General features: G+C 39.1%; 1 protein-coding gene across 3 annotated transcripts; it reads right to left on the bottom strand.

The window, feature by feature from the left end:
• Positions 1–13,255: 13,255 nt before the first annotated feature.
• CWC22 (CWC22 spliceosome associated protein homolog) lies at positions 13,256–53,812 on the bottom strand. Of its 3 annotated transcripts, none has more exons than XM_063318114.1 (20): positions 53,152–53,350; positions 51,537–51,662; positions 49,566–49,633; positions 47,737–47,859; positions 47,285–47,524; positions 46,476–46,604; positions 43,100–43,268; positions 41,322–41,375; positions 38,350–38,485; positions 38,057–38,263; positions 37,893–37,955; positions 37,672–37,776; positions 36,304–36,385; positions 34,924–34,984; positions 27,718–27,795; positions 26,570–26,722; positions 26,029–26,156; positions 22,569–22,670; positions 21,598–21,788; positions 13,256–14,141 (listed from the first exon to the last, which is right to left on the bottom strand). In XM_063318114.1, exons 2-20 carry the CDS (start codon positions 51,540–51,542, stop codon positions 13,630–13,632), a joined length of 2,607 nt encoding a protein of 868 aa, XP_063174184.1. In that variant the 5' UTR covers positions 51,543–51,662; positions 53,152–53,350; the 3' UTR covers positions 13,256–13,629. The 3 variants fall into 3 exon arrangements, with proteins under 3 accessions (XP_063174184.1, XP_063174185.1, XP_063174186.1); XM_063318115.1 differs by having other exon boundaries at positions 47,285–47,518; XM_063318116.1 differs by lacking the exons at positions 13,256–14,141; positions 21,598–21,788; positions 22,569–22,670 and having other exon boundaries at positions 26,025–26,156; positions 53,152–53,812.
• Positions 53,813–72,089: the final 18,277 nt, after the last annotated feature.

The following is a 72,089-nucleotide window of genomic DNA, read 5'->3' as shown; positions in this document are numbered from 1 at the left end:
TGATTGGATAACACTTCCATTGTACTTCACTCTTGGAAAACTAGTTTTATTTAATAGCATGAACAAACACATCACATGCTGTTTACAGTTCCATTAATAAGAAGACATGGAAGTCCCTCTTGCCTAAAAGTTTATGTGAAAATATTGATCTTTGATTTGTTCTAAATGAGGCACAGTAATCTCAGTCAGTGTATTCCCTGCACCTGAATATTGTGAATGCAGAAGTAAAAGAAAAAGAAGAGCATTTGTTATAAAGGATACCGACAGCCTTGCCCAAATCACAACCTCTTAGGCCCTTTACCCACTTGCAGTTTATATCATTTGACCCCCTTGGTCAAATGAAGTTGGGCTCATTTTGTGCTCAGCGCATGATTTAAGTAACCTTCTGCTATCATTTTGTGTGTTGGAATAAGGGCAATTGCCCCATTAATCTGGCCCTGTCCTGCCACAGTTTCAAGGTGTGTACAATTTAGAATGTTTTGACACCCGTTACCATGGAGATGAGGTTAGGTGTATTTTGGGCACATTGCGCAGTTAGGGCATACCCCTTTCCCTCTGCTCATGGGCCAGCTTCCCCTACAAACATTTCTCCCCCAGGTTTGCCCTCTGTTACTACTGATCTCTGATTTCCTTTTATCCTGACACCTCCCCACTTCCTATTTTTGAACTCAGTTCTTCTCCAGGCTTCCCACAAAGAAGAGCAGGGGAGAGCACAGCTCCACTCATTTAATGTGGGAAACAAGAGGATCCATGGTTATGCAACACTATAACACATCATAATACAACGTAACTCTGTAACACAACATCAGGGTGGATGCAGTGGCCTTGTTCTTCCTCAGTGCAGAATTCTAAGAATAATGAGGGATGTTGAACTGTGGGACCATGGAGAATCCACTTGCTAGAGCAGAGGTACAAAATTGCACAGTTGTAGTTGGCCTGTGCCTAGTAACAACAGCCACCAGCACAGCACCTAGCACTGCCAAAGCCAGAATGGAGTAAGCAAAACGGGGCTTTCATCACCCCCAAGAGAGGCATAAGCCATCACAAATGGCTGCTGGGACTGCAGCTGTATAATACTGGTCCTGTGAGTGTTGGCAGTTGTAGTGTTCACACACAATCCTCAGAAATTATTCAAGTGGCATAATCAGTTTTAAAAAATCAACTATATAAGACCTCTCATTGGCAGAAGCAACAGAAAAACTTTAATGTTTCCAAGGGTGACAGAACAAGCAACAAACAGCTGGCAAAACCCAGATAATCTTTTCTGGTTTAAATTGACTTTTGGTGCAGAACAGGATTAGCATGCTCCAGAGAGCGCTAGTCCTATTTTTTAAACACAGCTCTTGCACTTTTTCAGAAAAGTGTTAGATCCATGTTTGAAAAAGCTAACACTCTTTTCAAAGAGTACTAAACCTGTTTTTATAAGGACCTTGTACAAGATCTGACAAGCACTTTGGAAAGCTCTGGCCAGGCACTATGCACCAAAGTCTCCATGAAAAGCTGGTATTTGGTCTCTCCTGCAGTCCATGCCTAAATGGCCATTCAGGGCAGTGCCCTGAGAATGGAAAAGAGAAGATCTGTTTGCAGCAGCCCAACATGACCAATATGAACCGGGCAAATCCCAACTTTTGACCATGTCATCCAATAGATCATCGATGAAGCATGCTTGATTGTGTCTACAACAAAAGTCATGTTAGGGGAGGAGGACAGTGCTACTTTAGAACAGCCACAGCTAAATATACCGTTAAACTGCCTCAGCTGTGGACTGGAGATGAGAGGGAGGCAACATCACAAGGACATGACATAACATCTGGTTACCGAGGCATATTTGTGCTGTTGTTAAGGGATGTGAAAATGAGCCCTGTGTCTCCCTCACTAACTCTTCCCAAGGATGGCAAATCCTGAGGTCAGAAAGGCACAAAAGGGCTGTGCAAAGACATGATGCAAGGAGTTCAGATTCACAGAATCTGAAGTTCTCCCAGACCTCTGCAGTGTCCCCTCCCTGGGAGAGAAATTTAGATCAGTCATGGGTCTGAATATATTCCCTCCAATGTGAGAGCAAATATGGACTGTCCACTTTCTGATATACAAGGTCAAATCAGAGGACAAAAACAATTCTGATTGCACAGCTAGTTAGGTACATCCCTTTAGTTGTATGGGTAGTTCACAATATACCTTCCGAACTGAATCCCACGTGCGCTAGAGACTGTACACGTGCACAACCACCACACCTGGAGCAGGAATACATACATATACAGTCATCAAGTTGTTTGCAAGCATTCACGGCCTGCTGAAGATCTGTATTTATTGGACCTGCTTCTGGTGTACTGATTTCTTTAAAGCAGTAACCATAATAATTAATTTTAAATATTAATTAAACAAACAAAAGAAAGAGAAAAGGAGAATGGCACAGTGTCTGCCCTCCAGAAAAGTACCCTGCTGGCATTCCATAAAACCCTGAAGACATGACTGTTCTCACAGGCCTTGGGTTGAGACGGAGCCCCTTGTTAAATGTGATTTTGTCTATATTTTTGTATTGAGTGACCAGACCCCATCTTGTTTTGTTTTGTGTTTTTATTGCTTATTATTTTGTAAGCCTCCAGAGTTGGTTTGGAGTCAGGTGGTGCCGAATGAATGAATGAAAGACAGACAGACAGGCTTGGCAGAAAGATATGTTGAAAGAGTTAGCTCACCCATCGTGCAAGATATTTGATTGGGACAGTAACAGAATTCTGAGTTTCTAGAAATCTGCAGGTGGCATGTCACAACTAGAAGTTCAGAATCAAAAGCTGTTGGGGTTGAATACTGCCCCTCTTCATTTTTTCTAGCCCAGCAAGTTAATAACCAAGTTAATGAAGATTTGGAAGAGAAACAGCCTTCCTTATGAGGAAGAGCTGGCCTCAGTAAAGAAGTGTGGCACCATAAAAATGAAAGGCAATAAAAGGTGTTTGACCCACAAAACATTGAACTTCGATAGATTGGGGATAATATCCTTATACACTTCTCAGTCTCATACATTTTTTGCTGTAAATGCACCATTCAGCATCTTTGGCATCAGTAAAGGAAAACTAAATTCTAAGCTAAATTAATATGATGTTGCATGACTTCTGGAGTTTTTTTCAGAGTTAATAAGTAGATATTTATACTATTTGTATCTGTACTTTTAAAAGGTGGTTTTTTAAAATTCCAACTGCTGTCTAGCTAAACACATTCTGACACATAGGCACCCAAAAGAAAGATGAGATGAATTTAGATGATTGCAGCCACCCCAAAGGAAGATTACTCAGAAAAAAACTATTACCAGATTCTCTGTGAATATAAGACAATTTTCCCATTTAAAAGCTAAATGATTGGGCAGAAACAAACATAGTTCCATAATATTTAAAATGTGGGTTCAGTAAATAGAAACTAAACCAATTGAGTCCTTAACTGTATGGGGCAAAAGTGCTGGAATTCTGCATTTTTACATGAATCATTCTGTTACTTACTGTAAATAGAATTGTTTATTGGCTTCTACCAGTAAATTATGTATAAGAGACCATTAGCTAAGTATCTAGCAGTTCTTAAGCATCTGAGAGGTATGAAACAGAATTTAGGATTACAAGGCTGAAGCACAAAATACAATAAGACTGCTATTTTTATGTTAGAATGTATTAATTATTCTTATAATTTTACTCTTGTACAAGCTATCCATAAAACATAGATTAAGATGGTATATATAATTCTTAAAGCAAACCCAACAGCTTATTGCATTTTGAAGGATATACCAAGCCAATGGCATCCATAATACCATAGTCTCAGTAGCACTCACAACTTTTCTTCACAAGTTCAACCTAAGCATAATACCATCTTAGCAGAAGGCCTCAAGACTTCCTATCAATGCTAAAACTGATTTGGAATTGCATATGCTGCCCCTTTGGCATGAACAATCTGCAGGAATAATTAACAAGGTTTATTGGATTTTATACTGTCTTATGAAATTTTAAATAGCTGACATGGGCTTGTGATTGTAATAAAGTGACTGACAGATAAATAGAGTTATATCTTAAGTACTCTCGTAATATTTTAGTGGTTTATTAACTCGGTAGTAATTTAGTAATTTCATTTCCAAATATTTTCAGCTTTATTTTTTTCCCTAATATTTTTAGTAGTGGAATTTTATATTTTATTTTAGCTAGTTTTCCTCAAGCTAATTCACTTAGAAATCTTCCTTCTATTTTCTTACAAGTAATTTTGACCAGTGACAGTAATAAAGGTAACTGATATATACAGCACTTTTGTATAGATTCCTGCAGTAATCAGGACAATGAACAGAACGAAGAGCTCGTAAATATTGCATAATGGAGCCCATCCATGGGCATAGATGCCATGATCTCCCAAAGAGGTTTGTATAACAGGTAGATCTTCACTGCACTATAAAATTGTTTAATATAGGATCATGTTCACTTCCAAAATCTTACCTTGGTTGTGCATGTAACACAGCTTTATGTCTAGAACCTTCAGCATCGGTATTAAAAAAAACCTGATAAATGTTGGACAGGGATAGAATAAAGGTAGGAAAGTAACTGAGATTTCCTGGTTGAATCCAAACAAACTCATGCTTTAATCAAACTGAACAAGTTAGCCATAACTAACATTAGTCCTATAGGACTAAAACAGCAGTGAGGAATTTGGTATTACAGCTGTTCTTGGACTTAAACTCCCGTTAAACCTGATCTTTAGCCATGCTGTCTAGAGTTGATAGGCAGTGGAGTCCATCTTCATTCTCTCATGTGCCTGGCATAAAAACATGACTGACTAAATTATTTGAAAAAGATTACTTATGTTAGTAAATAAAACAGAATAATATACCCTTTTCTAATAGTAGCTTGTGCGGTAAATCTCAGAGGTAGTATCTGCCTTTGTCCTCCATTCTTAACATTTCATTATTCAAGTCATGGATGGAGAGCTCATGGACCTCTAGATACTGTAAAAGTACAATTGTTATTAGCATGGCTGGTGGCTAGTTGCATTCAACAATATTTGAAAGGTTGCAAGTTCCCCCCACTTTGAAAAATATCTTGTACTCTTCCAGACATATTCCAGAACATGATCCACTGCAGCCTTAAACACCATTTTTAATAGGGCATGGCCCAGCCATTAACAATGAGCTCATGAGGCAAGAAAGAGATCATTCTACCTTATGAGGGTAGCTCCAAGAAGGTAAGTTTCCCAAGGGCTGTCCCACTAGAAAAAGTAATAGCTATCAGGTGTGAAATATTGCTGCTGCTCCTCTGTTCTGAATATAATTTTTGGCTTTGGAGGAAAGCATTCTTAATCTCTTCTCTTAAACTGCAACAGATCCAGAATTGAGGAAAACAGGCCTCAGCAGTCCATCCAGCTACAGAAGTAGACTGCTGCTCTCCCAATAGCAGAATTCCACTTACCCCCTTCCTCTATCACCTGCCTTCCAAAATCTGCTCCGGAGGATCCTCATGTTTTCAAAATGTATCTAGTGGCTATATAGGTAGGAAAAATGGTGAATATTTCTAGCCATAGTTTTAATTCCCCTACAGTATACAGGACTGGGTACAACACTCTGTTTACAGGATAACTAAGTCCTTTGGTGATGTCCGCATTAGCAAATGGAAAGTGATATTGGGGAAAGAATGAGTAGCCCTTCCCATTTCACCTTATAGATCAAACTTATTGAGCCTTTAAGCTAGAGAAGTAATAAAGGTGAGGTATATTAGCCAGATGTGCCCTTTAACCCCTGAGTAGCAATCATATCTTCAATTTACTGGGGATTCATGAATAAAGATTTCCATAGCCTCAGTAGGCCTAGCAGTCCCCATTTTAGAATGTATGTATGTATGTATCCCCAGATTGCACACTGGGACTGTCTGGGGCAGTGCAACCCCATCCAACACCAAAGTCCTAGAATCAACAGGCCCCAAAACCCAGAGCCACTCAGTCTTGCCAGGATTCAGCTGAAGCCTGTTGTTCCCCATTTAGACCCTCATAGCCTCCAGGCACCAGGATAAGACATCAACAGCATCACTTAATTCACCAGGGGCAGAGATGAATAATTGGGTATCATCAGCGTACTGAGACAGATGAGCCTCATGTAGATGTTTAATAGGAATGGAGAGAACATCGACCCCTGTGACACCCCACACAGTAGGAGCCGAGGGTAGGATCTCTGCCCCCCGATCACCACCGACTTGAATCAACCCTGGAGAAAGGAGACAAACCAGCACAATACTGTGCTGCCCCCCCCCCCCGACTTGATCCAGAAGAATACCATGCTTGATGGTACTGAAAGCCACTGAGAGGTCAAGTAGGGCAAGGATGAATGCACAACCCCACCCTGCCCAAGCCAGGGATCATCCAAAAGCATGACCAATGCCATTTCTGTCCCATACACAGGTCTGAATCCTGACAGAAAAGGATCCAGATAATCCACTTCATCCAAGATCCTCTGCAGCTGTTGCACAACCCCTTTCTCAACTACCTTCCCCAGAAAGGGGAGGTTAGATACTTGGTGAAAATTGTCCAGTATAGTGGGGTCCAGTGATGGTTTCTTGAGGAGGGGGCAAACCAAAGCCTCCTTAACAGGTAAAGAAACAACCCCCTCACTCAAAGAATTCGCCACTGCTAGAACCTACTCACACGACACCTCCTGGGCTGCTTTAACAAGCCAGGAGGGGCAAAGAGCAGGTAGCTGAGCTCACAGTCCTAAGGACCCTGTCCATTTAATCAGGCCCAACAGGTTCAAACCATTCCCAAATAACCGGGCAAGACTCCTCCCTAAGCATCTCCCCCAGAGCTGCAACAAGGCCAGCATCCAACTGTCAGTGAATTCAAGCAACTTTGTCTGACAGATGCTGAACAAATACTTCCACGCACCTCTCCAAGGGGTTATCAGTGCCTCCTCTACCCAAGAGGGCATGTGTCACCCAAAACGGCCGCAGGACAACTATCCACAGATGCAATAAGGGTAGAGAAGTATTGATGCTTTGCCGCTCTTACTGCCAAAAGCAGTAAGGTCTTAATAGCAGGTGTAACCTGCGTCTGTCATGTTTGTCCCCTGTAGAATGCCAGCAACACTGTAGATATCTCTTCTCTTGTTTCATCTCCCTTAGCTCCTCCGTGAACCACAAGGAGTGATGAATCCATGAGAGGGGAAAGGTCGCATAGTCGTGATCCAATCCAAAGCCTCAGGGGCCCTCTTATTCCAAGCAGTGACCAAGGCTTCAGAAGGACCATGCAGCAGACCAGCAAGAAAACCCCCCAGCTCCCTCTGAAACCCATCCGGATCTATCAGTTGCTGGGGATGGACCTATCTAATGGGTCTAGCCTCCCTGCATGATCTGACCATGATAAGGGGGACACCGAAATTTCCCCCAATTTTAGATCACATAGCCACTGCTCTGACAGGAACACCAGATCCGGTGTGTGACCACTATCCCATGTCAGGCTCTGGATGACCTGGGATAGGCCCAGGGACGTCATGGTGGCCATGAACTCCTGAGCTACCTCAGACCCCACTCCCAGAGAAGGCAGATTGAAGTCCCCCAAGACCACAGGTCTGGGGAACTCCACTGCCAACCCAGAGATGAAGTTATGTTCAGGCAGGGAGGTTACTATGCAGCAGAGAGGCTGGTACAACAGCAACAATCCCAACTAATCCCTAGAGCCCAACTTAATGAACAGGGTCTGTGGTATAGCACCCTTGAAGGCCATGATTCCTGGATGACAATGGCTTAACTCCACCCCTGCCCAAGGGTCTCAGCTGATGCCATACCCAAAACTCAGCTGGGCATATCTCCAAAAGGGCCACCCCCCTTCTGGGCCCAGCCAGGTCTTGATGATACATTAGGTCTTGAAGAAGTGAGAAATTGATTTTGAAAGTCCCAACCAGAGGTAAAATTGGCATTAATCTTGTTCTTCAGAAAGGCAATTTCATAACAATTTTATAAATTAACAGTGACTGTGCAGATGTCATTGAAAAATGGTCAGTTCAACTAGGGCAGACCATACCATACTTCAAAGATTTCTCATTCCCTATGTGACTGTTTCATATGTGTGTGTGTATTTTCCCAGCATTGCATTTATGGAAATAAGATTTGCTATAAATAGTGTAAAACCGAATCATTTAGATTATACAGGGCCACAGAATGAAGTAACCTCTAGTTATAATTTTCTGTCCTTTACATGCAAACCAATAATTTCCCTCTGCCACATTTATAATCAAGAAAGGCAGACTGCAGAATGTGGCATACACTGCCACGGGTATATTGAAGGCTAAGACCCCTCTTGATGTTTGCATTCAGCTCCAATTAACTTACTATAATCTTATTCTTGGACAGGATATAAAAATAGGGTAATGTAGGAGAAAGTCTCTGAAAGTCAAATATATATTGTGCAAAAAGCCAATGTTACAAAGCATTAAAACAGCACTTCTATACACATATGCACAGTTAATCCCTAATCCCCAGATCCAAGGTAAGGGGGTATAAAATTGCAGCCTGAATCAGTATAAAACTTTACACCATTCTGCTTGATTCTCTGACTAGTAAGAACATTGAACATAATTCCTTAATTTTGGTTAACCCAAACTCTCATATTATAGGAACCTGTATTTAGCAGGTTTCCTTGATATAAAAATAGAATACAATATCCTATATTCTTTAATATGAAGAGTATCTGCATAATATTCCAACTCTTTTGAGTTATAAATGACATTTGGGAACCCAACATCCCATAAATGTTCACTGTGTGTATATATATGTATGCATGTATATGTATATATTTGTGTAAGAGTAATTATTCATTCACATAATGCAAAACCTAAAAAATGATTTCCCATGTTCAGGAGTTCTTTTACTTATCTCAAGTCATTCAGAAACAAAACTAGTCATACTAATACATGATGCAAAATCATCAAAATCCATGGCTGGGCCTTTTTAGAGCAGTGTTTAGAAGAGGTTATGGAGAAATGTTTAATTCCATTTGAAGTTTTCATTGGGTAAAAAAGGTCATGGAGAACAAAGGGACTTCCATCTAGATAACAGTTTACAGTCAGGCGCAGGGTTATATTCACTTAACCAAACTGAACTCACTTCCAGACCTCCTATTTAGGACGTATAATTTTTATAATCCATACGACAGCACAGAGATAGTTCAGCAAGGTAAGTATCCAAGTTACATTGATTTAATTCAGAAGTAAGACTATGTTGGGACTAAGCTAAATTTTAGCCAATGTTGTATCAGTTCACAGGCACACATATTATTTTCTTCAAAAACAATTTATAAACAGAAATGTGATTTCAATGGCATTTTCACAGATACTTTGGTTGTAGGATACAAGTTAAATTTTGGGGTTAGAGTTGTCAGTGACCCCAAAAGAAGAAAAAAAATCACAAAGAATTAATTTGCATATAATTTGGTGTGATGCACAGATCATGCATGTTGAAAAAGAAGTATTATATTTTAATTGAAACCAATATAATATATTTGAATTTATATTAACAGCAGCTGACACACAGTTGAACACAGCTGAGTCATGGCATGCGGGTGTAGTCACTCACATTGAAACAGTTAGTTGGTGGGAGGCAAGGTAGATAAATAAAAACACTGGTTGTGCTTACACCGACAGATTTTATTATCTCTTGGCTGCTATTTGTATTTAATTTCTTTTGCACTGTTTTAACTGTTTGACTGCTTTTATGACTATTAGCTGCCCAGAGTCACTGGTTTGATACGGGCGGGTATATAAATTGAATAAATAAAATAAATAAAATAAAGTGACTCAAGAAAAAGTGAGTTTGATGAGATGAGAAGCTTGCCAATTTTTTTTTTTTAATGGAAAGTTTGTTTCCGTATTCATTTTTAAAAGATTCAATAACAGGCTGAGCCACACATGGACCATAAATGGTTATGATAAAATATTGTACTGCAAGTCTTTTTTATGGATGCATTGGCACTCCTACACTCAGCTTCAACATTTTAAAAAACATGCAGACATAGGCTGCATCGCACATTGCACCAAGTGATAATGTAGTTTGTTTGGGTTTGGATACTATCTGCAAACTGAAGTTTGTAACCCAGAGTCTGTGATATAGCATGTTACAGTATACAAGCTCAGTCAATTGTTGCTCGTTCATATCTCATGCTTAGTAGGATGCATGTCTTGCTGACAGCCTTCTCAATCTGTGGCAAGCATAAATCCAATCAATCAAGTATATGAAGGTAATCACTATCTCTATTCTGGCATCAAGGCAGTGACCGTATTGTTCCTGACAATTGACAAGAAATGCCTTCATCTGTCATGGTTACGATAATGACAATTGCTGTTGGAGTGGAGGGAATTATCGAAAAGCTGAAGCAGAGCAAAAATCTGAAATGTACACCAGAAATCTACCAGATTCACAGATGTAGAAAAAAAAACCCAGTGACAAATCACTGTATTAACTAGCAAAGCTTACCTAAGGTGAGAATCCTACCATCCTTTTAATTAAATGAAGATAATTAGCTCAGAAAAGATGAACACTAGAATGCTCAGGGTTATGAACTGAAAAAACTTCCATTACATTTTTAATTTTAACGAAACACTCGAGGTGTGGTTTTGTAAAGGGAATTAAGTATAATGGAGACTGAATATTGGACATTCTCAAGCAGAAAACACTTCTTCAGTCTCAAATTTTATGGAAATATTTTGCTTTGGAGGTCTTCAAGGGCAAGAAAGTTGTGTTTCAAATGGAAAGTTAGTACCAAAAAAAAAGTGTTTTCCTTAAAGTGGACTGCCAGGGCTCCAGAGGAAAGTTGGGAGATGTGCAAATTGCAGGCCAGTAAAGAATTTGTTCCACTAAGAGTTGCAGCTCCATTAGCTCATGGACAGCAGGGATTGAAATCCATTATTAGTCATTTATAAAGTGCCCAAAAGTTATTTTAAAATTAATTCATACTTTTAATAAAGATTAAAGCAAGGAAGAACAGTAAGCCTACTCATCTCCAACTTAAAAAATATGTAGAGAGAAACACAATTTAAAAAAAAATCTAAAATAAATATGGGGCAGGGGAAATAGGAAATATTTTTAATGCAGTGACAAATACAGAACTGACACTCAAGAGGCTGGATTTGGACTGCTTCTTCAAGAGAATCCTCCAGGATAACTACAAAATAGAACCAGTTTCCAAAATAGATGTGGTGTGAATGCGACAGTTTAAGACAAAAAACCTGGGCAGGTTGAACAGGCTGCTGAAGTAGCAAAATCCTAGGTCTCGTTCTGTGTCTTGCACTGATTTGTGTGACATTCATTCCAGTTTCATAAAGACAGCTGGGTCAGTTTGTGGCAGCAAAACCAGACAGCTCTGAAGCACTGTGAAGACGAATGGTGGGAACCCAAATAAATGTCTGTGTTTCTTTGTTGTCAGTGGTGGTGGTGTATGAAGTAAAAAAAAGTTTTGATTTGAGCCCTTTCAAAAATGTTCTGTTTCTGTCAAATTCAAAATGGACTGTTCTGTGATCCAACAGAATAAAATGTTAATGTTTTATGTTCTTAAGTTTTGCACATGCTACCATACGGGCTGAGATATGGGAGGAATTCCCATTGAAAGGATAAGCAGGAGAAACCATGTTTACCCATTTCCCCAACCATCTTTCATATTTTTTCAGAGCTCTTTCCAGATCTCTGTATTTGCTTTCAGTAAATTATGTCGGCCTGGTCTTGTGGGGATTCCACATCTGGAGAGTGAACCTGGATCTCAGGCTGCAAGTGTCCCACTCTGGAATAGAGGCAAGAGGGAAGGGGCAAAATTCCCTTCTGTCCTCCCAAACAGGTCTTTCTTTGTGACATGATTCAGTGGCTTTAAATGAATGAAAACAATTCAAAAGCTAAGGAACAAAAATAATGTATTTGAGGAATACAAATTTGTATTTACGGTTGATAAAGTAAAATAATTTTTGCAGTCATCTATTCCAATATAGCTTTTTGCTGTGTTATCCTCAATGATACCTAAATTACATAGAGTCTGGTAGCACCTTTTCCAATTAACAAATTGTATTAAAAGGCATAAGCTTTTGTAAGCTGTAGCTCACTCCATCAGATACATAGATAGCATTCTATGAATCTCATGAAGTGACTTGCAACTCAAAAAACCTTTGTCTTCTAATAAACAATGTTACAAGAGATGCTACCAGACTCCTAATTTTTCACTATCATAGATTAACATGGCTCTGTTCCTACAATGCCTTAAATTATATAGATCACTCATATGTTCCTTTACTAACAATTATTCATGGAAATTATTAAACAATGGTATTATTTATATGTCTAATCGAAAACAAGTTTTGCATTGCTTTTATGCATTTGATTTTGATGCAACAGATAACTCTCATCTGTTCCATTAACAAAAGCATTTTAAAATAATTTGTGATATAGAGATTTGATGAAAGTACTGCTCACATCAGACCCTGAATGGCAGTAATTTAGAAACATCAACTATGGTTCTTACTAGAATTATGTATTTTTCAGTAGAAGTGAAAACATACACATGCCCTGAATATGTTTTTAAAGAAATAATCTTCTTTGATGATTAAATCATCACAGCAGTGTCCAGCAATCCTGTTGCATGAGTTCTTATTCAACTTCAGCTTTTATAATAAGGACCTTTTTCAATCAACAAGAAGAGAATTTTAACATTTTTATTCTTTGACCTTCAGATTTTTAAATTCTAAAGAGAAGCATAACTTTTATAAGCTACAAGGACCAACTTATTACTGTTGTGTATTCACAATTGCTTCCCATCTAGAGTATATATGATTCATGAACCTTGTTCTTTACACCGATTTAATAAAATTTTATCCAAATTCTGATGACTTTTTTTTTAACTTGCTCCCTTCCACAAATGAAGATTACCATATATATTTGTGTAGAAGCCCGTCTGTGGATAAGCCAACCCTTGAATTTTTAACCACAATACCATGAAAATGTGCCACCTGTGGATAAGCTGACTCTTGAAATTTTTGTATGCTTTAATTTTCACAATTGGCTTACCCGTGGGTAGATTTTTCATAGCATTTTGGTTAAAAATTTGAGGATCTGCTTATCCGCAGATGGGCTTATCCTTAAGGATGTACAGCATTAGATGTGACCAATACACCATGACAGATATTGGTAAAGCTTTCATTTCCAATCAGTGATCTATTTTTTATTGTCAAATTCAAAAGATTGCCATGTTAGTCTGAAATTCACAAAAAACCCTACAGATGTTATTTCTGAAATGAAACTTTAATCTGTACTGAAATCTCAAAATCATCCAAACAATGAAAAGGAAGGAATGTTTAACACTTCCAGAGAACACAAACAAAAATTTAAAGAAGAAATATTTACAGTACACTAATACCCCAGTGAAAGCAATGTTTAACTGTTTTATTGGCAAAATAACTCAGCTTTAATTCCTCTTGGATTCAAAGTCTTCTAAGCATCAGCTTAGCAGAAAGCTCCAACAATTAACAGTGATTAGAAGGTCCATTGCTGTTTGGGAGTATTTTGTACAAAGGGTTTCTCTTTAAAAAAATGTTTAGTAAGCTGTAAAAAGGCAGTTCAAATTGCAAGGCGACATTTAAATCCCTAGCTTCTCGAGTCACTTGTGCCTGGATGGGGAAGCATTCCTATGCCTTCTCCTGCCTTCGTCTTTCCTTAACTGGTTTGAATGTTGGCTGTTTTCCTCAGCCTCTCTGGGGCTGGGATAACGGTGAGGCTGCTCTCTGGACTTTGACCTGTCCTCCTTTCCTCTATGGAGTTTGCTGTCCCTTGTATGACGTCTGTCCCTCCCTTCGTCCTCAGAAAAAGAATGTCTTCTTTCTTCTTTCTTTTTAGAATGGCTAGTTTTGCTGTCTACAGGTACATTTCTTTCTCGATCCCTCTCCTTTCCACTCCGGTAGTTATTTCTATCACCGGAGTAATCTCTGTCATAAGATGCTTCCTCTCTCCTACTGGAGCTTCTGTCAGCACTCCTCTCCGAGTTTCTTGCAGCACCGTTTTCCCTCTCAGGCTGCCTCCTTTCTTTTTCCTTTTCAAGTTTCTTCTTTTTATTCTCTTGTTTTCTCCTGGTACCTTTATCTGAATTTTTCTTCTTTTGAGACTTCTTCTTATCTGAAAGAAAAAACATAAGGCTGTCTCTTTAAGGTTAAATTTTTCATTTGTCAAATCCTGTTGCTTGTATTCAAAACCCTCAAAGTGGGAGAGGTAGGAAAGGACTGATTAATTGCTCTCAAGAAATGGAGAAAAATACAGAAGAAAGAGATGAGATATCTCACCTGCATAACCTGAAATGTTTCTACTCACCCTGTGAGGCGGTATGAGCAATCTCACTGCATGAATTATTATACAAAGCTTTTCTGAGTGTAGATGTCATTATTTCCCATGAATGGTTGGTCTTGCACACCATCTACATTTCTCTTAGAAATACCAACCTTAATTTAATTACTATTGATTTTGAAATTTGACATTTGTGTGTGTAAAATACACAGATTAGGAAATATGACCAATGAACCCCAATATCTATAACATCATTCAACTAAATTAAAATCTTGCCATTTTAGTACCATCTGTGTTTTGATTTTCTTCTAAGATGCAGGTATGCAAAGAAAAACAATTAGCATGAACAACAAATATCCCGTTGTACCTTTAACATTTTGTTGTTTCCAATCTCCAGCCCAACCACATGGCTTCACACCCGTAGCTTAAGGCAACTATTTATGCAAGTGGCTTTTACCCAGAAAAATGTATACATAAAACATTTTCTTGCTATAGGGTGCTGTAAATCTGTTGTTTTTACTGCAATAGATTTAGATTAACACTGTTACCCTACAAACAAAATTTTATATGAAAGCTGGAAAGCCTATAAGACAATCTGACATTCCCATTCAGCAAGAAAAGCATGTTTGTATCCTAGAGGAATGAATGAATGAATGTTATTAATACCCCAGTAAGAATATGCAACTTTTAAACTGAGTTTAAAAGATGAGCTGTACAGGTATATACAGGCAGTCCTCGGGTTATGATGGCAATTGGGACTAGGATTGCCATTGCTAAGTGATGCAGTTGTAAAGCACGTCACGTGACCACATCACTTAGCGACAACAATCCCAGCAGTCCTGGTTGCCGTCATAAACCCAAGATGTGCAGGCTGTTAACTGGGAAGCAGCCAAAGTCCCAGGTTAGGAGTGCAGGGGTGCCATGGGGGATGCCATGGTGGGATGGGGGAAGCTGGGGGAGGCCCCGGGAGGCCCGGCGCAGTCTATGTGCAAGTGAAGGGAGGCTGGGGAAAATGGTGCAGTGCCATGCGAGCAAAAAGACTCCATGGGAAGCAGGGTGCAGTGCCATGTGAGCAAAGGGATGCTGGGGGAAGGAGGGCACCACGCCAGGCAAGCAAAGGGAGGCTGGGGATGCAGGGCACTGCGCAAGTACAGGGAAGCTGGGGGAAGAAGGGTGCAACTCAGCATGAGCGAAGGGAGACCAGGGGAAGTGGCACCATGGCACATGAGCACAGGGAGGTCAGGGGGACTTACCGGAGTGACTTGTGACCTTCCCTGTTGGCTTCCCCTTGGACTTTGCTTGTGAGAAGCTGGCATGGAAGGTTGCAAATGGTAATCACATGACTGCAGGGTGCTGCAACCGTTGTGTGAGCTGGTTGCCAAGCGCCCAAATCATGATCATGTGACCGTGGGGGTGATGCGACAGCCAGAACTTTGAGAACTGGTCATAAATACCACTCATTCAGCACTGTCACAACTTTGAACAGTCACTGAACAAGTGATCAGTAAGCAAGGACTACCTGTAGAATCAATTCATCGTTAGCAATAATATGCCAAATAGATTCAGTCCTGGGGCAAAAAGATGACTATGTAAGCACATCCCTGAAAACTTGTTGTTCTTCCTACTGCTGATATTGTGCGACACTACTGCCTTCTCTATTAGATAACAAGAAAAATGTCCTCTCAGAAGTGCAGAATTTGGGCAGAAGGTGAGGCCAAATGGACTTCAGTGGGCTTGCAGGAAGGCATGGATACTGCTGAAGAAAAAGAGAAGCAGGAAAGCCGTCCTGTACAAGAGGAAGAAATCTCAACATAGTTTGGATCCAAATCCTTCCAGCACCTCCTTCAAGTCTCACTCTTCCTCAGCTTTTCTTTGTTGCTCCTTGGTGGAGGCTTCCCAGTCTCCAGAAGTGGGGGCTCTAGCCTCTGCATTCAGACACAGCATTTATAAGTCTCAACAGCCAACCCTCCAGCACACTTCACCTGGGTAGAGGGACACAGCAGAAGTAGCGTCTGCCACAACAGTAGCTAGAGCAACGGTGGGCACAAATGTAGAGGCCACACTGCACAAGGATGGGCAGCGTTGGCGGGCTACAGCAGGAAAGACCTTCAAAAGCCAGGTGGGTTTTCAAGTCATGTCTCCCATTAGTTCTCCTCCCTCTTCCCCAATGTCCATCTATCACAGGTCTTGACGTTTGGGGACACTGGAATCTCAAAAAAGAAATCTATCTAAATGACTTGTATTAGACGCATGTGAACTTTCATTCCCCATTAAAGCATAAAACCCAACATTCCCCTTTACAAAAGGTTGCAAGAGATTAAAGCAACACCAATGAATGATAGGTGTTTTATAGCATAATTCCTTGACTTATGCTATAAAATATGTTCCAGATTCTAAATGAATAATTTATTAGACTTGCTAGGGAAAAAAATTGCTAAGTTGCTCCTCCTGAAGAAATATAGGATGTTTTGCCACAGAATGCCAAGTGAAGAGAAGTGGAAAAAGCTGAACGGGAAATAATCAACCATTTTGCATTAAATGGTTAAGTGGACAGTGTACTAAAGAGTCTGCAATGAATGTTAGGTAACAATATAAAATGTGATTCACAGGTTAGTCTGAATATTGTTTAGTAAACAAAGAATGTCAAAGGGTTACTTGAAGGATGAGGAGTTGTGAAATTTAATGCTTGTGGTCAAAAATCAATTGAATATGTTTAGATGGGCAATCAATCATTCAAGGTCAAAAGTAGATTTAAAATTCGGATTACCAATTGATGGATGAAAAAAATTGTATTAAGAAGGGTTATAAAAAGCATCCCAAAGAGTTGCAAAGAAAGCACTTCTTTCTGAAGCAGCTGCATTCTTTGCAAGACTTGCACAGCTGCTTCAAAAGCTGTCTCCAGCTGTTTCTGCATGTGTGCTGGCAGTCCAAACAGAAGTGTTGCTGGTGTACATACATGGAGACAAATGGGGACAGTTTTCAAAACAGCTGCCCAAGTCTTGCAAAGGATGTAGCTGCTTTCCTGTTTCAAAGAGAGTGCTTTGTTCATACTGATGTCCTTTGCATAGTCCTAGTATTAAGGAGTATAACTCTTAAATTAGGATTTGCTTTTAACTGATGGTTAAAATATAGGTTTTGTAAAACTTATATGTATTTAGATATGTATTTATTTATTTATTAATCAAATTTATAAGGCTGCCCATCTATCCAAAGAAACTCTGGGCAACAAACAAATGTAAAAAAAAAAAATCAACAATCATAAAACACATGCACAAAACCAGGTCAAGGTCCTCTCATTAAAAATGTCAAAAAACACTCCCATCATACATCCACACCAGAAATCCAGAAACTAACAGCCTGGCCTCAACACCAGGGGACAAACCAGGCCATCACAGCCTTCCATGATAGTGAAGGCACTCTTTCTAGGACTCATCAGGTGACACTACCTCAGAGAGAGGACCTGAAGCATCCCTCCTCTTCTAGATCTGGTGGGATGGGCAAAAACCATCAGGGAAAGGTGGTCCCACAATGCCATGTAGGGTTTTAAAGGTGACAACTGACACCTTGAATTGTAGCCAGGAGCCTACTGGGAGTCAGTGCTTCTCACATAACAGTGGTGTTACATAGTGAGCCCAATATTACATGTGCCACTGAATTCTGGACCAGCTGAAGCTTTCAAATTGTTTTCAAGGGCAGCCCCATGTACAGCATGTTGCAATAGTGACTAAGGGGTCTATTTGTATATTTGTTATCTATTCATTATCTTACAGAGAACCAGCATGGTGTAGTGGTTAAGGTGTTGGAGTAGGAACAGAGAGACCCAGGTTCTAGCCTATCCACAGTTGTGGAAGGTTACTGAATGATTATGGGGTACTTATTCTCTCTCAGCCCAACCTATCCTACAGGGTTGCTGCTGTGGAGGAACAATAGGTCTTGTATTATGCTTAGATATAAGTGCATACCATTTTTTTTTTAATTTGCCTGGACAAGTCCCTGCAGTTTTCTTGGCAAGGTTTTTCGGAAATGGTTTGCCATTGTCTGCTTCCCAGGGCTGAGAGAGAGGGACTAGCCCAAGGTCACCCAGCTGGCTTCGTGCCTAAGGCGGGACTAGAACTCACAGTCTCCCACTTTCTAGCCTGGTCCTTAAGCACCACACCAAACTGGCTTTCGCATACCAAATAAAAATACTGAAATACCACTAAAAATAGTTTATGCCAAATTTCTTAGAAGTATTTTAGTAACAGCAAGAATCAGATACTGTGATCTCAGCTGACAGGACAGCTGAATTAACAGAAGATAATTATATAATATGGTTCCTACACCAAAAAAAGATTTGTGTAGCTTGGCTGTGAGAGGATATCGAGTTTATATACCATGTTGAAGTACATCACACCTGTGCGCCAGCCTGTTCAGAACTTGGCCTGAAATCTGGGACATCAGTGAAAGCTTGAAACTATTAAAACTTGAACTCTTTGATAATAAAAGACACTTTGGAATACTTTCAACAATTCCTTTTGCTAAAGATTTGCTATTTTTGTCTATATATTTTGTACTTTGATGATATGCGTTATTAAGAGTTTGCCTCAAATAAAATACATCAGAATATTATCCTCTTATTTTCAGTACTAGAAAACTAGAACTGAATCCATCTAAAAATATTCTTTAAAGGATATTAGTACATGAGAGATAGTTAACTGAAGGCTGAAAACTTTCTAAATATGATATAATGATAATGATAATTGGACTTTGCTTATGCACATGAGATTTCACAATTGCTGAAAATGAAATAATGAACTCTAGTATAATTATCTCTGTTGAATAGCAGAACAGTTACGAAACCCACCACAGGCCTTCTTTAAATACTCTACTGTAAAGAACCACCCTCTGAAATACTATGATATCCTCATCATTGTTGAATTACACAGAAATGAAAAAGCACTGTTTGAATGCTATTTTGGAAATAAATAGACCATTTCTACTGTTTGATCCACTCCCACATCAAGCAATAATGCTGAATTATTTTGGCAACATTTCTGCTTACGATCTGCCAAAAAAAAAAGGGGGGGGGCAGACACTGTGCCTCACTGCAGAGGTTTTTTTTTCCTTCAGTGAGAAAAGAAAAAAAAAATAAAGAAAATCAATTGTATTAGATTAAAAACAAATATAACTCCACTAGCAAACTCAGTACGTTAGTCGCCAAGATATTACTTCTTTGGCTGCTATCTAGCTGCAGCTGTCTATGCGTGAGCCATTGGGCGTTCGGATGAAATGCTACATCCTTGAACTTGATGCGTTACTTTAGCTTTTTAACACAACATCAGATGCCTAGTAATAGCAACATAAAGCTAACCTGCCACTTAATTATAGACAGCTTCTTTCCATGCGTTCTTCATCTTTTCTATACTGGTGAATTAAAATACAGGTAGTCCTTGACCTACAACCATTTGTTCAGCGACTGTTCAAAGTTACGACAGTGCTGAATGAATGCTTATGACCAGTCCTCGGAGTTCTGGCTGACCAAGCACCCCCACAGTCATGTGATCGTGATCTGGGCACTTGGCAACTGGTTTGCACTTACAACTGGTCATAGCGCTCCGGGATCTCATTATTGTAATCTGCAGCCTTCCCTTCTGTGCTCTGTGCTCACACCAGCCACTCATGCCAGCCACTCATGCTTCCCTATGCACCATCCCCGAAGCTTGCTGTACCTCCCTTGTGCGCCCTCACGCACCCTCCCTGACCTGACCCATGCCACACCTCTCATGTACCCCCTTGCATCCTCCCCAACCCCCACTTATCTGTCTGCTGGCCTGGGACTTGCAAATGCCTGTGGCTTCCCCACCGACTTTGGTTGTGGGAAGCCAGCAGGAAGTTGCCTCGCCTAACAACCGTGGGATTTGGTTAACAATGGCAACTGGGACTGCAGGGCTTGCCGTTGTTAAGCGATGGGGTCGCACTTTACAACTGCATTGCTTAGCAACAGAAATTCCAGTCCCAATTGCCATCATAAGTCGAGGACTACCTGTACTTTTGCTCTTAAGCCCATCCATATAGCCAATTTACTTGAAATGCTTCTTCAGTGCAGAAATGCATGCTGGGCTATCATCTGCTCCCACAATTAACTGCAGATATGCTCCAGAATGGTCTACCAGTAAAGTAACAAATTCATTATACTTCATTTTAAGAAACTGAAAAAAAAAAAGCAGAACAATTTGACCCCCAAATAGTAAATATAAGATGGAAATTTGTAAGTACCACGCTGTCAAGTAATAAACCTTAGCAGAGCAGGATAAAATGTAATAAAATGTAAAATAAGATGTATTGCACTGGGCTTCAATTCACTAACCTATGCATAACCATTAATATTTTCTACTGAACCACATACATACAAGAAAAAGAGCTGCATCATATCTTTAATTAATAAGAGAGGCAAATAAATAAAGCTCATTTCATTTTAGCAACTCCTGAGGGGCTTTACTATGGGGTTTTCATCATGGATACTTCAGCAGATTCATATCTCACCACAAAACAACTTAAAATGTTGAATGTATTGTTTTTGCATAATCCCAAAAGATGTTATCACTTGCTTGGGGCGTACGTGAGTGTTTTTAAAGAAGATGAAAAGGAAGTGAATTTCAGATTGCAGTAAATCAGCAATTGTGGGAACAAATCAAGAGAATGGACCAGATCAGACTTCTCTCCAGCTAACCAGGCCAAACAAGTAGAGTAAGGCTGCAGTTCCAAAAGACTTACTGTAAGTATTTGAGTTAGGGATTAAGCCCAAATGAATTGACTCAATGACTTACTGTAAATATGTGTAGATTCTGCTACACAGGAAAATTAGTCACTTTATCTCCTTGTTGCCTCTGTCACATCAGTCTTCACCCCCCCCACTGTTTTTTTTTAAAGAAAAAGACTTGTTTTTCAAAACTTCTTGCTTTCCATATGCATTTTGTACTTTGAAATAAACAACCTGACCTCTGAAAATGCATAATCCTCTAACTGAGGTGAGGGTGATAGAACAGGCTTCAAAGAGGTGGTCTGGTTAATCTAAATTCCATAGTTCTAGAATAATAAACCATTTTATGGAATAACTTTTCTACCTAAACCTATCTTGATATTTCTGAAAAGATTTCTATGTACCATCCATTGTGTTTTTAGTCAAGCAATTTATTACTTTGCAATGTTTGCAGATTTCAGACATTTAAAATTACCTTCAAGCAACAAGGAAGTCTATACGAACAAATGGCTGATCGCTAAAGGAAACAATGGATTGAAGACTGAACTTTACCTGAGTCACTGCTGTGCCTACTATCAGAAGTCGACTCACTCCCACTAGAGGATCCCGAGGCCTCACTGCTGCTGGTGTCATCATCCGGATCAGATGTATCCGATTCTGAAGATGAGTCAGACGACTCTACATCTTGCTTCTGTGTCATTATTATTTTTGGTGCATTTTTCAGGTGCTCCCGTAGTTCATCCCTATTTAAGCAAATTTAACAAAATAGAAAATATATAAAAATAGCTTAATGGTTGTTGAGCTGTACCCTCCTTGTATTTCAAAAATTAGCCTTTTTAAAAAAAATCTCATTGAATTGATAAGGAATTACTTTACCAATCCCTGTCAACACAACTTCATTCAGAATTAAATTTCTTGTTGAGATATTGGAGTAAATACCGACATGTAAATTGGTTTGGGTGATATTCTCCTCAGACTCACATGTCTGGTGAGAACAGATGTCTACCTAATACTGATAACACAACTGAGAATCAGCAGTGTGGTTTTTCAGTATTTTAATCGTTGGGGACTTTAATGCTTCTGGTTTTTTGCCTTTACACCTTAAAGCAATATTACTACCAACTCAGGAATAAAACCTGCAGAAAATTGCAATCCCGCCTCGTTCCTAGTGTGCATTAGGAAATTACATTAGCAGCCTCCAATGATGAAGTTGCCCACATTAGTAAGAATGTTTGAATAGAACTAACACATGGAGAATAAGATAACACTTTCAATTCTCAGATTTCTGTCAGAATATTAATCTCACAGAACTGTGCACAGATACACTGGGTTTCAAATTCATAGGCCTTGCTTGTGCATTTGTCTCCCATGGATATCTTGGGGACACCAGAGGCAAAGTCTGAATATATTTTCACTCCCTACCATATATATAGTCAGATCCTACTATGTGACAGATTCACAGGAACTACTTAAATATGTATGTACATAAATAAAATAAAATAAAGTATTTTTTTTCCCCTTACGTCAGTCCTCCAAGACCAATTGAAGTGAAGAAATTGATTGCAAATCTAGTATTCCTTGGATTATCTCGTGGCAATAACCCTTCAAAGAACGGTTGCAGGGTTCTGTAAAAACCAAACACAGCAATCATTACTCCGATGAGAATTTCAAATGCTGCCCACATAAACAATATTTTGATCTCAGTTTAGAAATTTTTAAAAAGATCAGCTTAATTTACACAAGAGTTGCAACTACAGAAATCTGTACCTTGCTAAATTAAATACCCTTCACTAGGCAGAATGGATGGGAAGTTAATTTTCGTCAATAAATATACAGTTTATCAGGTGCATACATTTTGAAGGAAAACAATCTGAATAATTTTTCAAAAAATATATTAAACAACGATCTAGACAACTAGTGGCAGGAAAGTATGGTCCAAGGAAGCAGAGGGGTGTGACTGTGTATGTTGGGGGGTGGGGTCTATTGTGTGGTGCAAGAAACAGAGAAGATATGTGGAAGATGGGGTGGGGGAGGGCTGAGTGGACATGCAATTCTTGAAAATCAGTATGGCAGTGGCTATGGGGAGGAAATGCAGAAGAAGGCATGGGGAAGATCATATATGGTGTACATGCCACACAGAAGATAGAGTAAGGCAGCTCTGCTGCAGCTGCAAGCTGAATCAACCTAAACAATATGGGTTTTGCTTTGGCCTGTCCATGCTTCGTCCAGAAGGATCCACAACATGTATCAATTTTGTTAGTTTCAAAGTAAAAAGGACATACGGTATAAATTTTTGCATGAAGCAAAAAGTGTTCTTTGCTTCATTCAGAGGCTGAGTGTGTTAAGAGCTTTTTCTTCCCTGGGGTTAGTGATGTTAGGTTAATTAATATATCAGGTTTCTCAAGAGATATTTTGTGACTAGGCTGCTGTCCAACTAAAGTAATGAATACGTGTTCATGAAGAAGCAATTGCTCTATGCTTCTGGGGAATTCTGGGAGTTGAAGTCCACGCATCTTAAAGTTGCCAAGGCTGAGAAACACTGCTCTAGAGGCAGACCATTCTTCAATTTACTTTTTACTGAAACAAGTCTTTAAAGTCCTCTGATAGCTGCTCTACTTTGAGAAAAGCTATATTAATGCTTTTTAATTTTTTAAAATTGTATTATGCTAAATAAAATTAGCTTTACTTTTTCTAAAATATCTTAGATACATGATAAAAAACTCCATTTAAACAATCTAAAATTAGACTGAGACTCATCCCACCTAAGGTCTTAGGACAATACTGGTAAATATAGAAAAGCCACCACGTCATGGTGGGAGAAGATGGTATGAGGATTGGGGGAGAGGGGGAGAATGAAGTAGGCTTGATGTCTCTCATACTTGCCAAGATATTGAAGGATTAATTTGCTGCTCTTTATCTAATACCAAATCAGTGGTAAACATAAGCCATTCATCAATTAATTAAAGATGATGCTACTCTAAAGTCCTGCTGTGTCAGGGCTTATTCACTCTCCGGTCCTAGAGAAGGGCAAACCAGAAATCTAGACATCAGTGGAATAATGATGGCTGGCAAGAAGAAGGCTGGTATTTGGAGAGGGAGGGCAAACCTTTACCCTGTGTTAGGTTTTACTTTGTCCCTTTGCTTTAAGGAAACGTAATTTAGTCTATGCTGACAGGAGAGAAACAGGAAAGAATTCCTAAATATATTGTTTGGAATACAGACAACCACTGAGGGAACTATGGATCAGTGGCTTTCCTAGGATCAAAGCCTGCCACAAAAATAGCAGCCTCACTCGGGTAATTTGCCTTTATGAATGCATAATTTACATTTAAGTTTCTACAGATTAGAAATTCTAAAACTAAATCCTGATTTGAAAGGCAGCAGAAAACTGTTAAAAATAATGAAAAATACAGAAAACTCTGGTTACAATGCTTACATTTTGAAGAATCATATTGGACTGACGTTCTTTCAACCCATCTTACAAATACTTGGACCTGGCACTGTTTTACTATTATGAAGTAAGATCAATTTTTCTGCTGGGATTTCTACTCCTTAGCTCCCTTTCTGGAACAAATCATAGCTGTTTCCTTTTTATCACTATTTCTCCACTCCTAGCTTTATCTGTAGCTCATCTGTATCTTGCATTTTGTGTGCGTGTGTGTGTCTTCAAGTCAGTGTTGACTCCTGACGACTGCCTGGACATGTCCCTGCAGTTTTTTTGCCAAGATTTTGGAAGTGGTTTGCCACTACCTTATCCCTAGGGCTGAGAAACTGACTGGTCCAGGGTCACCCAGCTGGCATCTAATTGTTAGGGCTGCCATATGGATGCAAAACTCTGGAAGACCACTAGATGACAGCAAGGAGATTAAAAAAAATTCAGTGGTCACCCAGATTTTTGCAGCCCCACCAATCTAGCCAATGGTCAGTCTCAGCTACCCCTCCTTTAAAAAAACAATAACCTTCACATTGTTCCTGTTGCTTCTTGTCCTTCATACATCCCACTCAAACTAAGCAAAGCACAAAGCTATTTAAACTCAAGTGTTCTGTTCACTTCTTTTTCCCTAGGAAGGAGAGAAAGCTGCAAAACTGCTCATGTTGTCTTCTTCAAAATAAGCCAATCACAGTAATAGTGGATGAGCACTGGACGGGCACATCATTCCTTGCTCCTCGCAGCCCCAAACAAATAGGGAAACCTCTGAAGCACATGTTCAGAGATCTTGAAGAAATCATCTCTACTAGTAGTCACCTCCCCTACTTTTCTTTCAGATCAGCAGCCACAGAGGCCTAATCAAGTTACTCAGAGATGCTCCCACATGTCCCTACGTGGTGCTATGCAGGATTTGCAACTGTCACCCAATGAGAAAACAAAAGGACTAGTGATAGTGCATGGAGATGACAGGTAGTGCCTGAAACCAAGTAAGAGAGATGAGGGGAGAAGTGGGGACAACCCTTCCCCCCTCTGTAAACGACTGAGGGAAGAGTTGTAAGAGAAGCAAGAGCCACATCTTTTTACTGGAATCTACAGTACACAGGTAGAGTTATAACTACTGCTACGGCATTACAATATGTCACAGCAGGTGACATCGTTTACTTTTACCTTAGCTCAGTGTTTCTCAAACTTTAGCAACATTAAGATGTGGGGACATCAACTCCCAGAATTCCCCCAGGCAGCATGCTGGTTGGGGGAATTCTGGGAGTTGAAGTCCACACATCTTAAAATTGCTGAAGTTGAGAAACATTGCCTTTGCTGATCTCATTAAAGTAAGCAGGGTTAATACCTGGATGGGAAAACACCAGAAATTCCTAGGGCTGTACAACAAACTGAAAGTTGAAAACAAAATTCCAGAAGAAGGCTATGCTAACTCACTCTGTGGACTGAGTGTTACTTATCAACTTCAATGTTAACAGATCTAATAAGAATATACGGAAATGGTCTTAAACAAGGTATTATAAAAATAATTTACAATATGATTTGTTACTTACTCATCTTTCAACCTTGCATTAAGGTTAGGAAGTCCCATATATTCACTAAGCTCTTGGAAGAATATTTTAACAAAAATCCTACTGGATGATGTTGTAGTCTCTTCACTTAGAGATATGCATTCAAGGACCTACAAACAGAAATGATAACTAAATGCCAAATATTATTTTCCTCTTTAAAATAAACTAATTTTTCCTTTGTTCCCTGATGATTTTTATTTTCCTTGAACTGTAGCATATTCCTTGTGGTAAATATTTGGTAATGTAGTGTCCATCTTAAAAAAACTTGACATTTTCAGTTCATTTAAAGTCCAAGTCTGGATTCCAAGCAAGCTATCTAAATGTTTCCTACATTCAAGTGAAATCCTCTCCTTCAAAGCACTCATACCCCTTGTCAGAGTGAAAGTCAATGAGATTCTTCACTCACAATATGTAGTTTAACTGATTCCACTTACATCTGTAGGAGTTCAGAGCAAAAACAAAAGTTACCCTTGTTATCAAAAACCCAATGCATAGTGCAAGGCTACAAACGTTTGCAACATACACTCCATGGAAGCGAATCTGTGTATAAAAGATGAGCAAACATCTTGGCAACATTCCTCAACTTGTTTGTTTCCAACCGATGTATAGTATCATACTGCTCTTTGAAAATGGCTTCAAATGACTCCATGTATTCTTTTTTCAACATACAGAAGCGCTAAATATAAAATAAAAAGACGGTGAAGAAAAACAAATGAGAGAAAAAAAACCTGAATTCAGCAGTGTGCTAGGATTAAGAAAAAGATAACTACTTTTCAAATACTAGTTTGGTTCTAAAGACGGCTAAACGTAAAAGGAAGACAATTTAACCAAGATAGCTGGAGAATTTCAGGGAGCAGAGAGGGCATTCCAGTGATCTTCCTGTTCCATCCAACCATCTTTTCCACTGCCTTTCCCTTCTACATCCATCAACATTGCCAGGCAAAGGAGTTTTTCTAAGCCATCATCTGTGCGCATCACAAAGTATATGGGTTTTGGCTTGCTGACTGCCACCTCAAGGAAGCAGTCAGTATTTGGCTTAGGACTGACTGATTTTTTCACTCTCTCCAAATCAACAATTAGAAGGTGTCTATGTTCTTTCTCTCACTCTTCCTCAGTGTTCAGCTTTCACAGCTGTATATTACCACTGGAAAGACCATCACTTTAGCAAATCTGGAATCACTTCTCGTAGGTTGGCTGACTTCCCTTATATCAGCAAAGGCCCTCTTGTGGGTTACCTTTAGCTTCACTTCTCCCTTTTGACCTTCGTGCCAAAGATGATCCTACCACAAACTCCCACTCCAGCCAGCATTGCTCTCCGGGTCACTGAAGCTACTAGGCCTTCAATCTGTGATTCCGATGTGGGAATCACATCGGAAGGTGGGAACCCCCTTGGAGTGACATATACAGAAATCCCATGCTCACAGTTCCATACACAAAAAACATCTGGGAAGATGCTACTTTTCCTCAACCTATTTGGAACTATTTCACAATTTTAATAAATCATGAACATTCATGGTACCAGCCCATCTGCTTCATGTTTCTGAATACAACAGCTAAGTCACAAATGAAAGGTTACAAGTGATACTGAAAGCACTTTTGTAAATGAGTCCTCTTTATAAGAGACTGAAAGACATGGCTGGGGATATGGAATTTGTAAAGAAAGCAACTCACCCCAGCTAGTAAACCAAAGAACTTCTCATATGTTCTTTGCTGAGCACAACAGTCAAGTATCATGTTGCACAGTTCTTTCTGTCACAAGGAGGAAAATGGTATATATGAAATAAAATGCTTTCAATTAAAAAATTATTACAGTAATATTATGGTAATAATGCAGAAATTAAAAACCATGCCTTACATTAAAAATATAAATAAATTTGACATATAAGGGCCATGAACCCCCTGAATGCACTTAACTTTCAACATGAAAAGTTACTGTTAGAGAGATGACAAATATCCCATTTCTCACCCGTAAGACAAATGTTTTGTTAAAATTTTCTATCCAGCAGAATGTGTGATTGATCAGCCATCATGATTGGTTAAAACACTCATAAATAAATATTCAAGGTTTTCTGTTTGCTTAATGGTAAGAAAGGGCTAACTACCAGAGTCTTTGTAGTATTTTACATTAATTCAATATATTAAAATACATATTTACTTGTATATTTTCTACTAGAGCAATATTGCAGTCAATCAGATTTTATGTAATAAAACAGGGCAAAGTGCTGATGCTGTTGCTAATGAAGTCAGCATGACTTGAAGAACAAAATTACTTTTTGCTCCCTGAACAGCAGTTACCACATTATAATATCCCCCAGAGGTTAAAGTAATTAAATATTTTAACATTTTAATTAAATATTATGCGTGATTTCTAGCAGAATATTTTGAGTAATCACGTGCGGGAAAACAGATTTGCTTATAAAGTCACTCTCACTGGCTTATTCAAAACAGGCAAGTTTTGATCTGAGTGTCTCGTTCCCCATTGTTTTGTACAAATAATGTGATAGGAGTCATAAGAGTTGTATTAGCAATGCACTGCAGTTCCAAAGGTTAATTGCAACTTCTGGTCCACTTGTTCAACTCTTATGATTGAATCCTACATATGCTGTCTGGACTTACTGGCAGTTTACATTAAAAAGAACAAAATAAAACATCTATACATCAAATTTTAAAGCCAGCATATATGATGATGCAGATTTGAATACAGTTATGTTGAATGATTTATTCAGACAATACTAATCAAAGTATTGGGAGCTAAATAGCCAAGTACACTTCCTAAGGCTACTGAAATTCTACTCCAGCCTCGTGTTTCTTTAAAATTAAGCAGCAAAAAAGAAAAACAGATTTTTCAAGATGCTATTCAAGAGCACTGAACATTTTGTGATGCAAATAAAGAGAACACAGATTACTGACCAAGATCTGGGCAACAATAATTTCCCTCAGCTGGGTCAATGCTGAGGAGCTCCCCAAAGGTTCTCACTTGTATTGCAGATGGGACTTTTTTTTCCTAATATTCTTCAGAGTGTTCTTAATATCCTTTGTACTTCTTCCTCCTGCCCTGCTTTCTGTATTAGAAAGCATGAGAGACAGGTGGGCTTTTACCTCACTTCCGGAGAGGTTTCCAAGACATCAGAAACAACAGGAGACATTACTTCCATTCCCTATCTTTTCCAAACACACTACCACTGAGACAAAACACAATTTCCACTGAATACCTGCCACTGTTGTAAGGCAGTAAGTTGCTCCAAATACAGGAATACAGAAAATGTAATTTCTCTATTAGCACTGCCATGAAAACTGTATGTTGCAAAGTTAGAGAAAGAGGCACTGAAGGCTTTGATAGTGTTGAAGAGTGCACAACTGAGCTATCTGACAAGAAAAGCAAAATACTGTTAAGTTGGCAAGGCCAAAATTAAATCACTGACTCTACTGCTTCACTATGGTTAATGTTAACTAGATCCCTCTATGAGCCTTTAACACTGCTCAGGAAAACATGGTAACCTGTTGAATGATGGTAAATATTTGCCCAGAGTCAAATATGGGAAGCAATGCATCTATATTGGGCTATATGCAGCTCCCTTAACAAACACCCCACTCCCCTGCATGCATAAGTAAATATATCCATAGGGGTCAGACAATTATTTGTGAAGCTGTGGTTCCCAAAAGGCAACCTTAACCCCTTTGGGCAAACTTTATCTCCAATGAGACCCTCTCAGTAATACAGATGCTTCATCACTTTAAAGCAGTTGATGAAGAAACAGCTAATGAAATTTCATACTCTGAAGAGCAAAGACAGAAAAGCACAGATTTTATACTGCAGATTCTTTGCCATTTCTAAAGTTCCTCCTTCAGGATTTAACCATAACTTCCTTCTACTTAATCCAAGGGTTTTTATCATCAGATTCCACCTCTTCTCTTTTCCTTTCTGTAAACATCAAGGATATGCCTCAGATTAAAAGTGGAAATGTGTTAAATTCTGTATGCTCAGGTAATTTTGATGGCACTGCTATTCTGCTGTCCCTGGGACTGTCATCTGCTTATTTCAGCTGACCATTTTCTTAGAGTGTTCTATTTGACTTAAAGGCAATAAATTTACTAACTTTAAATCAATAAATTATTTCCTAGTTTGAGGCTTATTCTAGATTAATTAATTTAGCGAAGAAGCGAGCTACCATCCCTTTTCGTACAACTACAATCTAGCCCTTTAATTTTACTAATTCAATAGGAAAGTACTATTAATAAATAAATGTTTACATTAAAAAGAAGAAAATAAAATATCTATATATCTAGAACTAAAAGCAAAATACTTTGTGCAACTTTTTTAAGAGTGAAAAGCAGTGCAGGGTAATTGGCTCAAAATGTCTGCCCCCTCCCCCCGCCACTGGTTAAAGTAAACCTTTTATTTTTGAAATCATGGTACGTTCCCATATTATAGTATACCAGGCTACATTTTGTGCACAGACACACATGGATTTAAATAGCAGTATCAAAACTCTCTTTATACCCAAGTGTTTTCAAATCTGGCAACTTTGGCAAAATTCTGGAGTACTGGGGGGGAGGGCAGGGGGAGGTAAATGACCAAATAGGATCCCTTTTCATATTCCCGTGAACTTTTTTTCTGTCTCCCTTTATTCAGCAAATGCTGGAACTTCTAACGAAACAATGTATGTAAGTTTGCAGCCTCTGAAAGAAACAGAAAAACAGATAAAGGCTAAAGCAGACATTAAATTACCCGCATGAATAATGCAACAAGGCTTTTAAAATGTTGGCCCAGGATGGGTGATGAATTAGCAAAAGGCCCAATTTCTGTACAATCTATCAGGCTCCCAAACTGTACTGAGTGCCTTGTTCATAAGCCTATTTTCTGGTCTCTGTTCATTTAAACAGCTAATTGAATACTGATGTAATTCCATTATTAAAATATAGATCTAGCTGATTCAAAAAACATGAACCTAAAACACACACAAACACGAAACAAACTTTTAGGATAAAATCCTGAAGCTTGCTTCTTTCATCTATTTGTCCCTACTTTGGAAGTACCCTGGGTGCCTTTGGGCCAGTCACACAATCTCAGTCTAGCCTACCTTACAAACTTGCTGTGGGGAAAGTGGGAGGAGGCTGTGCTATGTAAGCCACCTTGATCTCCCGAATGGAAGGCAGGACATAAATCAAATTAATGAATAAATGAACAAATCAATTAATCAACAGATCTCCTTTTTATACTGTCTTAGCACAGCTTTGTTTTGCAATAAAACCTTAAGTAAAACATGTATCTTGGAAATTACTCTTAGCCTACCCAGACTTCTTCACAACCTTCCAACTCTATCATCACAAGATACAGACTGGGTATGTTGGTACAACACACTGAGTCTGGCTTAATATTAACGATGGATAACAGACTTAAACTCAAATGCTCATATATAAAACTTACCATATGAGCACAGACATTTTCCTCTTTCTGAACCACTATCGTAGCCACCTGCAGATTGGCTACCTAGTTGGCCCTGTTTTCCACTCACACACACATACATACAAATGCATGAGTTAATCAGGACAGGAGCTATCCTGTGCAGTGGAAGCAGAAATATCCCCCAAACTACTTAAAAAAAAAAAAATCCCAAATCCCTGCATGCTTGCAGGAGTGAAAAAGTTCAGCAAATAGAGATAAATGCTGCCGAAAAGACTCCGTTCTTTAGCTAGTCTTAGCAGGAGGTTCTACGTCCAGAAGTTAGAAGTGAGAATGAACTCTTCTGTTATCAGAGACACTGTTTAGGTAAATAACCACAGGAGAAACCATGGATTTGGACTGCAGTTAAGAAGCTCCACATTAAACAAAAAGGGAGCCATTTCCCGGCTTCGTTGACAAGCTTCAGCACAAGCACAAAATGCTGATTTGTAAACTGCCCAGAGTTGCTTGCGAGATGGGTGGTGCCGAAATATGAGAAATAAACAAACAAATAAATAAATAAAATGCAGCTCTCCCTAACCTGGCACCTTCCGGATGTATGGACTTCAAGGCCCAGAATTCTGAGCAAACATGGCCATTGCTGAAAGCTCTGGAGGGCACCCAGGATGGGGAGCGCTGGCTTCGTACACTGCACAAATGTGTCCTAAGAATAAGCACCTTCAATCAGTACACTGCTGCTGTCTGTGTCTAGTCGGGAAAACACAACATCAGTGGCTATGCTCAAGGCAAACTCTTCCTGAGGATACACCCCCACCCACTGGGAAAGAAGGTGGCCCTTTGCTAGGTACTTATCACACTGTAAATGACAGGAACTACTTTGTGGGAGACAAGATTGTGTTTATACTGGAATAAAGGTGATTAGACTAGTTTAGGCAGACATGGAATAGAGAAGAGTATAATAAATATTTCAAATTAGCAGATAATCGTACAGAGTGGCTTGTTTCTGGATGTAATGCTAAACTATGATTTCAATGCTACGTGAACAGGGATGCGTGGCATAAATTCCTTCCTCCAACAGAGCTGTGAGACTGAAATTACCAGCTTCCTGATTTTTTTTAAACAAATCACAGCTGAATTCTATCACTGAAAGGTGCAACATGTAGCAAAAAGCAGGTGCTTCCTATTCCTTCCTTCACTTTGTGGCTGTGCTGGAAGAGATGGAAGGAGAGCAAGAGCCCCAGGCTTCTTCACACAGCACAAACGATTAATCCCTGACTCAGGAAGGATTCAGGCCTCAGGAAGCGCTGTGCTGCCTTTACCCGCCTCTATTGCTATGCACATACAGATAGTCTACAGAGATTTCCCAACCTGGGTGCCCCTCTGATCTGTAGACTTCAGGTCCCAAAATCCTCCAGTCAGCATGGCCATTGCAGAGAATTCTGGGAGTTGATGTCCACACATCTGGAAGTCGTCAAGATTGGGAGACAATGGTGTAAAACAGTCCTTGCAAGCTTCTGGTTCAGGCATAAGACTGTTTTCCTTGTGCTACTAGAAAGGTGGGGTGAAAGTACTCATTTCCTTTCTACAGGAAAGGGTTAAAAATTCCAGCTTTCTTCATGACTCTTGTTTGGATACATTCCCCTGAAATTTCCCAAGCCACAATTTTTAACTGACAGAAGGGGAAAACTATTAAATAGAAGAGTGGAGAATAATAAAAAATAAAGATCTGCTAAGATTAAGTTTTAATACAAATGAACTTAAATGTAGTTTCAACCCAAGCCCCAGCCATTACTTTTTGGAAAGCTACCCAAACTTGTTCTAGGTTGGCAGGAAATTGGTGGAAACTTTTAACAATAGTGTCAGCAAAATATGAGCACAGCTATACACTTACATAATGCAGTTTCTAGAAATATATTCCCACAACTAAAATTGCTCAACTTCAGTGTTTTTCATGTATTAGAAAAATCTGCGCAAAGCGAATATTTATATACATTCTATCTGGAGAGCATGTTTCTGGGAAAACGGAAAATCAACAACGCTCCTAACTGTATTATCTAGTACATGACGTGTGTGTGTGTGTGCGTGTGTGCGTGCGAGTCAGTGTTGATTCCTGGCGACTGCCTGAACTAGTCCCTGCAGTTTTCCTGGCAAGGTTTTGGAAGTGGTTTGCCCTTGCCTGCTTCCTATGGCTGAGGGGGGATGACTGGCCTAAGGTCACCCAGCTAGCTTTGTGCCTAAGACAGGACTAGAACTTGAGGCCTCCTGGTTTCTAGCTTTGTGCCTTAACCGCTATACTATACTGGCTCTTTTGACAGTAAGTACTTGACTTGCTGTTATTATTTTATCCTGGCTTTTTTAAATATAAGTCAAGCGGACATATATATTTTATATATATTAGGGGAACATACCTAATAGTCCTGCCTCCTATTTTCCTCACAACAACAAAATAATACATTTGTCTGACCACCCCATGAATAAAATTGTCAGACTGTGCTTTAAAAGAGCTGCTGCACCCAAAGCTGGATTTCTGTCGGACCTTGCTCCTGGGGCCAGGGGCTCCCTCAACTGCCTCTCCACCTGCTCCCAGGAGCCTCCAAAACTGACTCAGCCTGGAACACAGCACTTTTTGATTCATTGCTGTAATCTACACAGGCTCCCGGTGGTTTTCAACAACAAAGCAACAGACATCCAAAACCAAACTAACAGTAATGCAACTACTCAGAGATCACCCACTCATCGTTCCCCTAATGCCTTCCAGACAAGGTGTTTCCATGAATTTCTGGAAGGCCACAAGGGGAGGGGCTAACCAGGCCACAAGGGGAAGGCTGTCCATAGCAAGCGCCGCAGCAGAGAAAGATAAATCTCCATGCCCCTGTGCCCTTAGCCTCCCAGTATGGAGAATCACAAGCAGATTTTACCAGGGGGTGCATGCCACGTGGGTTTTTAAAATGTTTATTAATCCATTTTCAAACAAACATACATAAAATAGAAATGAGCAATTTACTACCCACAAAGAAAAAAGGGGAAAAAATAGCACAACAAATAAAAACATAGAAAGATTTTAAAAATCTGTAATTACAAATATATTCCCAAATCACCTGATTTTAAAATGGGAAACTAAGCTTTCAATGTTCACTAAGCCCATCTAAGAATTTCTTCCAAAGGGAGAGATAGCATGACATTTTCTGATCAACGGAACACAGAATTTTCTAAAAAATGGCTAGATTACACACCTCCAAAATCCAATCCTTAATATCTGGAGTATTTTTCCATCTCCTAAGGATTCTTCTTTTTGCGACCCCCCTCAGATTTGCTCATGACAAGCCCAGGGGACATAACGCACTGTTGGAGAACCCCTGTGCTAGGCCTCAGCTGCTATACTACGTAAAATATGATTCTGTCCATAACTGATTTTTTTTAAAAAAAATACTCTTTAAGGAATGGAAAAGAAAAAAAAACTAATTAAGACTTACTGTTTGGCTTTCAGGAAAGTCCATCTTCAGCAGTTTGTGAGCACATTCCTCAAAATCTAAACTACAGAAAGACAGAGAGAGAGAAAATATACATTTATCTGTCCATAATTGACTTTCATCCTTAATACGGTAAAAGCATCTCACAAGGCCTGAAAGACACTTTGGTATAGTATCAAAGCCACTGTCATGCTCCCCGATCAAATGTTCCCAGAGCATCTGAGCGAACTTGCATGCATGAATGGAATCAACACGTGTCAAATCTGGAAGTGGGAGGGGGGCGAGCCAGGAGTGTGAAAGCATCTTGTTTGGACTATCTCTGGCATTCAAGGTCAGGCTGCTGAGAGCCATTGGAGACATCTGCACAGAACTGAACAGACTGGCACGAAAAGGGGGGCTGCATACCGAAAGGGGGAGGGGTTGGTTTCACTGGACTGTTTAATCTGGGGAAAGCGCGGGAATTTCTATTCGCAACTTTTTCACTGTACTGCACACTACGCTTCATTAAAGAGGTTTCTACTTTTACCACGTATGAATCGAATTTAATAGGAAGGAGTAGGGCAGTCATCACAGCCATGCTGGTTTCAACTACTGTTCAGGCAAAGGCAAATTAAGACCTCTAAATTCTAATGTTATATATGTAAGAATTCCTTTAACTGTACAAGAACCTCCAGAACTTCCCATAAGCAGGACCTCTCTTCAGACTGACATTTCATGAAAAAGCATAAAGAGTTTAATAGCTATGTACATTTCTGTTGAAAAATAGTTCTATTTTAGCTATTAATTTGTTTTTTCATGAGCTGCAGCCAAAACCAATAGATTTTCAGACAGACTAAAAACAAGATGATTCTTATTTATGAGTTGTTATTACTGTAACCTCATATTAAACAGAAATGTACCAAGTCTAGTAAGTAAACAAATTAGAACACTGGCTTCTTCCACAGTGTGGAAAAATGTCATAGAATAACTGTTTGATGTAAAGAGGACAATAAAAAACATTTGCAAATATCTTCAGTTCTATGCCATTTTCTTTTATTCTACAAGTGCAGATATACGCATTTTAAATGTATGAATCTTCTTAGTTAAAATTTAATTGATTAAAATTGAGAATCCTTCCTCAATTTATTGCTTTACAGGTTTATGTGACTGCAACTCTTCAATGACAGGAATTATAAGAGTTGCAGTCCAACAAATTAGAAGGGAATCAGTTTGGTAAGAGATACTTTTGAAATGCATTCCTAAAAATACAGAAAAATATACAAGTGCTATGGATTGAAGCTAACATTTTGCACGCTGTCATCTAGGGTGCTAGCTTGCAAAAGAGCCTGTGATTTATGCTATAACAGGTGTCACATTTCAACTGAGAGTTATATTTCATTTTACCTCGACTGAATTGCAAGGTAAATGGTTCGCCGGAAGGAAACCAAGTTAATTTCCGTTTTGTCATGGATGGTAACTTTTTGTCCTTGATAAATTAAGGGAAACAAACAAAAAATTAGGATACACCATTCAGGAAAAATAAAACTGCATAGTGTTACGGACATATTATTTCAGATATCATTGTTCAGAGTAAATGAATTATTATATGAAAAATAACTGAACTTGGAAGCTAAGCAGGGATGCACCTGGATAATATCTGATGGGAATATTATTTGGGAATAATATTATGGGAATCCCAGCAAAAAAGGCTAGGTGTGGAACTTTAAAACCTTCTGAAATGAGGCAATCTCAGACCAAAGGCATTATCTTTGCCTTAAAAAATTATGTGAGAAAAATAGCTGCTTTCACAGTGATACCAATTCAGTGTACAGCTTTTGTGCATTCACTCTTTCAGGGGGAGGGATATATTCTAATGTCCTGATATTAAAAACCACCATATTGTGATGCAGAGCTGCTGCTTCCTTTGTGCACAAAGACCGTTGCATTAATTTCACAGGGAAACCATGAGCTTTCAATCTGGCTTGGTGCCGAAATGATCAAGGGAATTTCCATGAGATTTTTTTGGGGGGGAGGGATTTTCCTTCACCTCTGTGAATACCATGCATAACAATATAATACTAAATATTAACGTTTGGCCCAGACACACCATTAAAAACCCAACCAAAATCCCATACTTCTCTGTAAAACTGTTTTTAGCATTATAATAAAAATTAATACACAACAGGAAATTTAAAACAAAAAGTACATATTTTTGACAATGATAGAAGCAGGTGAGAAGAAAAAAGCGAATGTTTACATTTGAAGGATGCAAAAGCTGAGATGCAAAAATGAAATAAAATGCACGTATGTTAGTTCCAATTGACCAAGGCAGCACTGGGCATCTGTCTTGAACATCAATATTGTTTTTCCAGCAGAAACATGAAGTCAAGATTTTCAAAAGCAGACTGATTAGGCAAGGGGGCAATTAAAAAAAAAGTTTTTAGATCAAAATGAGCAAACTTTACAAAAGCTTTTAACCATACACGATTATGAACATGCTCTGATTTAAGAGTAGTAAGTATAACTAAATCAGCCTTTACGATTTTAAAAGTGTCTCTACACTCACCTTTGCTTTGCTAAGTCAGTACATCTGACTGAGCACAACATAAAAGGCCGGCACTGTTCATACACAGTACGTTCTCTCCCCAATGATAACACATTAAAAAGAAACTGTATTTTAAGAAAAATCGAAGTTAGATTTATTGTCCTGCCACACTACATTACCCCCAACTCTGAGTAATTTACTGCATTTACTTTAAATGGAACCCTTACCTTCTTCATCCTCATCTTCCTCCTCTTTTTCTTCCTCATCCTCCTCTTCACTACTTCCAGCATCCTGACCAGCTTCTGAGTCACTGTCACCTTCATCAAGAATTTCTACATTACAAAAAAGAAATTCAAGTTAATAGATTTGATTGAGTCAGCAGAATTTAGGACACAGAAGCGCATTAGAAATAAACAGCTATGCACAATTAAGAACTTGACCCACATACCTTTTTTCAGAGCTTTGTACTTCTCTTCATTTTCTGTAAAATCAGGGTCCATTTTGAACACATCTGCCCAAAAGGAGAAAAGAAAAACACTGAAATTATGCTAAGTGCTTCCTACACAATTCTAAAACATGCAAACATAATGTTGATTTCGAAATCATGCTTACTGAGAATGTCGTCTGGATTATATTCGTCTTCCAAAGGTAACATGTGGGTAAACTGATCCTCCTCCTCCACAAGGTCAAGTCCATCAGGAATCACTGGATGATCTTTGAATCCGTCTTTCCGCACAGCAAACATGACTTCAATCATATACTGAACTCGCTTGTCAGTTTCAGATTCATGGAGGACATGGCGAAGGCGGTCAAAGATGGCTGTGGTGTAAAAACAGCTAGATGGGGACTGCTAATTCAGGTAACTGGAGGAACCAGGGAGAAAGGTATCGGGAGTCTGTACCTACCGTTAACACCTCTAGGAGACACTTCAGTTAACTTGAGGCCACAGTCCTTCAGAAACCCAATTGCTACTTCAATACTATCATCTGTAGGTCTTTCCAGGAGCAACGTGAGCATTTCCAAACATAAAACCTCATGAGCCTGACAGGAAACAACACAAGTATTAATACAAATCAGATATTTAAAATTTTATTTATTTTTTTGTTTATTTTTCAAATTTCTATTACCGCCCATCTCCCCCCAAAAGGGGGACTCTGGGCGGTTTACAGTAAAATCAACAATTAAAACCATAAAAATATAAATCACAGTATAAACAAACCAATAAATAAGAATAAAATAGATACAAAATCCAAGGGGCAAAGATCTTATTCATTGGGGAGGGATCTACGGTGCCAGCCACCACCAAGAACTATTGCCCCTCCCACCCCAGGCAAGGTGGCAGAGCCAGGTTATCAAGTTCTTCCAGAAGGCCGGGAGCGAGGGGTCCTGCCTCACCTCCAGGGGCAGAATGTTCCAGAGGGTGGGTGCCACTGCAGAGAAGGCCCACCTCCTGGACCCCGCCAAGTGGAATTCCCTTACTGGCGGGGTTTGCAGCATGCCCTCTCTGCATGACCAGTTGGGACAGGTCGATGTGATGGGGACGAGACAGTCTCTCAGGTAACCTGGCCCCATGCCTTAAAGGTCATAACCAACACCTTGAATTGGACCCGGAAGCAAACTGGTACCCAGCACAGCTTGCGCAGCAGTGGTGTCGTATGTGCCGATCTTGGGCACCAATAACTGCCCACGCGACCGCATTCTGGACCAGCTGAAGCTTCCAGATACTCTTCAAGGGCAGACCCATGCAGAGCGCATCGCAATAGTCTATATGAGATGACTATTTGATAAAATACAAACACTACTGCAAGAAGAAGTGCAATGAGTTCAGTGCAGCACATACTGATTTTAAGACATCCCACCCCACCAACAGCAGAGCAGTCGGAAGTATTTAAAGTTCAAAGTCAGGTCCAACTGGGTATGCCTGAAGTAACTCTCTAGATCAGGCAATTAGGAAGGGGTACTGTTTGAAACAAAACTTGAACAGTCAGCTAGAAAGACTCACTCCAATTCAAGCTAAGCTTCAGCAGCCCTTCTACTATGCATTTCGCCTTTGCACAACTATTTGCGTGCAGTTGGGAAATATAACGGAAAATGGTGGCAGACCCTCTTTGGGTTTCACTCAAAAATAGAGGGGGCCATGCTTTAACTCAGGAAAAAGTAAACCTCTATACTTACTGAAAGGGTCATAAGGAGTCCTGATTAGGAACCCTCAAGACAAGGTTAAGCAGTCTGCCTCCAGCTGCCTATTCTGCTCTAAACTGGCTTGTATGGAAGGAAAGCTATACAGGCAGTCCTTGCTTAACTGCCCTGTTTAGCGACTGTTCGAAGTTACGATGGCGCTGATAAAGTACAGGCAGTCCTTGACTTACCATGGCAATTGGAACCAGAATTTCCATTGCTAAGTGATGCAATCGTAAAGCACGACTGCATGGCTTAGCAATGACAATCCCTGCAGTCCTGGTTGCTGTCATTAACTGAATCCCACAGTCAGGTGAGACAATTTCCTGCCGGCTTCCCACAACCAAGTCAGTGGGGAAGCTGGCAGGAAGTTGCAAGTCCCAGGGGGCTCACAAGCAGGCTGGCAGGCAAGCAAGTGTCTGCTGCCAGGTGTGGGACAGCACAAGGGTGTGAGGAAAGCATGGTAAGGCTCAGGGAGGGTGCACAAGGGTGCGAGGGAGGCGTGGCAAGTCTCAGGGAGGGTGCACGAGGGTGCTTGAGTGGCTGGCACAAGCACAAAGGGGCTGGGGGAGGGTATGCCAGTGGGGGAGTCTTACCACAGCGACTTGTGACCTTCCCTGCCAGCTTCCCCAATGAAGCCAGCAGGGAAGGTCGCAAATGACGATCATGTGATCACAGGGTGCTGCAACCTGTCATAAGTGCGAGCCAGTTGCCAAGCTCCCAGATTGTGATCACGTGACTACAGGGGTGCTGGGACAGCCGAAACTCTGAGGACCAGTCATAACCACCATTCATTCAGCACCGTTGTAACTTCGAACAGTCACTGAATGAATGGTTGTAAGTCGAGGGCTACCTGTAACTTTATGGCTGGTCCCCACACTTACGACAATCACAGCATCCCCATACTCAGTGATCGAGATTCGGGCACTCCACAACTGGCAAGTGATTACAATCATTGCAGCGTCCCATAGTTACATCATAGCCATTTGTGTGTTTCACAGCCAGCTTCCGACAAGCAGAGTCAATGGAGAAACCAGCAGTAAAATCGCAAGTCACAGTCAAATAATGTCTTGCTTAATGATCCCAGGTGATTTGCTTAATGACCACAGTGGAAGTGAGGCTGTAAGCCATTGCAGTCACATGATGTTTCCTTAATGACTGCATCGCTTAGCGATGGACCTGCTGGTCCCGATTGCGGTTGTTAAGCGAGGACTATCTGTAGTCTAATCATACAATTTAGTAAGCTGAGGATATTAATAGTTTTATTTTTTGTTAAACAGCAGCTTAAAAAATCCACATCTAGTAAATAGCTACTGCCCACATCTGAGTTAGTCCTAATTCTGTGACATTAGTAGATAAAAGTTAATTAAATTCACTATCTTAAAAAATGAGACTCCCATCTCAAATTTAAACATTAGACAGTCTGCTTCATCACTTTCTCAGGAAAGCTACCTGAATATGTTTGATGACTGAGTGCAAATGCATAATGCCTAGGTCTCACTAGTTCTGATTCTGATAAGATTTCACTATTCAGGTGAGTTTAGTGTATTACAAATGGGGACAAGAAGTAATCTAGATGGAGAATGAGCTATAAAACATCAATATGTAACTACAAAGCCTCATTTTTTTGGTGTTTGAGGGAAGATTACTGTAAGTATCAAAAGCTAGAATATGATGCCCCTAATGCAGGATAGCTTACCACATTCTGATTCATAAGATGTGCAACGAACTTGGAAGCTGTCAGGCAAAGTTGCTGCAAAACAAAACACAAAAGGATACGTCATTCTAAGTTTCTTTATTTTACTATCATTATGCCAGGATGAATAACCTTCTGAAGCATGAGGGCTACACCACACTTAATGTTTGGGGATGCTGAAAGGTCGTAAAGCGGCTAGGACCACATCATACATACGGGAGTAACTTGTTTGGGATGTGTTTGGGGGAATTTTCTTGTTTTTTAACTCTGACCAGCTTTAAGGCCTATATTCATTTAGTATTTCAAAATGATGAGAAATCACACAGTCATTCTTCAGCAATCAAGATCAGAGGAGACTGCAAAGGACAGAAACAAGGGAGTATATGGGGGATAAGCTGCCTATCCCAGCATGAAAGGATTCAGGTAGCTCACCCAAGTATTCAACATTTTACAAGTAAAAAAAAGGAGACATCACCTGTCCCTCACTAGTTTTATTGGAGAAGAGACAAGAAATATTTACCAGCAGCCATCTTCTGCAGGTCAAACTCAGACCCAACCAATAGGTTTAGTTGGTGGGCCTACCTGAACCATGTTTAAATCTACAATCAGTTTAGAAACTATAGTACACAGTAAGGCTTGGCTCAGAAACCTCACTAAGCCATAATACGGTTTGTCTGTTTTTGGCTTAATATGGTGTGCAAATGGTGTAAAAAATAAACTATAGATAGATCGCTTTAGGGAAATAATCCTAAGTCGTAGTATATGTGCTCCATCTACAACTCTAACCACAATCATGCAAGGCGGCAGTAAATAAAAGAAGAATGAATCAGGAAAGGGTGGAATTTGATATAATTGCTTTGTTCATCTGGAAGACTGATTCTGGCTTGTTCAACAAACCTTGGTTGAAACAAACCATGGGTTAGCATAATGCGTCAATGCAATCGGTGGGCTTCAAACTGCATTGCTGACTTGGAGCTGGACAACTACTGCTCCTCCTCCAAGCACATTAGTGTTTGCAGCAGCCAGATTAAGAAAATCAGCTATTGTACAGCGTGTTCACTTATGCCCCGTATTTCTTAGCCACTAAGCTTTGGGTAAGCTGTAAGGTTCGCTTACTGAAACTAACGAAGCACAGTCTTTAAAAGGCAACGTTGATGAAGTGGCTGCAAATGCTGACGTCTGGTGCATCGCACTAGAAGCAGTGTTGCTGGTGTTACTCATCTAATGTTCATACGTGAGCCAGCCTTAAGGCAACTTCATTTCACTGTTACGCTATGCAATTACAAGTATTTGCTTCTGCTTAACATGAATTTGCTTGTTACACTCTGGATGATTTCACCTTGATTTTTTGTTCTTATTCTTCACAGTGGCAAAAAGCAAAATACAATATATTTGGACACTTAGGGAGCAGTACTTGCTTCTTCATCTGTAGTCTCACGTATGTTTGCAACAACTTGAAAATTAATTTAATGTACCAAATCAATATTTTTTTTCAATTCAGTTGTACATAAAGCATTTTGTTTTTCTTATAATAAAGTTATTCTGAATTTCTAAGTAAGTGTAGAAATTAAAATACATTTGAGTTTTAATTTATAGTTATTCCTGGAAAAACCTAATCTTGTATGGCTTTTTCTTCTCTGTGATCTCCTCATGACTTCATACCTTGTGCTCATTAATACATTAAAGAGGAAATAAGTCTCACTGAGCATATTTCCCTATGACAGCTCAAATTAATCGAGTCAATCTTATTCAATTAACCTGTTCAATAGCTGTTTCCATACCTTATCATTTCTTCTGTATCCTTTGCGAAAATTTAAAATGAGCCTCTTGAGAATCAATTCCCCAATGTTTGGAAACTTGGAATTGATGATTGCTACAACTGCTGCATATACATGAGTGAAGATGGGTGAAGCACTCTGGGCCTGCAAAATTGACCTTGCTAGTAATCCTCTGTAAATGAGAACAGACACATAAAGACCCTTTCAAAAAATAAAACTTAATCAAAATTTAAATGCAAGCCACAAGGCACATGGAAAGGGACTTCCCTAACTTTAGTAGTGCCTCCAACTCCTTGAAAAGTTTGCACAGAGATTGAGTCTCACTTGACTGAGTAGATTTCCCTGTACGGAAATTCTACCCAACCCCATCAGCCTATCCGTTCAGCAGCTCCCCTGACCCTTTGCGGTTATTTTTTTTGTGGGGGAGAGAGGGTCTGAAAGGGGTGCTCTGGGAAGAAGTAGGTAGAGAAATCCACTTCTACTAATATCACTTAATGCATCTAAATTTGGACTGAACCTTTTACAAAGCTCCTGTGAATTATATGACAGCATATAGCTTGAAGATAATCAGTGGCTTTTCTCCACTACACTATGTTATCAAAGTACCTAATATATGATATTCACTATGACAATTTTAGGTTTTCCATCTGCTCTGCTGCTCTGCTATTCTTCATGGGTAAGTTTATACTGTAATATTATACTTGGAGTAATCAGATTAATTTCCAGTAGTGTTTCAGAAAGGAATAGATAACACCAACTGTAAGCAAAATGATAAGTAAACTTTATTATAAATGATTCCCAAATCCCATGGTCCTGCTCTCTCATATATCAAGCGGACATTCACGTTTTCATTTAGCAGCACAAGTTTCTACCAAAGCTACTGCATTTTTTAGTTATACAGTCCTAGTGAAGACCGTATAGAGTTACACCACTGGGAAAAAAGGCAACGCCATTCCACTAAAGAAAATCAATTTAAAACATTTCAAATGAAAGATAATTAAAATAACAAATTACTACCCTTGTGCTTTACAGAGTAAGAAATGATAGCTCTGCTACCTAAATCCATTAGGAAAAATGGCAGAACTACAGCCCATATAAACTTATCAATGCCAGCTGAAGGTCATCAATGTACGAAGTCATCAACGTATTAAGATACAAAAGTAAATTAAGTTCAACAAGTATATTTTGCCTCCTAATTCGGCTATAAAGGTTGTTGCTGACAATCTGTGTTTCAATTAAGCACTCAGAAGAAGCATGTCAGACGAGGATATTTGTGGATTAGGAATCCATCGGAAGTTGTTGCTCACTCCTGTCTCAAAGCAGAGCACTGACAGAAAACTCATTTCCCCAGCAGCTTATCAGGACTGAAGAGCAGAGCAAGCGTGCATGATTGAGTGTTATGTAACTACTAATGCAACAAACCGAAGGGCTCAAGAACATAATCAGACTCCCCCACTTTTTATTTGTACACCATGAGATTATAGCACAGCAGAATCTGGTGCGTAAAACAACACTTAGGATTAAAGCAGCGAATCCAGAACTGTTCGATTTTGAGCACTACAGTTAGATGGCCCTCGCAATCCTTCCATCTCCACTCAAACTAGTTCGTGGTTAGACCTTTATTTGTGGGACAGGTACGGGAGTCATTTTGTTGCTGCTACCATATATTCATATCTGCATCTCTCCTAAAGAGCAGTAACAACTGCAATCACAATCAAATTCAACCTTTTGAAAAACAGCGTTTTGGATTCTATCCATTCTTTAAGTAGCTCTGGGCTTAAGTTCAATTTTCCGGGAGAAAGATTAACAGAACACGTTCTCAGGTTACGGGCAATTATGATCACAGCACGGGAGAGCTAACAGGGAGAAGATGACAATCTAGCTCTTCCGTTCCTGTGTGGCGCGTGTTATATCAATGTGTGCATGCATCTCTGTGTGCATAATATCTAATTTTATTTATTAAAATGTTATTTGTTTATATAGTCAAACCCCCTAGAGTTAGAGACTATGATCCTTCATTGGAGAGGACTGAATATCTTGCAAACTGCACTATTGCTGCATAAATACTATCAGCATTTTATTATTTTCTGTTTCGTTAGACTCCTCAAATAATGTTTAACAAGGGATGGACATTAGATTTCTTATGTTGGCAATGTAAGAAATTTGAAAGTTCCTTAACTCATGTGATTTGATCTTGTTCTGCTTTGTTTTGGTTTCAAATTAGCACGTACATTAAAATGATTTGGGAAGAAACATCACACTGTATTTAAGGATCTCAATGTGATGTTGAATTATGTTCTTAAAATATGGAATTGGTCATCTTAGCAAGAGCTTTGGCTTCATCGAGCATGGGATACACCAAAAGGAGGATAATCCTACAGAAAAGTAGAAAGGAAGTCACTCTCCTTATTTTAAGGAATAAATCCAAGAGTTTTGAAAAGTCACCGTGCTCTAAAAATGAGATGGTGCATTGTATTGTTATACGGTCAAGATTTAATGATGAACTCAATGACTGAATTTATTCCATATAGGAATTTATATTTATTACATGGATATTTTTTTCACCAATTGGATTTTTTTTTTGGTTACCTTATCAGACCAGGTTATTTGGGGGACCACCTATCTCCTATGGTTTCTGCCTGTTCAGTAAGCTTGGCCAAAGTTGGTGCAACTCAGTTCCTCTTGATCAAACAATGCCACCTATCAGGACCCGGAAATTGTGCCTTCTCTATTACAGTACCATTAAAGATACCTTTCTGTATCCTTCAACATCGGTCTTCCTTTCACCCCCTGCCTTAGATATTCCGTACAGCAGCAGTAATCAAACCTTCCCTTTATGTATATTAATGTACCATCTTCATTGAAAGCTTTTGTGGACTATCATGTAAGCAAGATGTTTCAAATATTTTCAAACTCCAGTTAACTCTACTGTAAGCTGACCGTATCAAAAGGCTTCTCTTTCTAATACTTTATTATACCCACTCATAAACATATCATACTTACTGCGGTATACTTACTTGCAGTTTATGAAGTAAGCCATACGGCAAATAATAATGTAATTTCAAATATGATGGACAATACATATACAGGATTATATTACCATCTTATACTTACTTCCATTCAACAGCTTGTGTGGTGATCATCAGAATGAGTGGATAGATGTGATCACATATGTTCATGACCATGGATCAGAAAATACCCATTGTAATTAGCAGAACTGTGCACTGGCCTTTCCCTCCCTTCCTTCAGCCACCCTCCATGTCCCAAAGTGGCATATCCCACACTCCCCACATCCCTAGTATTATTTCATATGCATTCATCTATATTTCACATATTTAAACTGAGCAGTATAAATATTTTTGACATATTTTATGCTTACCTGCCTCTCACAATGTTTTCTTGAAGAAGTTCATGAATAATATTTTCAATGTTTGAAACATTCACCTTGTTGATGAGACCATTGATGGACTTCTTCAGTGCTTCCCAACTCATTCTTTGATAGGCTAAGCTGTTTTCAAAATACACAAATTTACTAATGAGCAAAAAGCAAAGGACTAGAGAAAAAGGTATAGCTTAGTCAGCTGGAGCATTAAACTTGGTGACACATCAGTCTTCTCTCATTTTGGTTTTACAAAAGCAAAAGCAAAAGACTTTAAGAAGAGCTGCTACACCAAGCAATATTGTTAATAAACACCAAAAAGTGATTTGTATTTGGCAAAAAAGGTATTATCAACTATTGTCAACAGACAAAATCAGGAAGGGCAATAATAGCTCCAGATTTTATCTCACCCAGCAGAAAAATATGGGCTTCGCATTAAGAAATATTATTTATTCTTACATGAGACAGTCACAATAATACTCAGCCATCTGAGCCTGAAAAATTGAGACTAAACCCCAATCTTCGAAGCTTTTTCTAAATAAAGCTGCAGCAGTCTTACATTCACTTTTCTGGTAAGAAAAGCCATGAAGGCTCCTCCACTTCCACACAACTAGGATTTTTCTACCACATGTCAACTTGCACCTTTCTGTATTCCTGGTTCCATGCCTTCTCTATTATTTGAGCATAATATTTTTTTAAAAAATCAAGTTTTTGTTAATAGACTTTCAGTTAATTTAAAATATAAAAGTTTGATTTAATTTAATTTGCATAAAGTATAATTTAAAATATAAATGTAACATATGACATACCTATTTTTATCAGTGATCTGTGCCTGCATCATCCTGAGCTTTGCTGGAGGAATGTATGCACCTCCAGTGCGGGTAAGGATTGGATCCACCTCCTCTTTCTTCTTCTTTGGAGGGGGCTCCTCATGAGAAAGGGAGCTCTGTACTGCTGGTTTCTCCATATCATTTTTTCTGTCGGGTGACCGGGACTTCCTATGCTTCTTCCAATCAGATTCTCTCTCTCTCTCCTGTCTTTCTCTTCTTCTGAAATTTTAAAAAAAATCTACATATTACAGGTTCAAAGTACAAAAGAAAGAAAAAGTAAATTTTAAATATGATGCCAATAATGACCATTAATCAGTTCTAAGACTTATTTTAAGCAAAATCCAAATCAACAAACCCTACATAAATTACACAAATACACCAGCAGCTAAACAATGCAAAGTTCAGATTTTTTGGTAGCATTTGACATTCACCTTGGTTCTGTGTATCTGTCATCGTAATGCCCCTTTCCTGAATGTTCTCTGTCAGGTCTTCTGTGTTCCAAATGACCTTTGCTTTGGGGTGACTGAGACCTCTTACGCTCCATGAACTTATTCCTGGATTAAGGGCAAAACTTCATTAGCAATTATTTTTAAACACATCATAGTATACTTGTGGAGAGCCAGTCTGGTGTAGTGGTTAAAGGCAGCAGGCTAGAAACTGTAAGACTGGAAGTTCTAGTCCTGCCTTGGGCACAAAGCCAGCTGGGTCACCTTGGACCGGTCACTCCCTCTCAGCCCTAGGAAGCAAGCAAGGGCAAATCACTTCTGAAACTCTCACCAAGAAAACTGCAGGGACTAGTCGGGCAGTTGCCAGGAGTCAATGCTGACTTGAAGGCACGCACGCACAGACAGACAGACGGTTGCGTAACTTCGGAAGTCAAATAATTTGTTCCAAATGTTCCTCAGCTATAAACACTGTATTGCACAGAACAAGTAAAAACTGAGGATAGCTTTACTTTGTATGCAAAAGCAGTAAGAAAAAAAAATGATAGCATTTTTAGTAATTAAACACTGAAGTCTCTGTGTTTATGTCTGTCCTTGAACCACTCCTTGGTTCATCAATTTTACTAAGTGATCATAAATCCTGCACCTAATCCATCCCTTCTCATACTTCCTACTGCTATCCAAATCCTTTCAAAATAGGTATCATCTTGATTATGACAGGGAAAAGGTGAAAGCATAAAGGACATTCATAAATGGATATTAATATCTAACATACATGATGTTCATACACATTTCCCTCTATGCTTTCTATAAAAATTTGGAAATGGGACTTGAATGGGACCAGAGTCCTAATGAAGCACCAGATCAGAGTGGGCAGAGAGGGAAACACACTCACACATTATGAATTCATTTCCATCCGTTCCATTGGCTCCACTCCTAATTGCATAAGTCTGAAGGGAGATTCTAAGTGCATTCAGCTACATTCACTTAACATTTCTCTACAACTAGAATATACTTAGAACAGCAGAATTTTCTGCTGAGAAGATGAAGAGAGTAACCAATATCTATGGGGACACTGGGAAAACTGTAAATGCACTTTTAAAAGGTGTAAATCTCAGACTGAAGATGTCAACTTGGTAACAGCAAAATAAGAAACTAAGATACAGAGAGAAGAGTTGTGTGCAAAAACTCTTATTAACCAAAGATCTGATGAAGCACATACAGGTAAAGTGGTACATGTGTATGAGCATGTGTGCGTAAGAGAAAGACACACATACCCAGAGACATTCCCAAGTTACAGGCAATTATAGCATTGCTTGTCTGCGTCTTCCTTTGATCAGGAGGGGCAAGACTAATGCTATCAATTCATACAGTTTTCATAGTTCTTTAGATAAGAGCAACAGAAATGTCCTCCTGTATTTACTTCCTTTCCATTAATTATTATAGTTGCCTGAAAGGAAGGAAATCTAAGTTTAAAATGATTGCTACCCCAAAAACAGTCTTAGACCAAGTATGTATGTATGTATGTATGTATGTTTCCACTACCAGATTCGCAGCAAATCTAAAACGACTAATCCTCTTTTAGGATAACTAAAAGTGTCCTTTTAGGTAAACAGAGTATTTGCCACTTCAACTAACAATCTGTTTCTCATGTTTACAGCTTGCCCATAAAGACCATTATACAAATATTTTTTTATCTTGTAGGGAAATCCTCAAATCTTATAAGAGAAATCCCCTCCCCTCCTCCCCCCATTGCAATGCATTATTATTTATATTGAGTTTTCACTGCATTCCTTACAAAAAGGAAAAAAATTTACCCGTCTTCTGGGGAGGCACTTCTCTGGCGAGGATTGTAAGCTTCCTTCCTTTCACAGCTAGATCTAGACTTTAAAACACAAAAGCGTTTAAATTTCACATAATCAATATAAAATTAGAGAGCTGCAATGCAAAAATCTACCAACTCACAAAGAACAATGAAACTGTTTTTCACTTCTATATGCAGCCCCACTTTACTTGCAACCCTTACAAAACGTGTTAATGTTGCACTGACAAACCAGCTATTTTAAGGATTTGCCTTGCCCTTTTTAAAAAAAAAAATCGATGCCTTTCTATTATTGTATTATATTTTATTGTAAACTGCTTTGCAATTCTTTACTGGGAAGTGGAATAATAACGATAAAATAAAATAAATAATATTGCTATGTTAAATGTTATGCTATTTGTTTTTACTTCATTTTACAGATTGTAACCAACTCTGATATCCTTAAGGTAATGGCCAAGCTACAAATATTTTAGTAAATAAAATAAGGCATTTGACAATATTTGATACCAGTAAAATTTACACAATTAGCTAACTACCAAGTAGTTACAACTGCATTTTATTTATTTATCTTATATCCCATTATTTTTATAAATAACTCAAGGCAGCGATCATACCTATTACTCCTTCCTCCTATTTTCCCTACAACAACAACCCTGTGAGGTGGGTTGGGCTGAGAGAGAGGGATTGGCCCAAGGTCACCCAGCCGGCTTTCCTGCCTCAGGCAGGACTAGAACTCTCTGTCTCCTGGATTCTAGCCTGCTGTCTTAACCACTAGACCAAACCGGCTATAATCCATAACTGCTCTCATCAAAATATTTGTTATATAACAGACACAATAACATGATGTTAGCCCAGCTGCATTATACAAATGTCAGGAATAAGGCGAATGAACAGCGCTGAGTCAGGAATTAAACTCTAGTCTTTATTGTCTACCCTATTGACAGAATCTTGCCAAAACTGAACAGAACTAGCAAACTCTAAGGGAAAAACTCTAGAACCCGAAGGCAGTTCCTTTCTGATTTCCTTGGCTGGGAGCCCAAGGCTTTCTACACTGTGCGTGTGTTTTTCCCCCTGGAAAGAGCCCCCTCCTTCTTTGTCAGCGATCTCCATAACAACAAATAAGTATACATTCCTTTTCAGATAAAATTTGTTATTTGGGCTTCAATCTTGTCTTGTCTACTTCCATAGACTCAAATTGCTTTCCACATGAGACCTGTATCTTGGAAACATCCATAGATGTAGGGAGAAGTGCGGTCTAGTGGTTAAGGAGCTGGACTAGAAACTGGGAAACTGGGAGTTCTAGTGCTCCATTAGGCATGAACGCATACATTTGCTACATGTATAGTTGCAGAACACATGCTTTTCATGCAGAAGGTCCCAGGTTCAATTCCTGTAGTCTCCAGATACGACTGAGAAAATTTTGGTTGAAATCCTTGACAGTCTCTGCCAGGCATCATTGATAATGCTGAGTGAAATGGTCTGACCTAGCATAGCCCTCCTCCAATACCCTTCTCACTGCCCTCTCTTTAAAGTTTTTGTGATATAACAACAACAATAACAATGTATTAAATGTATATGCCTCCTGACTCTCAGTGAATCTGGGTGGCTTACAAATTGTTAAAAACATTTAAAAACAAGTAACAAAACACAAACAAAGAAACAAAGATGGTAGAGAAAATAATTGTTCTGGATGGGAACAAGAAAAAGGAAGAAAAGGGGTGTCAATCGTCCTCCCCAAAGGCCTGGGTGAAGAGCCACATCTTCAGAGCCCTTCAAAATACCAGTAAAGTGGATTTGCCAGATTCATTACATTTTCCATAGCACGAATGATCTGCCATTGCCACTGTTCCTCTGCCATCCCTGCCATAACTCTGCCAAGCAACCCTTAACTTCTGTATTAAGAAATGGGGGCTTCCTAAAAACTTTCAAAACTTTCCAGCCTTTTAATATTTTTAGAAATACTTACATTCATTTGTGCGACTCCACTCTCGATTCCCTCTTTTTCTTCCACTTTAAACCCTGAATCTCTAATGTGAGTGTTCCAAAATCAATGTGGAATTTTATTATTATTCTTGCAGCAAAAACAGCTCATCTACAGAGAAAACAAATGAGGCTTGCTGATATTGCTAAGACAAAATCAAAGCAGCCATAGACTAATATTGCTGTCAACAGTAAAATTATCTGCTTTGCAGTCAGTCTGACTAGTTTAATCTATCCTGAACCGAGTTTTCACAGAGTAGTTCTCATATAGCACATGTCAATATGCAAGAATTTGCTGATACATGATTGATAAATAAGGGAACAATGTGTGCATAACACAAAGCATCTTTGCTTTTGCATGAGTTTCCCGAGTTTCGATTTTGCACTATTGAGAAATGGTATGTGAATGGAGCAAGCACTACCGAACTGAATGCAATGGCTGGCTGCTTTGATTTCTGCCCGCTCGAGTCAGTATATCCGCTATACATGCACTACTCTGTTAGTATCTGTTGTGCCTCTCTCAGGTGGTTGTTTTTTTGTCATTATTACTGCTTAAGTGTGCTTCCCCCTCCCCAACAAATCTCTGCACTAACTGAAAACAATGCGCAAACGAAGCATGCTGGTGGTAATGTTTCAAGTGGAGAAAGACAAAGAAAAGCGTTATTACACTGAAGAAAAGTTTGAAATTCTCAGTGCTCTGAAAGACACGAAAGAACATGTCACACGGTACATGTCCCCAGCCTAAATGAAGCGGCATCACGGGCAATCAGAAGAAATACTAAAAATATAAAAGCAAGGTTTTTCGGCAGGAGCAAGGAAAAGTCTAGAAAGCCTATTAGAACAAGACAAAGAGTCTGTTAACTGTTTGGATTGAAGACCAGATGAAGAAGGTATCAGGGGCAAATTTTCTCATGATAAAAGAGGACCATTAGCAATATATGAAGACCTCAGGAAAAAAGCTGAAAGTCCCAAAGAAGTGCCTTCCTTACCTGCCAATGGTGCTTGGTTGAATAATTTCAAGAACGGTTGCTCTTTCCACAATGAGAAATTGTCAGGTGAAGCAGCAAGTACAGATGAAGCAGCAGCAAAGGCATTTCCTCCAGTAATAAAAAAATTATTTGAGCAAGAAGACTATACATTAGATCAGATTTTCAATGTTGAAACTGGCCTTTATCAGAAGAAGAATGCTATCACAAACTTATGACATTTATCTCTGATGGGAGGAAAGACAAACCCCAGGATGCAAGGTTGCCAAGGATAGACTGACCGTAATGTTGGGAGCAAATGCAAGTGGCGACATGAAACCGAAGCCTACTGTTGTTCATTATATTGCCAATCCCTAAACCTTAGAAGGAATCATAAGGCCTACCCTTGGATAACAGGGCAGATCCACAGTGATTTTCTATTCAGTGGGTTTGAGAATATGTTTAGAAACCACAACATGAGCAAAAATTTGGATTTTAAGATTCCAACTGCTTTGCACCAAATTATCTTCTGATCCTTGCTGAGCTCTCACCAAATATAAGGTCCTCAACCTCTCTTACCCAGCCTCTGGATCAAAAAATTAGTTCTGCCTTTAAACACTATTTTTCGTGCTGTACTTTTAAGATGTTGATTGCAGTGACTCAAGGTGAAGATATACAAACCAGTCTTGAATTTTGGAAGTGATTCAACATAAAGTATGTAATTTAGATTATTGCATGGAATGAAGATACAAAACTGTTTGCATGGTGTTTGGGGGCTCCTTCTGCCTGATTTTATCTGTGACTTTAAAGGCTTTGATGCTATAAAAGAGCTTCCCAAAATAAAAGCAAATTGTATTGCTCTTACAAAAAACAGGCTGGGTTCAACAAAGTGGAAGAAGAGGACTTAGATAAGTGGTTTCAGTCCCATGCAGGGAACTTTCAATAAAAGACCTGCGAAACTTGCTGCTGAGGGGCAAGTGGAAGGTGAGGAAGAAAAGTTGAGCAAGCCACTATAAGATCTTCAAAAATCCCCTTCAAAAATCTTCAGTTCTGAGTAAATTTTAGAAAACTTGCAAGGGCTAGAAGATAAGAGATAGAGTGGAGAGAGGAACAGAATAGTAGTCTATGAAATTCTATTTTGTTTGGAGCCAGATAGGCAACTTCTTTATGAAAGAAGGAAGATGACAAAACAACAGACACTAGATGTGTTTTTAAGCAAACACCCAAGAATGAGACAGAAGTTGCACCACGGCGCTGCAGTTCTGGTATGATCACATTTCATACAAAGCCTGATTCCACATCAACATCATCATCATCATCTCATCTTCCATCATTGTCCCCATTACTCCGCAGCCTCACCCCTTCCTCGTGCCTTATTCTTCAAGCTGTCATAACTTTTTTCAAGGTAAGACTCTAAGTTTGCATTATTAAATTATGAATTTAACGTGTTTTTTCAACTGTAAGTACCTTATTAGGATTATTTATTGCATTATACATTGTTGATATATGTGATCAATTATCATCTCCAGTAAATTTTGTAGGACAATCTCTTAGACTGCATTCTTTCCCAAATAGGACGGTCAGCAAATTCTATGATGGAGACTTTTTTTTTTTTCAGTTGGAAGGGCCATACTGAACTGTAGGCTTTTATGGGAAGCAATGGCAGACAGGGTTGTGGGGAGGCAGGACTCATATACTAATCACATCCATTTTCTTTCTTGTTCCATCCTACGTGCCCACAGACATGCAAGTTCCCAGGGGAAAGGAGAAGAAAGGCTTTAAACTCCCCTCCCTTCATTACCCCTTATTTTTTTCCATTGTTAATGGTGACAGAGGAAGCTCTCATGAGCTGCACAGAGAATGGCCAAGGACTGAATGCAACCTGTAAATTGTCCATCTGGATCCCTGTACCTCTTCGCTTGGCACCTTGGTAGGCTGGGTAACAAAATCATGTAACTTTCATTTCATGATAAAGTGGATACGGTATTGAAAAGATCAAGCCATATTCCTGATGCTACTTCCTTTAAGAATCAGTCCTGCAGTATTATAAAGCAGCAAGACTCCATCTAGAGAAAGATTGAAGTGATTAAAGTTAAACAGAAATGTCACTACAGCATTATGGGAACTGAAGTTACATTAACCTGATTCATTTATAGATCACCCCAAAATAAGGCATAGAAAAGCATACACTTTAACACATGGGCATAAAACCTACAGCCCATGAATGTTCTTATGTGATCCCTACATCCTCTCCTCAGTCTCTGCTGATTTTCAGAAAGTAAGGTAAAATTAGTTTTAGTGCTGTTAAGACTATGTACAGGTAGTCCTAAGTTAATGACCATTCATTCAGTGACTGTTCGAAGGTATGATGGCACTGAACGAGGAGACTTATGGCTAGTCCTCGAAGTTACAGCCATCAGTGTCTAGCGATCACATGATCGCAATTCAGGTGCTTGGCAACCGGCTCGCAATTACAATGGTCACAGTGTCCTGTAATCATGTGATCATCATTTGTGTCCTTCGCTGCTGGCTTCCAACAAGCAAAGTCAACAGGGAAGCCGGTAGGAGATCACAAATGGCGATCATGTGATGTCGTGCCTAATGACCATGTGAGATTTGCCTGACAACCGCAACTGCCATCGTAAGTTGGCATCACGTGATGTCATGTTTTATAACTGCTTCACTTAGCAACGGAGTTCCCAGTCCCAATTGCTGTTTTTAACCAAGGACCACCTCTATGTTGAAGGTGGTTGTGGTGTGTTTGATGGTGGTGGTCAGTATCCACTCATGAAACCAAAATGAATGGGATGTAAGAAAAATGTGACTAATTTTAGACCTATCTGCTTTCCCTGTTTAAAACATCCTTCCCCACATTTCACAAAATGGATATGCAACCCATGTCCTCAACATGCAGCAACTGAATAGATAAAATCACCCCACGGCAACCCTTACATCAATGAATCCCAGACAGTTCTCCATTTAACAGAAATCTTAAAGTCGACCTCACGTTGTTTCTAAGTCTCATCACAAAATGAAAAGCCCAAAATACTGCCAAGATAAACAGTGTATTGTGAAGGACAGGACAGTAAAAAAAAAAGTTTCTGTGAACTGACAAGGCTTTTATCGGATCCCCTTCTCCGCGGTGGACGAGGGACGGAGAGAGGGAGGGAGGGGAGGCATAGGAAGAGGAGGTGCTGGGACAGCAATAGGCATGTCATGGCACTTCCCACACAGCCAGACTTCAGGCGGGGAAAAGGAGATTACAGTCGCGTTCAGACATGCACACACTACACGTGTTGGAAGTAGTGAGTCGCTTCCCACGAGCACTTGTTCTGAGGAGCCGCGGGTGGTGGGGAAGCTCCCTCGGATCGCTCCGCCAGCCGGGAAGCCGAAGCTTCGGCCACGCTCGTCGCCCATCGCTCCCGCTCCTGCCCTCTTCCCACCCCGGCGATCGAAGAGAAGGGCTCAGAACGGAGAAGAAGCAACAGGTCTGGCTGCGAGGGAGCGACGTCAGAAAGCTCGCTCTCCGCGGCATCCGGCCTCACAACTTACCTCCGCCACCAAGTTCCACCACACGGTATGCCCGCTTACAGGAACGACACTACTTCCGCTTACTCGTCCTCCAATTAGAGACAAGACAAAAGGCAGGACTTCCTTTTTTTCCTCCCTGAATTACTGCTTATGTTAAGTCCACGCAGTCAACGTTGGGAAGGAAGGGGTTAAGAGAAATGTGGCTGATATCATCCAAACAATGGTTTCTCTCTTACCTAACTGCAGCTTCCGGCGTTCCAGGCTACCAAGCACGGATTCACTACATTTCCCAGTGTTCCTTGCGTTCAATACCTTTAGAGTGCCTGCCGTTGTCGAGAAGTGGCAGAGTTTTCGGAGTACTTTTATGGTGAACTTGAAATAGAAGTACCCGTGGAGCCCATAGAAATTCAGAATAAGTTATTTTTCCTCTGCCCTTCTTCCACTTTCCTTCCCTCTCTGGCAGAAACATGGGTTTTCTTAATGCTTATATAATACAGGCAGACATCTGATACAGTTTTTACCACCAAAGGACTTGAGTAAAGAGAAGGAGCAGCATTTCACTTGTTGAACTTCTGCCGCCTTGTGTACATTTTGCACGGGCCAGAAATTATAACCAGCGTGAAATACCAAATTTAACACGTATATCATGGTAAGTGGACAGTCAGCCAATAACCTTTCATATATTTCTGGCAAGAGAAAAGGAATGGTTGTCTCAAATTTTAAGGGCAACCAAAATACTGAGCTGTTTTCAATACAAAATTCATAGAAGATCTGAAAGTACACACGCATTTGAGATCAGGAAAGATGTTACAACACTCTCTGTTGTATGCTGCCTAATGAAGAATTTTACAGATTTCAAAGCCTGGCACAGTCTTTCGTGGCATTTTGGTCAATCTTTAATAAAGGGATTTCCCAGCTATAGATTTTGGGTTTTTGTCCCATGGATGAACCTAGTTATGATAATTTTTGTGAATCCAGTAAGTATTTTATTTATTGGATTTTGAAAGTTTGAGGAAAGCTTATGATTAACATATCCATTTGGTAGTAAGTCCTGGTCATATCAAGAGGACTCATTTCTAAGTAATTGGGAGCTCACTGAGCCTAGAATGGTGAATTCCTAGGGATGTTTGCACAGTAAAGCCCATTGTCTTCAGTAGAAGCTAATTCTCATTTAAGTTACAAAGGATTACAGCTTTAGTTTCAAAGATGTTTAGTTTCCATGGATGAAATGCAAATAATTTGTCTTGTACAATTGTTGTGTAAAATTGGTAAATACTAGTAGTTCCATACTAGACTATGGAAATTCGGGGGTTTCATGCTTTTATTCTTTGTCATTTATATTTTTTATTCAACAGCTAAAAGGTTATTGTCTTTTCTTTTGCAATCAAAATACTAGAGAAAACAGCTAAAAAAAAAAGCTTGAATAACTCTGAAACATATATAAAAAGCAGCAGGTTGCGTTCAGACCAGAAGGAGGGTGACAATAAAGTAACATTATAAGACTCTATGTCACAAGACCTTTTTTTTTCAGGCATCGTTTTTCTTTAGTGAATATCCTGTGTGGCTAATTTGCACTTTCATGTGAACCCAGTGAGATGTTGATGAAATCGTTAACAGTTCAGCAGTCATAGGCAAGCCCTAACTGTCGTCACACCTAACTCACAGGAGGAAATATAGCACTTATCTCCTTGGATGCTGTATCTCTAAATCAATTTTGCTGATGAAGCAGTTGGCTCTTTGTTAGAAGGAGCCTGTGTCTTGCATTTTATGTTTGAAAGCCAAGACCAGAAATGCCACAGTATAAGAAAAACATCTCTGGAAATACAGATCAAAACAAAGGAGAAAGCAGAAAGATTTCTTTGCAAAATGTCATCTGTGGCAGCAGGAACATTTTGCAAAGAAATCTTTCCACTCAAAGTTCAACCACATAAGGCATTGTGTAAACGTTGTTATCTTTAAAGCTGTATGTGGCACAGGACCTGGATATTTGAGAGACCATCTGTCTCCAAATATTTCTGCCCACCTTACAAAATCAGACAGGATCCTTATGTGGCTGCACATTTCTGTAATAGCAACATGGCCTTTAAATGTCTTAAACATTTCAAGGAACAGCAGAGACCACTGAACTTTGAGCCATGTGCAGTTGCACAGCAGAAGGGAAAAGGAAGGAGGCCTTTCTTACACTGCATGCAGAGGATAATAAAAGGGGAGAACTCCTGGATCCCATTAGTAAAACAATAGCATCTTATGGGACCCAGGAGGTGTGCCTTCTTTGTTACCATGTCTGTCCAGTGGAACAGCATCCCCCCACCAAGATCTGGACCACCCTGACCCTGCTGACCCAATTCTTTTCTCAGGTACAGGGCCCAGATATTGTGTGAATGTGTCTAAATGTGGGTAATGGGAGTTATTCGTCCCCAGTACAGTGTGTTTCATGATATGTTATTTGTAATTTGATGTTTTTAACTCTGTAAACTTCCCAGAATTTCATGCTGAATGGCCTTAAAATTGATATAATGATACTAACTGATAGTAATTGATAGTAATACTAATTGATATAATGAGAATAACAGTGGTATAGTTATTGCTATTATTAAAAACGCAGACAGACTCCCCTCCTACTCCTGGCAATTGGCAGATGGAGACAAACTCCTGAAAGAAGACGACTCTTACCAAGTCAGGCTAACGAAGTTTTTTTCTAGTAAGACCTCTCCAAAAAGGCAAAAAGGGAGAAGCACAACAACACAGGCCAAGAAATAGGGTTGTTCAATATTAGGCGGATCTTTGATTTGTTGAACTCAAAGCCTAGTCTGATTTTTAGGCTAAGGGGAACTGATAGTTTTGTTACTTAGGGCACCCCTGCCAACTTAACCCTTTGTCTCCTCATCTACTTCCCCTGTCATTCCCCTATTATAAAAGATTCCACTTCAGAACACCAAAAAAGGACAAGGTACATTCCATATGCAGTAGTATTGTTATTTTGTAATAATTAAGAGCCATGGGAAAAGCCTGTCATCCTCTCTTGACAATGTCTTCCTTCTGAGAACCCATTGTCTTCCAGCACTGTATTTCCCCTGACTCTTTCCTTGGATTGAAGTAGTTGATATTTCTTACTATGGGACCTAAATAATAATAATTATTTTTATTATTATTATTATTATTATATGCTGCCCAACTCTCAGCGACTCTGCATGGTTGAATCTTAAAGGAGTTTTAAATATTCCAATTTCCTTTTCATTATGGTATTCATAATTCTGTATCTTTACCTATTCTTTGGGGGACAGTTTCATTTTGTGCATGTCTTGCCCATGATACTTTAAGTAGGGTAATGTTGGCCTTGCCAGATAAACCAGATAGGACTCACAACCAGATAAGCTAATTCTACTTTATTGTAATGCTACATTGACAGAATCTTGCAAGTCTGAAAGCACAATTCTCCCCTGTTCCCTGATGTCAAGGCCAGTCCGAGAACAGTGTCGAGTCAGTATATTCCAAACTCCAGTTCTTTATTTGCTCACACCGTACAGACAGAATCTTGCCAGACTAAAGCTACTTTAACTAACCTAAGGGTAAATAATCTGTGAGACTCTAGGGCGGAGCTACCTTGAACCTCTTTAACTTTCCCAGCAACAGTCTCCGGACCATGAATCCTCTTACCTGCCTGGAATGCAATCCCTCCTTCCTGGGAATCAGTGGCAGCGCTGAAATCCACCACACCTTTACAGCCCAAGAAACTAGGGAGGGTCCCTTCTGAGCCTCTTGCCCAGCTATGGGCTAAGCTACCTTTTATCTGACCGTTCCCTTGGCAACGTCTCCTCACCCAGCCTCCCAAGGTCATTCCCACATACCATTACATGTAATTTCAAAATCTTTTCTACTCCTGATTGTTACTTGGGTCAGGCTTCTATTTCATACAAAAGAATTGACAAGACATAACCTCATACAATTCACCACTGAAATTCTAAGTTCTGACAGCAAAACCATTTTTTTTAAAAAACTACTCTCGCCTGTTCTGTTTCTTCTTTCCATGCTGTGATCCCATCTATCATCCAAAGTATGGCCCAGATATTTATACTGTCACATCCTTTGCACTTTTTTTCCTGTTAACATAAATGTTATCCAGTTCTACTCTCTTGCCATTTTTCAATGTTTTAATTCCTTGTATTGCTGTTTTTGTACATATATTAGGTCCTATTTTGTACATATATTAGCTCCTATATCTGCATCTGCATAATTATGGTGTGGAGCTCTATTGTCATTCCACATGTCATAGAATTTATTAATTTATCAATTACTACTGATAGATCCCAAGGCTGAAAATGCCGCAGGTCAGTCAATGTCATAATTATAAACACAGCCACTGAGCTTTTGTAGGCAGGTAATATTTGTTCTTTAAAGTGGAAAAATATATTTTTTTAAAAAATCATTTCTTCTACTGATTGAGTCAAAGTATAAATCCAGGCTTCCATCCAAATTTTGTATAGAACACATTTTTAATTAATTCTGAGATCTGGATTACCCCATAGTGTCAACTTAGCATAAGAAAAAGGATCAAAAAGCTATTATCTAGAAATAACTTACCACAGTCTTCAAGTCAATGTAATAATAGGAGGAACAATTTCAAACCAGTTATATTTTGACCCCAAAAATGTCTGCAGGTGATCCCCAGATATATAGTCTCCTAGATGGTAAGTTATATAAAGTATTGGTAACTACATATTGTTCTTCTTCACAGAACTGTACTAGATGGTCATCATGTTAATTTCTAATATCTAAGAAGTGTTCACCTGATCTTCATTTTTATCCTTTCCCAAATTTGTTCTGAAACCCCTCGTTAAGAAGATTTCTTTGAACAAATATTTTTATTATGGTCACTGACCAGAATTGCAAACAAAAACCCATTAAAAATAAAAATAAAGTAGAAACAAAATAAAATATTACAATTGGTGGTGGGTTCGTCAGTGGATAATCAAAGTCTGCCTAATTTTACAGGCACTATAGCAAAACTTAGCTACGTTTAAGGAGACTGAATCATCCTGATCTGATAACAACAACCATACATAAAAAAGATCGGAATTTCCCGGGTGTTTTAACTGGTAAGGAGTGATAAGGTGGGTCCTTGAGTCCTTACAGGGGGTACAGTGTAGCAGGATGTGAGCTGTAGCTTCAACAGCCCCTTGCCCACAGGGGCCCGGTCTCAGCTCATAGGGGACTTTTTTGTATCGGCCCTCCAAAAGTGCTGTGGGGAGAACCTTGAAGAGTGCCGAAGTTAGTGCTCTTTGGGATTTGGAAAGAGCTATGTGGTTTGTAAAAAGGGGCTTGACTGTTCAGAAAAATGTTCTTAGCAAGAGAAGATCGGTGTTGTTAGGCTTCCAAGGTCTTTGATATGTTGTTTAAATGTACTGAGTCTCTTTTATTAATTGTAGCATGCTTTTAATTTTTTCATAAAATTTGAGTATTCTGTTCTCACTGTTATCTGATATAAGGGCATAAATCTGGATAATGTTAGTATTTAATATTAACAGGCTGTGCTGCTAATTGTAACATTATGGTTTATGATTTTGATATAAATTTAAGAGTGATACTTAGGTTTTCTTTTTGATCATTATTACCACTCTATTATAATGTATATAATATATATTATAATGTACAGTGTGTGTGTGTGTGAATAATACTATTATTACATATTATTATTATTATTATTATTACTGCTACTGTTATTTCCAGAATAATATATTCTTATCAGTTTCCAGATTAATATATATTTACTTATCCACTGAATTTGCCATCTCTTTGGCAGCATCCACAAGCTTTCCTGCTTCATATAAGGTTGTAACATACCAGGCTGCAGTCTTCAGGCCTGACCCAGACATTTGTTGCATCTGCTGGCCATCTAAGGTCTGTTGAGGGCCAGCAGATACTTGTGCTCAGCTGTTGATGATAACACTTCTATAAAAATGTATTTCCTCCCCCCCTCTTCACAATTCCACTTTTAGCTGCCACTGGGGGAACAGCTGCCCTTTACCTGTGGCATGCTTATTGCCTGGGACCATTACTTGCCAAGCCAAATCACTATCCTTGGGTACATAGCATTTCCTTTAGTCAGTCAGATTTCCCATCCAAATTATTACTCTTACTACATCCTGCTAGCGTTCCTGCTAATTGTCGCTGCTTATACAGCGTAACAGAGCTTATGTTGCTTATATATGCTTATGCTTCTTCCACCCTGTGGATGTGCCTCATTGCTCTTGGCCCCAAGTACTTTCTGGCCAAATGTATCATCTCCTTTTCTTCTCCATCTGCTGCACAGAGGAAGAGGGCAGGAAGGAAAGACTACTGTTCCCTGCCAGTCATCAGTCATTCTTGATCTTGCCAGGTATAAAGGGTCAGTGTTGTTCTTAGTGCAAAATAAATAGGTGTGAGTTGTAAGCAGGAGCATAGTGTACATACAGCCAGTTTGGTCCAGTGGTTAAGGCAACGGGCTAAAAACCAGGAGACAGAGAGTTCTAGTCCCGCTGTAGACATGGAAGCCGGCTGGGTGACCTTGGGCCAGTCCCTCCCTCTCAGCCCAGCTCACCTCACAGAGTTGCTGTTATGGGGAAAATAGGAGGAGGAAGGAGTATTAGGTATGTTCACCACCTTGAGTTATTTATAAAAAATAAGGTGGGATAAAAATAAAATAAATAAATACATATGTTGTCTCTCCTGCATACAAAGATCACTATGAGGAAGAAAACTATTTTACCTGATTATGACTGCTGAAGCAGGAGAAGCATCACACACACACAGAGCAATGAAAATCAGAATATCCTGAAGTTTAAAATAGGGAGTAAGGAAGATGACCTTGATGGAGATATGCAGGAATCATTGCCTAGGCAAAAACAGCTGAAGCATTATTTAAGTCCAGAACAACATGATCAAGCAGATGCCTCCCTAATTCACTGAAGTATAAGGAGGAGGAGGAGGAGGAGGTACAATGCAATCAGACTTGCAAAATTTTATTATTATAGCCACTCTCTATACAAGTAGCTTTAGCTTACCTGTGGAGCTGATTTCCTGGTCTAATTTACCTAGTGGGGCTGACACTTATCCTGACGGCGAACATTTATTGGGAGTGGCTTTAGAATGCACCCACCCCCCTGATGAGATTCTTGGGACCCAACAAGCAATCCCTATTGCATACAAGACTGATACTACTAACAGCACAGAAATAGTATCTTGATTAAGACTGCTGGGCAGGACAGGACTTCACCTCACCCCTTTCCAGTGGTGCAAATAAAGATGGCTATTTCCCAACAACTTGATTGCTAAGAAAAGAAGATGTGCTTCTGGGTGAGCTGATCAGAAATTGATAGAAGGTTCCATGTGTTCTATGGCTCTGAGTTACCCTTATGTGTTTGATATCATCAGGTCCAATGCTGCTTAACTGTTACTTAAAAAATTGCTTTGATCTCTCATGGCCATGCTCTTTGTGGAAGGGGAATATTAAAAATGCCTCAACACAGAATATGCGAAGTTTGCTGGAATAACCTATTAAAATCGTGTATTAATTTGTGTTTGGCATTATCACCCGTTACTGAGTTAGGAAAGATGAAATACACTGACAGGACATTTAGTTCTTCAGCAAAGCCCAGTGTTTTTGGAACAGATTAAAATCCCAGCAGCATTCTGTTAAAAGAAAATAAATGGTGTTCCTGCTACATTGCATCTCAGCATTTTTTTAAAAAATAAATTGGAAATGAAACAAAATGTCTTCCCTTGTCCTTGATGAACTATTAGATCACTCTTATGGCCTTGATGACTGTGAGATGGGTAATGCCATGATCTTGAATCAGGAATTAAACCATTTTATTATCTTCGGTTTGTTGAATCATCTCATCCCAGTGTTTCTGTTTTCTGCTGATGTTATACCAGGATTGTTCTACTGACATTTCAGAAGATGGCCTTTACCCCAATGTATGTGGTCAAACAAAATTTCAGAAGAAGGCAGTGCCTGAGCACTTTAGTAACCCTGCAAAGAAAACTGCATGGATGTGGTCATCAGGAGTCAAACTTGACTCGAGGGCATTTTAACGTTTACCTTAACTGAAGGTAGAATTGACTTGTGCATTTTTAAAAATAAAAAGTATACACATGTGCCATTTTAAAATTGCATTTGGCTGGCTGACAGGGAAGGCACAGCTCTGCAAATTTGCAAGGGAAAATACTTTGCCTTAGTTGATTGCAAAGAATGTAAAGATTGTAAATGAGTAAGCAGATATCAATTTTGCTTCAGGGTTGTACAAACGTAGTTTAGGCTATTTGTTAAATAAGATTAGTTCGCAATAAGGATCTTAAGTGATGGTGCTGTTATATTGATGCTTCTCCAGCATCATGTAAAGAAAGGGAAAGAGCAAGTGAAGATCTCCTTTGCCAGAGCAATGTCAGGTGTGGTCTCTTCCAGCATATGTCTTTTTCCAGAACAGCAGTGCTCCTTTGTTTTGAGTGACTACTGATTTTCAGATACTTGAATTTTCAACAGGCCAAATATGCATTAGCCAAGGACAGGGTACTGTATTAAGTTGAGTAGAGCAAGAAGACTTCACATGTCATTTTGGGAAATGGCTGGGAGGTCAATATGGTATGCTACAGAGTGGATTTAGATGTGGCAAATTCCCACAGGCTTGATGACTGTTTCTCCGTTTAAGATTAATTACAGAGCCAGTTTGGTGTAGTGGTTAAGGCATCAGGCTGGAAACCGGGAGACCAGGAGTTCTAGTCCCACCTTAGGCGCAAAGCCAGCGTGTGACCTTGGGCCAGTCACTCTCTCTCAGCCCTAGGAGGGAGCAGGCAAGGGCAAACCACTTCTGAAAAACCTGCCAAGGAAACTGCAAGGACTTGTCCGGGCAGTCTCCAAGAATTGGACACAATTGAACAGATTAAAAAAAAACAATAGTTACCCCTTAGAGCTCCTTTGGACAAAGGATAGTATGTAAAAATAATCAAAGAAACGGTCTGTGCTGATGGTGAACAGGGACTTTTAGATTCAGATAATGCACTGAGAAAGCTCCCCTTGCCCCATACCATGCTTCCAAATGGCTATGTTAGATTAATAAAATAATTTTAGGTAGAAGTGGTGTAATTTAATATAAGCCTTAATTGGAATGTGTGCACTCCCGTGTTCTGTAGCATAAGCTGCATACTGTATGCAAGGACCAGTTAATGACTCCAATTTCTATTGGCAGTCAACAAAAAAGACAGTGGAAAGGGGGTAGGCATTTCAAGGATGCGCATGGATTCCATCCAGATTTGCTCTGCCCCAGAGATTTTTAAACAGCAGCTCCTAGAATTCGCAGTCAGCAAGGTTGATGGATATAATTAGTCTTCCTGATCAGATTTATTTCGTTATAACTTCTATCCTACTTTTCTGCCTGTGGGGGCTTTTCAGCCCAAGCTATCACACTGGGTCTGTCTTTCATTGAAGAAAACCTATTTCAATCAAACCACAATGAACAAAAAAGAACAGATGTATATAGTTAAAAATGCTTTGCTTTACTGGTCAAAACTTTTGCAATTTTATGCTATCAAGTAGAGCAGTCAAAAGAATAAATATGTAGAAACTAATGTGAATTTGGACATTGCAAACAGTTGCTTGTTTTACCCGAGGCTCCAGGCAAGTGCTGTCACGCTGCAATACTGCATGCCTTGTCTTGCAAGACACAGGGTGCAGGGGCTCTCCAGTACATAGGCATCTGGACATCAGTAAAGGAAGCTTATGTCCTGAGAAGAGCTGATGGGTGAAATATGTCACACTGCCTGACAATCCACCCAACATTCGTGGGAAATGGAATGAACATTTTCAGACTAGATTGCAACAGAGCAGTAACTATGACTGACGTAAAAGTAACCAGCATGGTAGCCAAGGACACCCGTCTTCTCTTGGCACTTGTTAGGTTCTCTGCCATCCTCAACTTTATTTTTTGAAAAAAAAATATATTTGGATTAAAATGAAATGGGAAGTTGGTATGCTTGCGAGGCAATGTGCTACCCTCCAGCAACATCTTTATTTCCCAGAATTTCTCTAGGATCAAAAATAAATGGGAACGACTCCAGCCCAGTGTTTTGTTTGGAAGTGTGTTCATCTATTCAGGAAAAGGACTAATTTATACAGGAGTACTAAGAGTGTCTCCAGGATGGTCACTCTTGGGGAAGGTCAGATAGCCATGTTCTGAGACTAATGACATGTTCTTGAAGTTCTACATGTGTTCATCAACCCAAAATAATTGGAGACCTTTGAGTTAATTGATTCAATATCTTGTCTTGAAATTGATAATATAGTAATTACACAAACCTATTCTTCCTATAGAAATGTTAGTAGAGCCCCGAGTGTGGTAATGGTTCTGTTTCTTGGTTGTATTGACATCTTACATTGTTTACTTGGCAGCCATGTATATTTATTTTTTACTGTAATTTTTTAAATTGTAATTGTTTTATTGTTTTATGGTTTTTATTGTTGTGAGCTGCCCAGAGTCACTGGTTGAGATGGGCGGCTATAGAAATTGAATGAATGAATGAATAAATAAATAGCATACAAAGGAATGTCCATAAGGTTTCAGTCAAGGCACCTATGGGATTTGCCTAAAGAGATGAAATATATGTACAGAAGCCATGCTTGGTTCTGCAATAGCTTTTTACGAATGATATAACTATTATTACTACCATCACCATCACTTGGAAACTATATGGTGTTCATAGGCCAGATAAATGGCTTTCAGCACCTGTCTCTAAGCCATACTCAGTTGGACTATCCTTAGGTAAAGAGATGCAGAATTACAATAATCATCAGTTATAAAAAAGGCTCCTATAGTGCTTATTCTAAGAATATAGGTGCTTGGGGAAGGGGCAAGAGGGAGCATGTGATGAAATATCTGAAATGTGCAAAAAGGTAGAGCTTGCATTGTGATGTCACAATGCATGATTTAACATTTCGGTATCACTGGCTTGGAACAGACAACTATGCATAAAAAGGAAGAAAAGAGTAATCCAGGGTGATAGAGTATTTCATTGCAAGGAAAAGCTAAAAGCTTATGAGCCTTTTCAGTTTGCCAGCAGACAGCTAAAAAGGAGATGATGATGGACAGCAAGCTGATACAGTTTGATATTTTTTTTTTTCTTTTCTCTCAGTTCAGTATTGTGACTATATTTGAACTTGGGCGATTGGCAAATCAGATCAGTGGCATCCACAGGAAGGCCAAAATTGGCAAGATGGCAGATGGAGTGTTGCAATTCAAGCCCTGCCCCTTTTGTATGGGCATTGATGTCACATGTTCAAAAGATATGAGGCTTGTATTGCAAAACTTCACTGCCATTTTGTTGATTTTGACCCCCACACCCGGAGATGTTGCTTAGTCAGACTAAGGAATGCAAATGAAGTTTGATCATTCTTACAGGATCAGATGTATACTGTCTTAATCTCTTATAGACTCTGCAGTGCTCTTTTATATTTAAAAGCTTCTGCAAATATTTTAAGAGAAAATGCATCAAAAACCATGGTGAGGATGTAAAAAATTCCAAGGCTGTGTTCTTACCGTACTGTTTTTAGAACTAATGTTGTTATGTTTTAATACAATAGGTAAAATACTTTTGTGAAAGAATATTTGTGAATGAGTTATGTATCCCTGTGTGCCAATGCTTATGCACACAAACACATACACTGAGATACAAATATTTAAAATGAAGTCATTGGTTCTCCTAATCCTGCACTATTTTAGAAAGCTTATGATGAGTGTCACCCTTGTTAAAATGCTTTATCACATAACTGGTAAAAATATCAAAAATATACTTTATAATACAAATATGCACGTCTACTCAAAAGTAAGTACCACTGACTTCATTTGTTCTCCCTCCCAGGTGTGTGTGTAGAAGATATGCAGCCTTGGAAGTCTTGCCAGAGCTCACTCTATTTTATTGCTCCATTCATGAGCCATTACCACTTTTAAAAACAAATATTTTTCCTAGTGGAATTTTTTTTGCAGTTCTCCAAATGCATTTTTTAAACTTGCGCAGAGCTTTTATCATCCCCATGAAAGATAAAATTACTGTTTTCCTCCCTGCATAGGGAAAGGAAGTTCCAAGTCAGCCTTTGGCAAAATTTCTGAACAAAACTGAGATCAAGTTAGAAATAAATCAGCTTTATGTCTTGAGTTCCCTTTTTCTTCTGAGGAAAAGGCCCGGGATGATGATTCAGCAGATAAAACTAGGTTAAGGCAAGGACAGCCTTCCTTTTTGGCATTTTTATCCTGCTTAAAGAGCAGCTTAATAATATCAGTGAGCCTTTCCCTCTTGAATTAATACGCTAAATGTTTAGCAAAGAAAGGCAAATCTAGGGCATGACATACATATTAGGAAGGAACAGGCAGCTTTTTTCAGCCACATCACACTGGTTTTTAAAAAAATCTTCAGAAGTCCACAGGGAGCTGGGAAGTGACATGGCAACATCACCCAAATCGGTAAGGCTAATATTTTGGCTCCTCTTTCACTGAGGGATTCTTTTAGGAGTAAAGGAAACAGGTGTTAAAGCTTTTGTTTTGTTTTGTTTTTAAGGCCAAAAATGGTTCCATCCCCTGGTATAGGATGGCATATATTATTTTTTCAATCAAGAACTATCTGAAGAATTCATGCTGTGAGCTGTTTGCACATATATTGTTATGTGTGAAATATTTATAATGTGAAAGTATTAATCTTGCCTCAGTCCCCAGAAAAAAGCAGTTTTACTCAGCCAGACCTCCTCCTCTGTCCTTCTGTAAGCAAATTTAGTCTGCTTCAGCAGAAATTACAGTATTGGTTTGTTACACTGCTGTTCTGAAAAGGCCAATCAAATAACACAGAGAACCTGCTTCTGAAGTAAAACAATGGTATGCACTTTCAGAGCATTCTCTGGATGCCCTGCAAACACTATGCAAAACTTTAATAGACGGTAACAGACAATCTGCTGGACATGGTCTACCCAGAAGTTGAGAAGACTCTGAGTTCAGTTGGCTTGTTCAAAGGTAAGAGTGGGTACAATTATTGTCCACTTTTACAGGTGACCATACTGAACAGTCACTACTTTGATTATATAGACCAGCCTTTCTCAACCTTTTGACCCTGGAGGAACCCTTGACATATTTTTCAGGCCTCGGGGAACCCCTGCACATCCAGGCTCAAATATGGGCCAGAAGTTAACAAAATTATTTTCCTTTCATGTGTAGGCCTGTATATAATAATTAAGAGTGTTCCTAAACTAAAAATAAAGAATGAAACTTACCTTTTAATGTGAAGTTGCCTGAATTTGAAATAATTTTTTAAATCGATTGTGATCTCTTAGGGAACCCCTAGTGACCTCTCACAGAACCCTGGGGTGCCACGGGACCCTGGGTGAGAAACCCTGATATAGAATGATGGGTCAATTATGTGAACATTTATTTGGGAGCAATCTCCACTGAAACAAGTGAACTACTTCTGAGTAAGTCTAATGAGGTCAATGGAGCTTGCTTCTCAGTTTGCTGCATAAATGAATTTACAAAAAATTAATATAGATTATTGATTTAATTAATTTAGGGTTGTACAATCTGTAAAATAATTATACAGGTTGTGTTCAGAATTTTGGGTTGATATGTCCAATAACTGATCCCAAAACCACATTTAGCCACTGCCACTGTTGTACTTGCTTCTTCTCTTATTTTTAAGTCACCCACTCAGCTTTAGATGGAGCTCAGCAAAATGTCATTTCCACCCAAAACTGGAAAAGAACATAATGGTTACCAATCCAGTTTCATAGATTGGAAAGCTCAGCACTAAGTTTGTAACAAGGGTGGTACCCAACCTGTCCAGAGCAAGCCACAATTTCATTAGAATGGTAAAATGTGCATCATGATATCACAATGCAATCTTTGCCTCTTACATAATTGCATGCAATGTTGTGATGCAATGCATGTATAAAAGGGGCAGAGTTTGCATTGCAAAGCACACTTTGTCTTCCAGGGCTTTGGAAGCCCATTAGTGTAAATCCATGGAGTTGGGTTTTTTCTGGGGGGTGGATATTTTTGTTTTTTGTTTTTAATATGAAACTTTATTATAAACATATAGTCACTTTGCATTCTTCAAGCTGGTAATAAAAACTAAGGAGTATAGATACAGAAAGGGGAAATACCGAAACAAAGTAAAATGAAGTAAAATATAAACAACATCATACAGAGGAATTTTTAATAGCTCGATTCCCCCTTTCCTTCCATTGTCCCAAGTCACTAATCACTACTCAAGTTTTTGTACTTTTTTTGAAATATTGGAGATTGTTGCTTATATTTATTTAAATCATTTCATTTGATATTTCTGAATTAATCTCTTAATTCTTTTTCTTAAAAACTACATTCCAAATGGCTAAACCTGCCTGGTGCATAGTATTCTTGCTTGCATTTAGTTAAACTTCTGTTACAAATATGTACGGTCAGTTTTGCCACCGCTGTGTATTCTCTGACTCTGATCTCCCATTTTTGTATTGTTGGCAGGGTTTCACTTTTGCAATGTTGTGCCAGATTGGTTATTGCTGCTGTCAGCATGTATCTTAGCAGATTGTGATACTTTTTATTTATACCCTCTGGAATTATTCCTAATAAAAATAATTGTTTCAGTTCAAATTTTATTTTTAAAATTCTCTGAATGTTTTGGTATATTTCCTTCCAATACTTCTGGTGTTTTCTTTTTTCCATGCAACCACCACATGTGGTAAAATGTTTCTTCGTTTATCATGACATTTCCAGCATTTGTCTTTGTTTGAGTTGTCCATCTTATTAATCATTGATGGGGGTATATACCACCTATAAAACATTTTGTACAAATTTTCCCTCAAATTTTAGTTTGGAATGAACTTAATTGATTTGTTTCCATAACTCTTCCCATTGTTCTACTGTAGTTACTTCTTTGAAGTTTTGCATCCATTGTTTCATGCAGTATTTCATTTGTTCTGTGCCTATATCATATTTCAACAACAGTTTATAGATGCATCCCAATATATGACCTTGATTTTGTATAAGTGTTTCAAATTCTGTCATCTTTCTCAAGTTGCCTTATTCTTTCTTGAAATCACTTTTTATTCTTCTGGTAATTTGTTGGTACATTAACCATTGTAAGTTCCTAACTTCATTAAGCAATTCTTGCTGTGTCTTCAATCTGTTTTCTGAATTTGGATATACCATATTGGAATGTGATTAAATCTTTCTTCCCGTAGTTATCCTTGAAATAAAAAAGACATTTGACAGTGATGCTAATGGCGAAATCACTGGACTTATCCTTATTCTCAGAATGTTCCAAATTTTTAGATCTTATAATATGTCTTGTCATTTTTTTTCTTTTGTTTCTTTATGAAATGCAGTGGAACTGTTGAAATGTTGAAGCCATCCCTCAAGCTCTCATCTATTCTTGCTTACTCAGTAGTAGATTTAATCATACCAGTGATAGCAACAAGGAGGTGAGTCCCACCAGAATCCTCTCTCTCACTGTCTGTAGTAGTGTTTCTTTTTTTTTCATAAGAACTTTATTAATTTTCAAAGTATAGTTAAAATACAAAATATAGAATATAGAAAAGCTAGAGCATAAAACTAAAGAAAAAATAAAAAACTACAAAAGTGAAAAACAGACAGAAAACAGAAACAGAAGGTGACTTCTGACTTTCTCCAATACAGATATGAGTAAATTTACAAATGTAATCTCTCACCATCAGTTAAACCGTAGTAACATTATTTCTGTCAGAACAAACCATTTAATCACTAAAACCCAAAATCAAAGCTTCATTTTTTCTAACACAAGCAAGTAGTCTAAAAGTGTTGCCAAGTAAAAATAAATCCAGAAACAGTATTTTCTCTTATTAATGCTGTTAACTTAACTATTTGGGCCAACTCCATCAGTTTAATAATCCAGTCTTCCACTGTAGGTATTTGTGAATCTTTCTGTCATTGTGCATATAAAAGTCTTGCTGCTGTAATCATATATAAAAGCAGAGTCCCATGTTGTTTCTCGAGCTGCTTCTC

This window comes from Candoia aspera, chromosome 1 (assembly GCF_035149785.1).
Source record: "Candoia aspera isolate rCanAsp1 chromosome 1, rCanAsp1.hap2, whole genome shotgun sequence".
Taxonomy (NCBI): domain Eukaryota; kingdom Metazoa; phylum Chordata; class Lepidosauria; order Squamata; family Boidae; genus Candoia; species Candoia aspera.
The sequence above is the reverse complement of the archived record's forward strand: the minus strand, read 5'-3'. Positions and strand labels throughout refer to the sequence as shown.

Excerpts from the sequence above, each read along its gene's own strand:
- CWC22 (XM_063318114.1), bottom strand. Across the intron at positions 47,860-49,565 it reads AGTGCCTCCCCAGAAGACGG|GAATAAGTTCATGGAGCGTA; the intron begins GTAAATTTTTTT and ends CCCTTAATCCAG. Across the intron at positions 36,386-37,671 it reads GGAAGATGAGGATGAAGAAG|GACAAAAAGTTACCATCCAT; the intron begins GTAAGGGTTCCA and ends TAATTTATCAAG.